The following is a 62053-nucleotide window of genomic DNA, read 5'->3' as shown; positions in this document are numbered from 1 at the left end:
AGCAAACTCAAAGAACTCTAAACTTGCGTTTGGAGCTACAGGGAGTTCCCAAAACCCAAACCATAAAAATAATGAAATGCATGTAATCAGGACATATAGAATTCGATCATTAATCTGGGCTAATTAAAGAATCGTGAGAGGATCACGAGGGGATCTTGGGCACGGGGCAGGCCTAACCGGACTAAAGTGGGCGAGTCCAAGGCCCATGAAAGAATGACGGCCCACCCAGGTTGTGCTTTTGAGCCAGATTGTGTTCAAGTGGTCCGCCCAGTCCATGACTAGGAGTACGCACGACCCGATTGCAGTATACTTTGCACGATAGATACAAGCTTTACTAAGTAGCCATTAGGGATGATCGGTTCCCAATCCGAAACCGAGAACCAAACAAGGCGAATCGGTTCCCAATTTCTAGAACTAGGAATCGGACCGCGTAGTCTTGGGACCGGACCGTCCAATCAGCTCTGGTTCCCGAGCGGTCCAATGAAATGGGTGGATTCACAATAATTGTGGCAAATTTCAAGTATTGGACCGCCCCTGCCACATTAACGGCCACCACCAGCCACCATCGAATAGCACCAGGACACATGAGAATACAGAATCAAGGCAATGCCAAGACATACAGCCGTAAACTTGAATAGCAGAAAAGTGAATGCGAAATAGATGAACTGAAAATGAATATGAGATGAATATCCAACTGTTTTGATTCAAAATATTTTCTTTAAATAGGAACACAACTTCCTTTGAGCATCATTACAAACATATACCAACCTATTCGAATACACAACAAAGAGACAAGTTTCACGAGTTTGGTTCAAGCATTTCATTGAGCATGTGGTGAGCACGGAGCGAGGAGAAGATGTCGACCATTTTTTAGAACTCTAACCTAGACTTATTCCAAACGATCATCAAGAAATGCTCAACATCAAAGAAATCAACTCAATTGGACACCAAACACTTAAAAAACCAGAGAAACCGAGCTCCGGTCATCCTTTAAATAGGTGGAGGACAAGCATTTAATCATGAGGGTCCCTACCTGGTTTGAAGACGGTAGGGCGAATTTGAGATGAATCAAAGTACAGCCGATCGCTTCAACATGTTCTGAGCAGGGATCCTCGGGAAAGAGCGAGCGTGAGAGGCTAAGGGAAAGAACGAGCATGAAACTAGAGAGGAAATAGCCAAACAGGAAACAAAAGAAGGCTTAGGGCTTTTGTAAAGATTTTTAAGAAATAATTAAAAAAAAAAAGTATGGCCGATCTAAGTGAGTGGTTCCACCCTTGAAACTAGGAACTTGACCAAAAATCATCGGTTCCAATTTTATGGAACCGGACCGGTACCCCCGGGAGCTGCCCAGAACCGGTCGGTTCAATCCGGTCTGGGCAGTTTCTTTTGCACACCCCCAGTAGTCGTTTTTCATTTCTCGTGATAGCAATACATACTATCTGAGTCATATTAATAAGTGTCGATCGAGATAATTCTCCAAAAAGTTCTAAACATATGGTACGGATGTTAATTCAGTCATAATCTTTCAATTGTACCAATTTAGTCATATACTTTTCTTGCGTCAATTTAATCCTAAACCTTTTGAAAACTTGTCATACTTGGATATTTAGACTAAATTGGCAAATCGTCGAAAGGTTTATAACAGAATGGACATGAATTGAAATGTTCAAGATTGAATTGGTCTATGTATAATAGGATTAAGGCTTTTTAAACAATTTTCCAAGTGTCACTCGATCGTTTGTTAAACAAATACTTGATATAATTTGTAGTATATTATAGCTTATGATTTCATCAATAAAGAATATGATCGTAACATTTCCAGTGCAAATTATGACAAATCAAGCAAAGCTCTCCCTATAGTCATCTTCTCCATTCTTTTCCCTAGGTTATGGTTTCTTCTCCTTTCCCTTGAAGCCGCCGCTTTTCCGCAGTGTTGTCCCTGAAGAGAGAGGGACCCCCCTCTGTCTCTCTCTCTCTCTCTCCCTCCCTCTTCCCTCTTTGTCTCCTCCTCTCCTCTCTTTTCCTCCTCTCTTTTGTAGCTCTGTCTTTCTTTTCTCTCTCAATTTTTTCGGGGACTTTATTACCAATTTTTGCAGTTAATTATGAGTGGACGTCGAGACGATTTGGTCAGTCATCTAGTCGGCTGTCACCGAGGAAGATGTTCGTAACGCAAGTCCTCAGCCTCTCTGAAATTAGGTCGCTCTCGTCTCGCAATTTAGATTTAATTTTACTCTCTCGAACTAAATCTAAATATAGATTTAATAGTTTCTTACTAGTATTTGATCTGTGTTCTTCAACATTTCATTTATATTAGTGTTTGTGTTCTTCAACATTTCATTTATATTAGTGTCTCTGCACGGCGATGATGACGAAAACATTGAACTTGGACTTGCAACGCAATCCATTACAAATGAAGGGGGGAAACCTCGATATATGCTCATCACTGAATCTGGTAATTTGCCGTCGATCGTTTACGATGACAGATTTAGTTTTGAGAGACGAGAGTGCTTCTAGCTTCAGACTGTATTTTGTTATTTACTTTCCCACTTTTGTTTGGTTACGCAGTTATTTAAGATTTGCAAGGCTCTTTTTATATTTCCGTTGAGTATTATCATGATATATAAATATCTATCTTTCTTTATAAAAAAAAACAAAAAAAAGCAGGAGCAAAGCTGTTGTTCAAATTGGACTGAACGAATGCAATAATTGCTCGAAAGAAGGGAAGACACGTGGCGCGCCCGGGGCCTGGGGGGCGAGGGGGTGGGGAGCGCATTAAACGATGTGCTGACTTGGCACGCACCGGGTCGAGCCGTCCCCCCACGAGAAAGCGTCGCGAGAGGCCGCCACGCGTCGGCCGGGCCTTCAAAAAGCCTGCATGCACGGATGGGACCGCCCCGCAAAGCACAGAGCGAGGGAAAAAAAATAAATTAGGGGGGCCCACGTGTATCGGGACACGTGCGACCCTCACATGAGACGACTCGTGGCCGGGGCCCACGCTCCGAGACAACAAAGAGCCACTCACGTTCCTCTTCCTCCCTCGTATCTTGCCCTGCCTAAAAGTGGGCCCCCCCCCCCCCCCATATCCAAGTGCAGAGACAGTTCCCTCACCTAATCCCATTTCCTAGTATCCCCGTGTTCTTTCTTTTCTTCGTCTTCGAGAACAGTGCTCGCTAATGTGGAGATTAGGAAAAGCGGAAAACAGAGTGCGAGATTGAGAAAAAAATCAAGAAATCGCGGTCACAGATTGGAGCGAAAGCACGAATCGACATTTAGCAATTGAACTGATGAGTCGTTTCCTAGAAATGTTAGCGTTTCAGCATAGGCTTGCTGGTCGCGTTCCTCGTTTCTTGTAATGTTCCACCTCAACTCAAACTGCACAAAAGGAAGGGAAATGAAAAAAGGCTGAGAGAACAGCCCCCTACCACTACTTCCAGCTCTAACCTTCGGTATCCCACTGTGGACGACGACCCCTCTCATTCAGGGCTTTGAGCAAGACGACGGCGGCGGCGAATTCGGGCTCCTCCGCCCCAAGAACTGGAGCTCCTTCCTGTCGTATATCTCCAGGGAAAAATCCTTGAGCATGTGGGGCGTGCCGCTGCTTGTGCTGCCGCTAACGACGCTCGCCGCCACCGGGGAGGTCGAGCTCGGCGCCACCGCCGACGCGTCTGTGGAGCCGCCGTCTCCACCGCCCGCCGGTGCGGTCGCTGCGTTCGAGATTGGCCGCGCGCCGACGTTGAAGATTGGCGGAATCGCCAGGAACGACGGCTGCGTCTGACCAGACGAGCCGGGCAACACGAACACCGTCCCGCCGCCGCCAATGGGTGTCCCCACGGGCCACAGCTGCATCAGTCCGTGACTTAAACCGCCACCGCCACCGCCACTACAGTACGTGATCGGCGCGAACCCCGACCGCATCGCGACGGGCTGGCGGGCGTCGAAGAAATCGCTATTCGAAGCTCGCTTCCTCCTCTTCTTCGGATGATCACCGTCTTCCTTAGAGGATGAGGACGGCGTCGTCGGGATCTTCAGAGTCCCGCCGACGGAGACTGCGATCGCGGGGACCGTACCGGACCCCGTCGCCTCGATGATGGCATTCTCCGCGTGCTCCAGCAACCACCGCACGGTCTCGCCGTCGTTCTTGTGCCCCAACTCCCTCGTCAGCTGGAAAATCCTCGCCGCGCAAGCGGCCGGCATGCGGATCCTCCGCCCCCGCCCCTCCACCTTCGTGTGGCGGTCCTTGGAAGGCCGCCTCGGAGGAGCCACCGCTCTGTGGAACCCCGGGGACGAGAGAGAAACCTGCGGGCCCCCGACCGGGACGAGGAGCGTCTCGTGCTCCCGGTCGCTGTTGGTCAGCTCTTGCTTGAGGAACTCGTTACGGACCGCCGTTCGCGGCGCCTCGGAAGGCGGAATCTCGCCGGCGGTCCGCTCGTCACGGTCGATTGTTGTGGCGATTGCTCTGTTGTCGTCCTCCGCGTCCTGGTTCTGATTAGACTCCATCCGGCTCAAGATAGCAGAAGCACGAACCTGAGGAGAAAAAATTTACCGCGGAGACGAAGTTATCCCGAATTCCGAATTTTGATGAACAATAATATATCAAGAATTAGAGAGGGACAAAGCCACGGAGAACAACAACGCCCACTGCTCTCCAGGAGGCAACGAGGGCAGAAAATGATGGGTTGACTGAGAGGTTTGAATCTACCATGGACAACAGAAACGAATGATGACGATATGCCGAGAAAATTCTTTTAGAGAGAGAAAAACACGACAAAAGGTAAACAAGAACGGCGAAGAAGAAGAAGAAGAAGAAGCAGAGGAGGATGATGATTCAGAGAAGAGAGAGAGAGAGAGAGATGCGAATACAAACCCTAGACAGGAACGAGGAAGAAGCCACCACATGTGCTGCGCGCAGATGGCGATGCGAGAGAGGGGGTCCACATCTCGGGGAAAACAAAAAAGTGGGGGAGTTTGTGGGGCCCCTATTTATGGAGTTTGGGATGGGGAAGGGAACGGACGGTCAGGAGAGGCTCGCCAGTTTATGGGCCCGGGAGATGGACGGGGGGGAGAGGCCCCCCGGGGCGAGGGGGCATGGTGGGCCCCACCTTACTGAGATATTCCGGCAACTATTTGGAGATCTTTGGGGGGGGGGGGGCCGTGGGGGGCTAAGCGATTTTGGCAAAACTCAAATCCGATCACGGGTGGGGCCCGAATGAATATACATATAACTTTGGAATAGGAACTTTAACAGAAATAACACAAAAAAACATCTTCTCTAGAAAAACAGAGGGTCACATCGCAAGACACCTAAAGTCGGAGCAAAGTTTGGAAATTGGAAAATTGAGAATTACATCACGCGACAACTAATGGACAATTAGCGTCGAACGAAAAATTACGCCGCACGATGTTAGTTTTTTTTTGTGTTTTTTGAAGTTATTTTTTCGGGAAATTGGTAATTGGAATTCTCGATTTGCTTCCCTTATCTGAATTTTGTTTTCTCTGGATAAGATAATAGTCAAGTGAGATTCTCATAAAACTCCCTCACCTAAAATTTGAAAATTCGATTGTTTTTATTTATTTATTGATGTCCTATATCTAACTCTTTGACTTTTGCTTTGTTTCGTACAAAGCGCGAGACTCGAATCACGCACTTGTAATACTAGTGTCTCCACCCTTCTAATCCATTTATCAGTAGGGTCGCATGCCTATTGACAATGTTTGATGTTTCAAAAAATAAAAATGTTGCACAAACATGTGTCTCTTGCCGTTAGGGGTGATCAGTTCTTGGGTGGTTTGGTTCGGCCTAGAATCGGGAATTGACCAGTGACTCGATTCTAAAATTTTGGAACCGAAAACTAGATCGAACTAAACCGGCCCGGTTCCCGATTCTACCTAGACCTGGACCATGCATAGTTGGCTTGAGAAGGGTGATGGCTGGGAGGCAATGAAGAAGGCCATAACAGAGGCTTGAAGTGCTCGCTTAATAGCAACAGACGATGCGGCAGCTGTAGCCTTTCCTCCTCTCTTGACTGCGGCAGCCGCCTTCTTTTTTACTCGTGTTGGACACCATCTTCAATAGCCCATAATAAAAAAAATGCAATCCCTAGACAAGAACGATCAAACGAATAAACCACCTGCTGAATCCAAAAGCACATCGATTGGCGCAAGAGCACTGACGAGCCAAGAAATAGAGAGTTCATGGATGGAAACAAGAGCCTATCTAGGTTTGGAGTTCGGTGGCGCTTCATGATGTCCGAAGTTTACAAATCAAGCATCGTCGCTGACAAGGTTTCAAAACTGTGGGAGATTACAAGGTATTTATAAGGACGACAATTGCGTGTGAAACTGTTCCCTTCGGGACGTGCCTCCAGCTCCTCGCTTAGGAACAAAAAACAAATTGTAAAAGAAAAATCATTTATCCTGTTTTCGTGGTTCGGGTGAACGGTTTCACACATGAAACCGGGAACCCGACCGAAAATCACCGGTTCCACTTTTTTGGAATCGAGAATCGAACCGGTGCTCCCATGAACCGCCCAAAACCGGCCGGTTCGGTCTTGCTCGAGCAATTCCCGGTCCGGGCGGTTCCTTTTGCTCACCCCTATATTGCCGTGCATGATCTAAGTCTCATTTTTATTGATAACCAAATGTTTATGAGACTTTATGGGATCACGGTCAAACTGTTCTAAAAGTTTAAACTATTAGATATAAGTGGTGATATGATATTTAAATATACTAAGAGTGTTATTTGAGTGTTTTGTATCTCATTTGGTATGGTTTCCAGGCTTCCTTGTTATCTAAACGAACCGGGTTGGGATGTATTTGGCGTATAAACAGGTCCATCCCCGCTGCTTCTGAACGAGTGGCAATTTCATGCCATAAAGAGCACCAAAAGGACGAAAGAGTACCCTTTTTTCATCCTGTCTTTTTTCCAAACTACATTGGATTTTTCAGGATTTACTACAACACGAATAAATCAATCACATCTTTTAAGTTTTTGTATAGTGAAAATATCAATTCATATTAATGTGCTTCGACTGTGATACATTAGACTAATTTCTTCTTTCTTCTTCTCCTTCTTTTTCTATTTTGATAAGTCTTAATGCGTTTTCATTAAATGAAATGAAATTAATCGAAAATAGGAAGTCGCTAGAACGACGAGAGTACCATCAAAGATTGTTTAAAAAAAGAAAATAATGGTATAAAAGCGATTTCACGGTTCTCAATGGTAGACCTTGTCCATCCCAAACTTGTCAAATTCAATTGGTTGATTAAAGTCAAATTTAGTCTTTGGAATCTCTTGTTAGTTTGCTCATATCTTGGCCCACCCATCACTTCATGTCTAGATCCGTCCATCATGAGAACCATTTCTACACATGATACTTATTTAGTCATGCCTTTCTTTTTCTGACTTGATCGTGTAGAGAGAACAATCGGACCCCCAACTTGCAAGGGGTTAAAAAGATACTTATTATATAATTCAAAGACCCAATATTATCTAGCTAACACCCAGGTAAAGAAGAGGCTAATTTCTTAAGTAGCAGCATATATTTTCTCCATTCAATATGTTAAAATTTAATTTCAAAATTCTTCTGTATTAGAACATAGGGGTTAGTAAGCTATCATAGTAAAGATAATATACAGTCCAATTACCATATCATTAAATCGCCGCGGTTAACACATATGTTAATGGAAAAAATAGTACAGTTAGAGATTAGAAGATCGAGGTGCAATAACAATCTTCTACAAGCGGTCTTTATCATCATTAGTGAAAGGCCGATTGTGGAAAGACATTATACCACCAATACAATACAATACAATACAATACAATAGAACTTAAATATATAACTAGCATGTAATTTGCATTCAACCTTAATAAACTCAAATGATACAACACAAAAGGATGGAGCAAACTCTATGCTGGAAAGAAACGCAATGACTAAATTGTGAAATCGAACCAATTCGAGCTAAGGTGGATGAAATAACGAGGGATGCAGAATGTTAATACTGAATTTGGACTACCACAGTATCAGGCAGGGCCTAGTTTATGGAATGTATCTGCAACACAGAATCCGAGTCGAGAAGTGCCGGTTTAGGACCCGGATTGGCCCTCCGATGATTAAGTCAGTAGTTTGGGAGAGAAGGAAGGTGTAAAGTATCCAAATTAGGATTCTCCAGAGTCCAACCTCTTACTCGAATGAGCTCCTTACCTTATGTAGACATTTTTCATCGTGGGTCGACGGGTAGTAGCTGACAAATGGTGACACGCTTTGGCAAATTCTTAAGGACACTAGGCATGCTGACAAAGTGTAGTGCTCTACAGTGGTCAAATCGTTCTGAGGAATAGTGCATGCGCGACCTTTTAATTAGTAGAGGCACTATTGTGGTTGCCAATTCGATGGAGTTTCAAGCGATATCTAGTCTATACTCCGCACCATTGGGCTTGTTTTGTTTTCCGACGATTTGGTCTTGACGTGTTCGTCTTCCATTGTCACGTGGGGTCTTTGACAAGTCATCCAAATTATCATTGAACAATATATTCTCTCATGTACGACGAAAATGAACTGAACTATATCACTTAAAAAGAAACCATAATAGGAGATCTACTCAATTTGTCGCTTCTATAGCAAATGAAAGTTCACATTGTCAGAATAAGCAAAACACACAAGAATATGAAAGCTATGCGAACCCAGATACGTACGTGCGATAGTGATGCATGAGAGGAATTCGAAACCATTTGCCCCATGCTAAAACCATAAACAGCTGAATTGACAAGGCCAAGAAGAAAGTTCCCCAGCGAGAGAGAGCTAAGCTGAAGGACGAATTAGACCGAACACTACTTCTTGGAGCCCTTATAAATACGTAAGTTATGCTTCCACAAAGTCACTTTGTATCGTCTCATGAAAGAGTCAACAGCATTGGACCCGATTCTATTTCACGGTTTTCACCCTGTTGGCAGCTCTCTCCTGCAATAACTTTTGTCCCATATATCTGCATTCACAAAACAGAAAAGCAAAAGAAAAACCTTTGTCAGACATTAACATTATTTATCTTATATACTTAATGTATGATGGAAGTGGCAAAAGGCATATAATCCCCACCTTCCAAGCATCATAACAGTGGCTTGAGGATTTGTCCCCGGAGAGGCATTGAACGTGGAACCATCAACAACTCTCAAACTATCCACACCGATCACCTTGTAGTCGCGATCGACCACACTTCCAACTTGACAACCTCCGTGATAATGCCAAATGGTCATCACGGTGTCGATACAGAACTGCTCCAGTGAGATGGCGGCGGTTGGGTGGTGGGGCCTCAGGTTCACCGGCAAGCCCAGCATCATGCTTATGAGATCCTCCACGGGCATGTCGTCGTAGCGGAAGCTCGACATCGCTTGAGAGTTGAGGACGTCAATGATGGTCTTCATGCCCAGGACGCACTTCCTCAAGTCCTCAGGGTCTTTGAAGTAGTTGAAGGTGACGGAGGGATTGTCTTTGGGGTTGGTGGTTCGCAGCTCGAGATGGCCTTTGGAGATCGGACCGTCTATCTTCTCAAGGATGATTCCACCTCGTATAGACATGTTCACGTAGCCTCTCACCGGGGGCGGCGTCATTTGCGGTTGCCCTGTCTGCGTAAGGGACGTTGCATTCTATTAACATTGCCCAAAACCCAACTTTAGAAAAGGAAAAAACCAGCTAGGTGAACCTGATAGACAAAGCCAGATCCACTGATGGTCTCAATGAAGCTGCCGAAGCGAGTGATCCCCACCACTTGGATGAGCGATACCTCGACGGGCCTCCGAGAAGGGACGAGGAGGGCATTCATCGGATTATCGGCCATCCCTTGTCCGACCATGGGCTGGTCCAGCAAGACCTTGAGCCCGTGGTCCTTCAGTTGTTGCATCGGCCCAATCCCACTCAGCATCAGCACCTGTGGGCTTCCCATCGCTCCGGCCGACACTATGATCTCGTTCCCTGACTCCTTCCTCAAGTAGGCCCCGTGCATTCGTCCCGCTTTATCTTCAAAGATCACTCCATATGCTCTTGGACTTCGTTCCCCTGATATCACATTTCGGGCATTCAGAGAACGTGCCTGGGACCGAATCCAGAGTCCATGGATGATGGGTCCTTGGATTTGCTTATTCTACGGTCCCGTTTGGTTCAGCCTTTCTAGCAAGATCGGTCCAAATCTTTAGATTTGGAAATGCCGAAAGCCCAAACCTGGGACCGACCAGCTTTCGGCATTCCACATATGCTGAATTTTTTTTTCCCTTCCCAAATTACCCTCACTCAAACTTTAATATTCTGATTTTGCCTCATTATTACTGTTCATTTTCTTCACGAAAGCATGACCAGTGAGGGCGGCCGACGACATCGGATCTGGACGGCAAAGGGTTGGCGAGGGGCCGACGAGGTCGCTCGACTTAGGTGACGGCCGCCTAAGGTCACGCAATTGCCCAGGCGCCGTCGGCTTGGGTCGCGTGACCTTAGACCTCGTCACTTGAGGTCGGGCGACCCCCGGCGACCGCTACTGGCGCCAGATCTGGCTCGCTGGCGGCCGTAGCCCTTCGCCGGCTCTGGTGAAGGGTAACTTTTTTTTTTTTAATAAAAAAGGGTCCCAAAACCCTTTGCAAAAAAAAATTAGTCAAACACTACTTTGCCCAAAGTAGCTTCACAAAGAATTTTTTACCAAATACCATTTACCTTTCTCCAAGGGGCTTTAACTTAAAGATATTGGCATTTTCTAAAGACCCCTTCTCAAAGTTGAATCAAACGGGCCATAATTCTACTCATAGTTATTCGCCGACAAAATCGTCGGCGATTACTATTCTCAGGTATGAAAATGAAGACGAGATGATGTATTAAGTCTTTATATTGAATGGTAAAACACGTGATCTGAGGATCGTGTCATTATTTTGCTCAAATCAGTTTGAGGAAGTACTTACCGACCGTACTGAACAAGATCTTATGGACTGTGGCAAATAAGTAGACAGCGGTACTGTTGGGCTGAGCATATTCCAGCAAATTAGCCGCCGTGTGCCTGTGCCCGCTCCCATCAAAGATGGTGCCTCCAGTTTTAGTACCGAACAGATGTTCGTACGTAAAGCCGTTGTCCGGCGTCACCCCGGCTTCAATCAGGCCGTCCCTCACCGCCGACTGCCACGCCAGCACCGGTGGCTTGAACGCCACCTTCCTCTCCACCCACTCGTACGATTCCTCCACCAGCTTCTCGTCCCAGCTGGCCTCCTTCACATAGTCCTTGCTCGCGCGTGTAAAGAAGCCGGCATTCAGCGCGCTCCCCCCGCCAAGGACCCTTGCCCGCGTGTTGACCACGCCGTCCTCGGACACGAATTGCTGTGACGGCGAATTCGGGCTGGCGTCTGCGATGCTCGCGGCGAAATTGGCCATATTCTCGATGTTGCGGTTGCCGTACGGAGAGCCCCCCCTTTCGAGGACCAAAACTGTGGCTCCCTGGGAGAGCGTGGCGGCTAGGGGGCAGCCGGAGGTTCCTCCACCGATGACAATGTAGTCATGGAATGAAACCGACGGAGCCGACACCGCGTCATGAACGAACGTGTAATCCGGAGCTTACAAAAGAGCAAAGAAAAAAGAAGAGAAATTACAAGACACTCCAGTTAGTACGTTTTTCATCGAACACCTCACCAGGACAAGGTCTTTTGAGAAACCTGTAGCATGACTATAGTTCGTGGAGTTAGGCCAACACATCTGTAAGTCTAACTACAATACGAGATTTAAACGAAGTACCTTTCTCCGAGTTGCAAATGCCATGGAAGAGGGAAATTACAGCAAAAACACAAATCAGTCTCCATCTTTGCAGATACATGATGGGGCTGAAACTTCAGTTGACTAGATTCGTTTGCAAATCACTCTGCCTTTTAAAGAGCTCTAAACTTCAAAGAAGGCAGAATTGTTGTTGAACGTTGAGCGCTTGAGTATTTAAGAATTATGGAGCCCCACTTTCTCAGATACGTCTATATCAGCGACAGCTTCGACCTGCTTCGTGAATTTTTCTGAGGGAGGTCAGTGTTCTTGGACAATATGATCCGAGTGCGTGCGGACTTGCAGAGTTGGTTTTTGCTCTGTGGAAACTAGAGAAACAAAAGCAATGTGGGCCACCAAATTCAATCAATATGGGTCATGATTTTTTTATGATTCATTCTCACAGGCCCATGAAGAGGGCTCTTCCTTCCAAGATGAACACAGAAAAGCTTAATTACTTGGTATTGCTAGGTTCCACTTATGGGTTCACTGATGAAGTTATGACTCGCCTTTTGTCAATCTTATGCTTCATTTAGTGCTCACAACCGCTCCAACGACCAGTTTTCAAATGACCTGAAAGATTTCCTAATCATTTTCTTGGCTATTGAACATGCATCTTGACTTTGCTGCTCATTGTCCCACAAATCAATTTCATCAAGGTCGGAGCGAAAGCAAATGGTTCCTACTTTATTGAGCGGAAATTGAAAAATTTATTACCCATCATTAATGTTTTGAAGACATGATCCTCGATAAGAAGTCATGTGACGACGTTGTTCTATGCCAAAAATAACTTGAAGCTTGCACAAAAAGAAAATATATGAACTTGGAGTTGAAATTTGGGTGATTACTTAGCTGGGGTCTTCGTTGGTGAGGAATAAAAGCTCAACTGCTCATTGTCAGTTGGTGAGGCAAATCAATGCAATGACCGAGACTCTTTTGATTCTTCTTTTTTTTTTACAATCATAGATCGAATTTGACTAATCTTGCCCAGGTGAGAACTGAGAATTGACCTTACACCCGCCTGAACCCACATGGAATTTTAATTGGCGACCATTTTTAGGAAATTCAAATGATTTCTTATCCTTGTTTGGAAATGGATTGTCAGCCTCTTGTGCTCTTTTGCTCTAGTGCAAAAAAGTGCTTTTCCCAATTTGTTTGAAACAAACGTGTGGAAAAATAAATACAAGACACAAGGATTTACGTGATATGATCACAAGGTGATCTACGTCCACGGATTAGGCAAAACAAGATTCCACTATAATCAAAGAGAGTACAGTTTTCAGAAGTCGAAAAAACGACTTAACATAACCTCACGGATCACAAATCTCTCCCAAAACGAAAATCTCTCTTAATTAATGAAAAAACATAGCCGCAGTATAAATAGAGCTCCCCAAAAATTTCCACGGGGGCTACGCCCCCGAATCCCCCAAGACATTTATTTGCTTGTTCCAACTTGGGCGAACCGCCATAGAGATTTATTCGCTTGCTTCAGGTTGGGCCGGCGTCACGAACTAAATCTCAAATTTTCCTCCATTTTTGGGTCACACAAAACATATGTCAAGTCGGGTGCTGAATCGGACCAAGTACATAAATTTCAAGACATATTTAACACATTTTATGTAAGTGAATGTTAGGTGAAGAAAGTAATCACCATCCTTAAAGACACATGATATGAATTGAGAGAGGCCCATCCGATTAGCTGGCTGATTGAAGCCTTCACGTTCACACAGCGGCGGTTGTCTTCACTTGCTTTGTGTCCAATACCAAATGGACAGGTTTAGTATTGGAATTCGAATTCCCGTTGTTTCGCCGAAGAGTGTTGACAGAGCACCTTTCAAAATGTGGATCGATATGAAAATCGACAAAAAATGTAAATAGTTCTTTGTTGATTCCTGGACATAAATGTGGATTGACGAGAAAATTAAAAGTACGAAGACTGAAAATAATCGCGGCTAGCCATGTAAAAATGTACTAGAATTTAAAGATAATAGGAAGATAAAATTGAACAACATTGATTAGCGGTGTCTTGCTCGAATTATATTTCTAATACTTATAGCTACTAGCGATAGTTAACACACTAATAAAATAAAACAATTACATTCTATGTAACTCCTAGAATTTAGCAATATATATTTACAAATGGTTGCAAAAAAAAACTCAATATTTGATGATCATGGCCTCATAGCTCGCCCCACATCAACAGTTATTTTCACAGTTTGTAACTCCTCTTCTTGATGGTTATAACAGCTCATGTTTCTCGGCCATTATTATTAGTGGCTTTCAAGATTTTCAGCTCCACAAACTGGTGATCGTGCCTGCTTCACGATTGAATTGACCGTTATGGTTGTAGCCGAAATTATTGGCTTCGTGACATGAATTCTTATCTTGTCTTCGATTCATCGATTCTTCACTGTAGCTTCGATTCACTTGTCGGTTGAACCAAGCCTCATTTACCTACACTCGCGACTCAACACTTAGTATTTTTATCACGCATCACCGATCAACAACTTCTCGATCTTTTACCTACACTCGCGACTCATTGCTTTTACCGATTATCAATAGTTGCCAACCAAAAGGACTTAGTAAATTTTACCGGAAACATGTCTTGTTCAATCTTTCCTAGTTCGAGTTGACGGTCAGGGACTTGGGCAATTATTGGTGTCAACGCCTAACTAATGGGGCTGCCTATACAGTGACGAACTGGCAATGATGTGGTCCTCACTATAGAAATGGGTTCACACCTCATATACAATAAAACAACAGCACACATGCGAATCTGCACTATAAAATAACCCTGACGAATTGAACTCCTTCAAATCTAGCACAATTGAGAATGCAAAAATAGATTTTGGCACGTTGACAAGTTCTCAAGCCATCACTCTCGACTTTCCTTTTATATTCATTGCAATTGCAATGATCCGTTTGCTCATGCATGCATATGTAGTTAAAATTTTTATCTATTAAAAGAATTAATGCCAAATTAGCTCAAAGACGGACGGTCTTGTCAGTTGCTAGTTATGGCTACCCTGCCTGAAAATTGGTTGACAAATTGATCTGAAGCAAATATTGAAGTTTTAGGTAATAACTTCTCGACTTTGGGATAAAATTAAAAGGATCCTTAAAGTACAAATTTTTCCAGGTCTTGAGCGATCATAAAGTAAGACTTCTCGTTTAAGCTAGTGTTAATAAAACCACACTGGAAGGTTTTGGCTACAGTTTTTGGCCGATTTCAATCAGTTCAACCTGGTACGGGACAGCAATTCAGCTCAATCTCTGATCTGGTTTTGGAACACTGGTTTAAGCAATGAATATGCTAAGTAAGCTCAAGTTGAAAGTAGGACACAAAACGGTCTTCAGACGAATCCTCAACCACTTTTCTTTGAGAATACAATCCTAGATCTTACCGTCTTCGTGTGTAAGAACTCCCTTGATCAGAATCGGCAATTTTGTTATAGATCTCAACCATCCAATGTCCTGCAGCATTGTCATTTAGTTACATGACCAACAAGATACCAAATGAAGCAAATAGAGTCATTAAAAGGATCCACCTATCATTTGTAGGTCACGGCCACAAGGGAAAATTGAATGAAAAAAGTCATCATAAGATAGCTATTAAAACTATTTCTACACTGGATGACACTACCTCGCACATCTCATTCATTCATAAAACCCAATTCTTTTGATGAAATATCATTCCAGAAAAAATTTCAAGGATTAATTACAAGGTAATTTAAGATGGTATGGAGGTTCACCTTCCAACTCAAAGAAGCATCAACAGTTGAATCAGCAAAAGCTTTTACATTTGAACCCTCATCCTGCAAATTGCAGCGGAGGCAAAGGAAAAGGGGAGAGCGAGTGAGAGAGATGTCATGCTTAATTTCGGCATTTACCAAACCATAAAAATTTGAGATATCTCTCAAGAGGTTATTTAGGCAGTGAAAATGCCTTCATCGGTCAATTATTAACCATACATTTCCTGTTGCCTGACGTTATCCGAACCCTTTGTTTCTTTGCCCCAGGATACAAGGGTAAAACATTATGTTCTCTAAGCAAATCAACTATAAAAAACTCCTCCAGAAACAGATATAATCAAACTGAACAGTTATAGAGAAAAGAGCGTCGAAGAATACAATACTCTTTGCCCCAAGGGCAAGCTTTGCTTAAGGGAAGCACAGAGCTCACTGGGATAAACCTCCTCTAGGCTGAGCCCAATACCATGATATCAACAAACATCAACACCATAGTGTGCATTTTTTTTAGTTTTGCTACCTTGCTAATGCCAAAGAGAGTTACAGACACCGAAAAAATAGAGCAGCATATAGCAGGGTATGAAGATGATGACGAAAACAGCCTCCAAACCATCGAAGGAGATCGGTCAATGAGATATTAAGAACATAGATATCTTCCCATGCGTGCATCTCCATTAAGTAGGTAAAAATATATTGCTATTGTCAAATCCTCAAGTAGAAAAGAAATCATTCACTCACAGAGACAACTTGAGTTGAAAGTAGACCTTCAAAATTCTTCAATTAAGGCGCTATCATTCTGTCATAGAGAGAGAGAGAGAGAGAGAGAGAGAGAGAGAGAGAGAGAGAGAGAGAGAGAGAGAGAGAGAGAGAGAGAGAGAGAGAGAGTTTAACTGTACCCGAACTTTGTTCATGACCATGATATCCATGCACCAGGGGGATGGGGGAGCGAGAGAGGAAGAGGAAAGCATTTTACTTGTTCTTTATGTCTGCCTCCCTTCTGCCAAGTCTGGGAACATCAACAGTAAGAACAATAGCTTTGTATCCACTTCTTTCAGCTCTTTGTACTAGCCGAGCTGCAATATCCCGTCTCTTGTATACCTGCATAAGGAGATGCATTAATTATTGAGATTAAATCTTAATGGAGAATGTACAAAGCCAAGAAAACTGGAGATTCTTAATCAAATAGATGCTTACATATATTTGAAAGAATCGAATGGCATCACAGCTGGACGCGACCTCTTCTACAGTGCACGTGGACATATATGAAAGAATCTACAGTAAAGAGGTGAATTGAGTATGTCATAGCAGCAAATTGAGATTAAAAGTATTCGGTAATCTATTACCATGATGACATTACATGCAGCAGCTGCTCTTGCGGTGGCAACCTCTCCTGGAAGATGGAAAAATTGCATCGCTAAAATCAAAACAAGCAAACATGCGAAAGAGTTCCTCCGAAAAAATTCAGGTTTCACACCTTCAGGATGTGCTAAATTATGCCTAGCAGTTGGAGCAATCATAATGGGGGAAGAAACGTGATAGCCCAATATAGTAGTCGACAAACTAATTTTGCTCACATCAATGAGGATCCTCGGCCTAAACCTGCCACAAATTCATGTGTTGAGAATAACCGAACAACATAATATGGTTGCTGCAGATTTAAATCTGACCAGCATTCATTAGTCATTACGTTATTCTGCGAAAGGCTTCCGTGTTTTCTTGAAGTGTATACTGGTCTTCTGCTCCCCCGGCATAAAAATCATAGTACATTTTTGGAAGGGCTTGCCTAGCCAATTCTTGATACTCATTCACATTGACAGGATCCTCAGCCATGTTTCCTGAATAAAAATTTAAGCATGTATTACCTCAGCTTAACAATTTCTCCTAAGGGTGCTGCTAAGCTAACGACACCGTATAAGGGTGCCCTTTTTACCACACACTCACGCAAATGAAGGTCTAAAACAATTTACCATAAACTGACGGCATAATTGCAAGTTAAATGTGCCCACACGAATTCACATTAAATCTAAACAGGAGAGTGAAAAGTATGGAATAGCGATCGTAATGCAACCCACACCCCTCGACGTATGTATAGCCATAACTACAGAACACGAACACATCAAAACGCGTAGCCCAACGGCATTCAGAATCTCACGCTAGCCTAACTACTCACATGAACCTTCGTCACAAACTCCTGCATGACCGTCAATAATCTTTTCGCTAGTCATGACTGCAGAAGGATAAAAAAAAAGAATGCGATCTTTCTGCATCGCAGACGCTCAGCCATACGGATGCTCAAAAAAGTTCGGAGCAGGGGAGTTACTCTGTGCTGCGCACTCGAATCAAAGAAGAGAGACGATCCAAAGGGTACGATGTTTCGCAGGATAAGCAAATGGGAGCCTTGGGTTTTCACACGAACGGAGCAAAACCTCTCTGGTCTGATGACCGGAGTCACTCTAAAGAATGATAATGAAGCTACCGTTGGGGATGGGCGATTTACTGATTACCAGCGATCGCGTCCAATGAAAGGCCGCCCGCCTTTATTCTCTTTAGGTCAGTACCGCAAAAAACTTCAAACTGGAACACCTACTGTAAATTTATCTCAAACTAATTTTTTGACAATAAAAAAGGGTACTCTTATGATGAATTTATCCCAAATTAATTTTTTGACCATAAAAAATCCCAAATTTGTACATTTGTGACAAATTTACCCTCCGTTAAATTGGATTAATATCACGAAAAATCACAAATTGATATGACAAACAGAGGGTAAAACCCCAAACTGATATACCCGTTAACTGCCACGTGGCATCCGACTCAGAAATTTGATGGTAAAATTTAATAGAAACTTACAGAGGGTAAAATTGTCATAGGTATACTAATTTGAAATTTTGGTGGTCAAAATATCAGTTTGTGATAAAATTATTATACGTGTACCAGTTTAAGGTTTTTCATGATAATACCCTTCTCTTTTCCATTTTCTTCTGTCTTTTATGTTCTATAAGTCGATAGAGTCTGATACTCAATATAATCACTTTAACATCGTAGCGGATTCTGGGGAAATGTATATGACTGGGGAATCTCTTACCAGATTTTGCGGGACAATCTTCAATCTGGTTTGTCAATGTGAACCTTGTGTTGGACTAAAAGGCTAAAATTAAATTTCATTGGAGTACATGCGGGAATAAAGGCTATGACGTGCTGGCTTGGGCTGCGAAGGTAGAAGTATCAGCTAATAAACAGAGGCTCCAAGCCTGCTGAGGAGAGTAGAGGATGAGTAGGGGCAAAAATATGTTCTCAGGAAATGCACGACCACAGGAGCATCCATTTTGTTAACAACTTCTGAAAAGCACTTATGTCTGTACTTAATCTTACCCAGCCTTCTTGTGGTGGGGAAGAACTGTTCTTTCGAATCATTTAGAGGGCCGTTCGTGATGATACAGACTTGACAAAATTGATTGGAAGGTATTAGAGTCGGAAGACAGATCAATTTCATGTCTTACAGGGATTTTATGCTTCAAATTTAATGCTCAAAAGTACTATTGAACATTAACATCTACTAAAGAACCAAGAAAAAACCAGCTTTGACTATCACAATCTATACTGATGCTCTTACTCTGACTCCAATTTTATTTTTGATAATGAAACATCACAACTAATTACATAACATGGCAAACTAGAAGCGATAATACAACAAGGGTATCGTCCATTTGACTATGTGAATCTTATTTTCATGGATGCTGCAGCGTGAATTTAGAGAGAGGAACGAAGTCTCTCGCGGTTTGTTATGACATGGCCCCTAGTGATATCCTTTATGGTGGGACATCCAGATAGTGCCATCGTAAGCTCGAGCTCATGCTTCAGTATCTCGGTGACCCTTCTAACTCCAGTTTCCCCTTTTGCCGCCAACCCATATACCACAGGCCTTCCTATCTGTTGTAAGAAGACCACTATTTAGGAGAATGTCAACATTTGTCCTAGGGCACTTGTTCATTTGTGATTCAGGTGTTTTGGTAATGTGAAAAGATAGTTTCTACTAACTTGGCACGATATTATCACCCAAATACCTCAAGGGTTTGTTACGATACCCCTTACTAATATAGCAGACAGTCCACATCGAGAAATATCAGGAATGTGCCAAACTAATTATAAAAGATTGTAACAGTACTGCTTGTGCCCCCAAGGGCCAATATGCCTTGAAAACATCTGTTCCTCGCCGCACTCCTCCATCAACAAAAACAGGGACTTTCCCTTTGACTGCATGAACAACCTACAAACGAAGGTTTAAAAAAAGTCATGACCAAAATGCTGTTTGATATAGATGACTTGCTGCAGCACAAGCTTTCATGCATTTGTAAAAATAGAGGGAAACAGAATGCCACTCTGCTTTATTTTCAGGGGGCAAAACCGGGTGCATTTACTCTTATCCAGCGTTTACAAATGCTCCAAATTCTAGAATCTATTATTAAACCTGCCGGACAAAGGAGTTAGTAAAAATAGGCACCTCTTCCAGAACTGATATCGTGGCTGGACTATAATCTAGCTGTCGAGCTCCATGATTCGAGACAATTATCCCAGCTACACCTGCTTCCACTGCCTTAATTGCTGCCAATGAGGGCATACAAGCTTGTTGATAAGGTTATCGAGTATGCAACAACCAATACTAGTAACAACAGACAGTATACTGAGAAGCAATATCAAATGTCAATAGATGAATAAGATGCTTCAATCCAATATCAGAGAACAAAAGGTCTCATCAAGAACAACAACGACACACATGCGTCCATATACTGGACCGCCCCGGGGTCATTGTTATCTTTTATTTTATTTTCTTTTGTTTTACTCAAACGGAAAATAAAATGCCATAAAAATGAGGCTCTAGGGAAATATCGAAAACGTGAAGAGATGGGGAGTGAAATTATCATATTTGTATGTCCCAATAAGATCTTATGATCGTTCTAAACGATGCCGGTTGTGACATATTGGTCGCCAACATTTCTCATGAAGACAAAACGTGACCTGACTGTTTCCTAACAAGAACCAGCTTTATATGCACATGTATTGCTTTTGTCGTTTGGTTTTGGTTTTTAAGTGCCGTTCCGACCGCCTCAAGCTCATTGATAATCCCGCGGATCGCCGTCCTTTGAGAAAGTAGCTTGAACACTCAAGAAATATGTTTCACAATGCATCTCGATATTTAGCTGGATGGAAAATTACTAAAAAAATCTAAACTTATTATACGGATGTCAATTTAGTCATAACCCTTTCAATTTAGCCAATTTAGTCGTAAATCTTTTATCAGTTTAGTCCTTCGACCGGCGCTGACATGTACAATTTTTACAATTTCTTTAAAAAAAATTGAATTTTTTATATTATTGTTGTTATAATTATTATGTCATTCTGGCCGGTGAGAGCGGTTGGCGAGGGTCTTGGCATTGGGCTAGGGTCACCTCGCTCACAGTTGGTGAGATCACGAAAACCCTTGCCTAGTGGCCGGCGAGCGTTGCCGAGAAGCTCGCCGTCCACAATAAAAAAAAAATGAACAAAATTATGAAAAAAATTACAAAAATTATTTACGTCTGCACTGGCTATCCTACGTATCATAGCTAGAGTCCATGTCAACAATTTTCGGCCAAAATTGGCAAATTGTTAAAAGGTTTATGATTAAATTGGTTAAATTGAAATGTTCAGAACTAAATTGATATATGTACAATAGGTTTAGGATTGTTTTGGTAATTGTCCCCAGGTCCATCGCGCCTCGTGCACTCAAGTATTGGTAATGAATCGGTGCAGCGAGTCACTCTCCTCTCTGTCACCACAAAACAGCGAATATTAGTTAAGTGAACGTTGGATTTTGTTTCCCATAAGAAATTTCCCTCAGCAGGAAACATTAGGATAAAATTACACAGGACTATATAGTCTGTCGTTGACTTTAGGAGAGGTATTAGTTGGTTATTAGGTTTACGACGTTGCCTTCTTTTTTTAATGCAACATGCGAGGTTTTTTTCATTGTTATTATTTCCTTTTTTTCGCTTTAGATGCTATTGACTCAGTTTAGCACATCAAGAACGTTCAAAGTTTTCTTTATTACTCTGCTGTTCTTGGAAATCAAGTTAGAATTTAATGAATAAGCAGTGAACGTAAGAAAACCAATGTGTTTAGGATATAGATTGAGACCAATTGTGCTCTTCGCTTATTGATGGTTTCGCGATTTACTTTTGGTTCTTCTAAATCGGTCAATCTCATAGAGAAAGAAAGAAGCTTGGGCAAATTGGCCATTATAAGATATTTAAACAGCTTTTTTCTGTCCATTTAGTTAAAACACAACTCTGCACGAGATATGCATCATGGTTTTATTACAACTATGCAGCACTTCAAATCTTGAAAATCTCCACATAAACGCTATTTTCGTTACATGCATCTATACATCATTGGTCATTACACCAATTGGAGGAATGGTTTTGTCACTGGTGGTGACCGAAAGCTACATTCAAAGTAAAATACCAGCGCAAAATGATGGACTCGCTCGATCAGGACTTGACCAGGACTTCTGTATATTATAAAGAATTCGTGCGAAAATTATACAGTTCAACAAAAGGGAAAGCAAGAAAACATATTAATAAAAGAGGAGAAAAAAGAAGCAGAACAGCGAAAACTAGACATTGAATCACATAGGAAATGAAAAATTCTAGCCTTGCACTTGCGCCTGCTCCAAGCGAGCTCAATGTATCGAAATCATTGATGATAGCTTCCAAACATGATCTTAACAACTGCGATGTGTAAACGGCTCAGGTGAACTCGATGCATCCAATGATGACTCGAAAGAAAGCAAGCGAAAGCAAGGCTTGTAATCTGATCTTTGATGAGCTACCTCACTAGCATCTTCCTGCTGCTGATCTCAAAAGGAACGACTCTTATGACCAGACCGGGGAAAACATCATCCGGGTCTTGGATGTGCGGGTTCCGCTCGACTATGAACGGGTCGCCGCACTTGTCGCTGATCGTGTGGAGCGTCTCTCCTTCGCGCACCACGTATATCTCATCGCAGGGCCGGTCAAAGAACCGCTTTCCTCGCACGCTTGAGCCCTTGTTCTCTCTCATGGAGGCCACCAAGATGAGCGCTATGACGGATACAGCACAGCACCATGCAGCTACGTCTGCTATCATCCTCGCCGCTTTCATGGCGGTCCTGCTCTTCCCAGAGGAAGCCATGAATCTCCGGCAAAGAGAAGAGGGTTTGGTAATACAGACGAGATTATGCGGTTCTCTACATGTTTGTATATGTAAGTACAGTTATATGTTATGAGAGAGAGAGAGAGGGAGAGGGAGAGGGAGAGAAGGTAGGGGAAGGTCTTAGGTGGTGGAGATGGAGGTATGGTTGAGGGGAGGAAGTTGGTTTCCACGACGATATGAATTTGTACTTCGGCTCCGGTTTATAATGTTTGGGTGGATCCTAAGGCTTAACCAAAGTTTGATAGGGTTTTGAATATGGCTAAATTTATTTAAATCTCATTGCTAGTTTACGAATCAAATTGAATACTAATATGGTCAATCGTCTTGCCATCTCAAATTTACTAAAGAGGACTTTCTCGTTTCTTCATGTTTTATCAGTGATTTGATTTAAAAATAGGTATATTGGCAGATGAGAGAGGCATTCTTTTTTTCTTGGCCAGTGATGGGTGTGTACTTAAATCAATATATTCCAATTTCATGTGTCATTACGATGGGAATAGGCTTTATTCAACAATAAAGTATCGAGTGAACGTTCGACATGTGGGGAATTCATTTATCTATTCGAGAGAGAGGTGGCAACATCATACGCAAACGAGAACTAATTAAATTTTAATCACGATTATGCAACATTGACATTGCCAAGAACCACTTAATTAGCGTATTGTGTCGCTGTATTCAACCGTGGTTGGCGACTAGTAAACTTTTATTTAAGAATTCCATATGAGATAACGAAATAATTAATAGCATATAGTTGGTGATTGCGGTCAACGATTCCCGGTCAACTCCTTTTCCGTTTGGGAGTTCCTCTCTGGTTTAATTTAACAAGCTTACCAAACCACATCCATCTACCATTACAAGAAAATGTATGAGTTACAAACAGCCTCCCCCATAAATTTTTCTATGATTTGGTCGTGGTTCGAGGTAGAATTGAACATCTAGTACTTTAGAAGTTCAAAGAATGGGTCAAACACGAGGATATACATTCGTAGACAATGTGATTATTATTATTATTATTATTGGTGATAATGTTGTGGTGGGAGATGGCGTGCATGCTCAGGAAAGGATGGAAACTTCCCCACTTGCTCACCACACTAGGGGAGGAAACCTGTGAGCATCAATCGCCCAATCGCCCAACTAACCAATTGGACCGTTATTCCACAGCAATGAGGGCGACGTTGTGTTTGCTTTCTCCAAAACTTAAAAGGAAAAAAATGAATTATTGATTACATAAATTCATTTTGCAAATGATATGGTGGACAAATTCCATCGCAGTGCAAATTCATTAGATAAATAGCATTTTCTGGGGCGATCCGAGTGAGTTCTATTGGGACTTTGGCATATGAGCGACAAGGTCTATTAGATTACAAGTTTACCTACTAGGGTACCACACTTTTCTAGCTGGTTTTCATAAGTGGTTGGTGTGTTCGGACCATTAGACCACCCCCTTCTCTTCCCATGTTTTGTGGCAGCCATGAATCGGGTTGAGTTTATTGGAGTCGTGTGGCTCCAATTGACCTTCCACTACGAAGTACAAGATCGATGATGGCGCCCGACAAGAACGTTTCCCGGTCTTGTCCCACTCGTGTTGATCCGAGCAAAATAGGAATGCGAATCGAATGGCTTGCAATAGGTGTGCACGAGTTCGATTAGGACAACTCGTTCGACATCGTTTTGGCCTTTCTGGGGTTGACAGAAAGAAAGATCCGGCGGGGTTGATTATGTGATTTAGGAAGTGTTAAGGATGCGAGGGCATCACACTTTTCTTAAATATACTAAGCAATTTTAGCTATACCTATTCTTCATTGAAAGGCTTCTTTGCGCTTAGGACAAATAAAAGTGTGTTATTAGTTTCTCTATGTAAATTTAGAATAATTATGAAGAAATCACTTTCGTTAAAAGAGGACATGTATCCGTATCCGATTTTTCAATAATATTGCTTAGTATATCTAAGAGAAAATTACCCGATCAGTTCTATATTTATTGTACATATGTCAATTCAGTCATAAATTTTTTAACTTTACCAATTTAGTCATAAAACTCAAGCAGCCACTAGTGACCACTAACGAGAGCCACCTGGGGTCACACAACCTGGCGAAGGCTGTTTGAGTCGCGTGACCCCTCGCAGAGGTCACGCGACCCTGACAAGGGCTGTTTGAGGTCGTGCAACCACCCGGCCCATCAGCAGCCCCTCGCAGCCATGCTCAACCATGTCGGCCGACCTCAATGGAGAAGATGACGAACAGTCATAAATGACAGTAAAACTGAAAAACCAAAAAATTTGTGATAATAGTTTTGGAAGTTAAAAAAAGAATTAATTATGCTGTGTTCGTTTCCGGAAAAATATTTTTCCGGAAAACATTTTCCGCGTTTTCCGGTGTTCGGGGGCGGAAAATGTTTTCCTTGGGAAAACATTTTCCTTCCCCACCCCCAAATCCTTCATTGTTTTGAGGAAAATGATTTTATCTTTTCACAAAGAGGAAATCATTTTCCCAAAGTGAAGGCAAAATTGCCCATGGGAGGAAAAATGTTTTCCGTGGGAGAGGAAGTAGATCGCAGGGTCACCGCCGCGGTCGCCGCTGATCGCTGCTGCCGCGGCCGCCGCACCGCCGCGGTTCCGCCGGATCGGCGGTCGCCGGACGGCATCGCCGTCGCCGCCGCTACCGCCGCCGGATCGGGATCGATGCGCCGAACATCGAAAATATTTTCCGAAACTTTTTCAAATTTTAAACACCGTAAAATTGTATTCCGGGAAAATATTTTTCGGAAAATGATTTCCAAAATATTTTTTAAAAAGAGAATATTTTGCGGCAAATGAACGGGCCTTATTGTGGCCTTGCATGCCGAGAAAGCCGAAAGCCCAAGGCAGCCTAGGACCTACCTTGGGCTGTCAGCCTTTCTAAGGTTGACTTCTGCCGAATGGGGTTTCTAAAATTTGTTCCCAAACACCCATATTTTGGCCCAAGTGGGTCCCTTGGAAAGCCTTTCCCAAACGTAACCTAATTGGACAATCTTCCCATACATCTAAGTTTTTCTCAATTTTATACGGTTTAAAAAATAGGGTTTTTGTCCTAAATGTATTTTCTTATATCTATTATTATATCCCATATCCTTTACATATGTCTTACTATTAGACAGAGGAGAGTCTTCAAAATGATATTGTTTTGAAACTTCTTGAGTTCGGTTTGGAAAAGAACGGATTTCTTTTTTTTTTTTTTTTTCTTTCTAATTCCTTCCTATCCTTTTGTTTACTTTTTTTTTGGGATAATCATTTATTTCCTTTTTTCCTTAAGAAAGTTTTAAAAATTCATGATATTTTCCGGGACATGGTCCATTTCTGCCATGAACCCTTGGAAAGCGTCGTCATTTAGAGGTGACGCCATGATTTTGTTATTTAATATTTCTTATATTACTCAAATATACGTGTTGTAAGCATGGAGTCAATTGTGCAGCCAAGATTAGCTTACTAAATTTCGTGCGTACATTACCAAGTATTGTTCACTGTGGGGAGTCTCATAGAACCATGACAATAACGGAAAATTAATCATAATAATCAAAATGTGTAGGCAAAATGAGAGAAAAAAAAGTATTTAACATCAATTTTGGTAGAAATAATCAACTAATAACTATTCTTTTCAATCAGGTTGTGGTCATTATAACATGTCTAGAATATTGATACAGAAAATTTAATGGCAAAAGCAACAACACCCGCCGCAAAGCGCGGGCTTTTCATTGGTATGTGATATATAAAAGAGGATTTTTCAGAGTAAATGATGTGTATAAAATATTGTTTAGATGCTTTTTCTTTTTCAAAGAATCATGAGCATTTTTCAAAGTGATTTTCATCTTTTTATAGGTTCTTAAATGAGAAGAGTTGAGAAGAGGAGTATAAAACTTTTAGGGTTAATACCATGAACAATCCTAGACTGGTAGGAGTATAAAACTTTTAGAGTTAATATCACGAACAACCCCAAACTGGTACACTTATGATAAATTTATCCTCTATTAGTTTCCGTTAAATTTTACTGTTAAATTGTTGAGTTAAACGACACGTGGCAATTGACGGGTGTACCAATTTGGGGTTTTACCTTTAGTTTGTCACAGGTGTACTAGTTTGTGATTTTTTTTTTTTTGTATTAATCCAATTTAACGAAACGTAAATTTGTCGTAAATGTATCATTTTTGGATTTTTGGTGGTAAAAAAATTAGTTTTTGGTAAATTTGTCACAGTTGTACCAGTTTGGGGTTTTTCGTGATATTAACCCAAACTTTTATGATTTCTGCAACTTAATACTCCTAAAACACAATAATCTCTTTCTTGAATGTTCAACTTTAATTTCAACAAGGAAACTAGGAAATTTTTCAAACATGTTGCTTAGAAGGAAAGCTAAGCAGTCTCTTTCAATTTACATAAATAGCAGCTCCATGAACTTTCATACTTTCGTACATAAACAGCTCTTTATCAGTGCTCTGTTTGTTGGGTTAATTAAAATTTTCTTTCTTCTCAAAGGACTTTCACACTGTATGTTACATGAGTTATTTTCATCTGAGATATAATTCTAGATCCAAATTCTATGCAAGAGCCTATTATTCAAAGAATTATTCTCCTATAAAAAATTTGCTTTTGGTGTTTTAATGGTGTGAAGTCCAATCCCAGATTTGGAATTGGGAATTCCAGCGTAAATATACCTTGCGTGCGCACGTGCGTAATCTTAATATGTAGTTCGGATATAAAACAAGCTCTTCAAATCAAAATTTACTTTTCTTTGGATGACTATAATATTTGTTAGAGGAGTCCTCCAGTGATCTACCCAATGTCTGAAATAATACCCAATTGTAAGAACTTGAATTTTGTAGGGAAAAATTACTAAAAAAGTCTTAATCCTATTACAATTGTGCCAATTTAGTTTTAAAATTTTTTTTTTGGCCAATTGAGTTCTAAATCTTTTGTGTTTGTATCAATTCAGTCCATCATGCTAATTTTGGCAGGAAATTACTAACGTGGAGCTGCAAACAATAACGTGAATAACTTTTATATTTTTAAAAAATTTTAAGATTTTATTTTTATTTTTTTCTCTCTTTTTTTCTGCTTTTTCGGTCTCCGGCTATCTCACAGCCTCAATAATCACAAATCCACGAGATAACATCCCTCTTGGGCATTTCGTTAAAAAGCTTGTGGGCTCTAGTTAAATTAAGTGGCGATAACGTGGCTAAAATGACATTGTTTTGGCCAAATTTGATTTTTAATACAAATTTTATTTAAATTCAATTTAAAAATAAGCTAACTTAAATGGAGAAACAGGCGTGCGATTGGCTAAAACGACGTCGTTTTAGCCACGTCATCCCTATGTAGGATAGAGAAAATAATAAAAAAAGCTATGTCAACATTTTTCATTAGCCAAATTTGATGGAGTTAACGAAAAGACTCAATTGAATCAATCTGACAAGTTTAGAACTTGATTGCATTTTTTGTAAGTTTTAGGATTCAATTGCACTTTCGTGATAAGTTTTGGGACTTCCAATGTATATATCCCTAATTTTATTTTTTATTTTTTATAGCTTGCTTCTCTTTATTGAATGGTTGATATTTCTTCTTCACTTGAAATCGTTGGCTTCAAGAAGGTCAAGGTTTGCCAAGGAAAAGGAAGTGGGAATCTTTTAACTCAACTTTGCTTGATATTGTACACTACACTAGGCTGATACCCCGAAAGAGAGAGCATGCTCTTGATGAAAGAAAAACTTATTTTGGGCAAGAGGAAAGAGGAAATGATTTTGAATTTATTAGGTAAGGATTAGCTTTCTTTTCTTTGTGGACCATCGTCTCGAAATTTAATATGTACATAAATTTCTTTATTAAGCAATTTAAAAAAAATTAACCTTCTCTTGAACTTTTATGGTACAACTTTTCCTATAGTGTAACATAGCAATAATTCATCTTAATCATCTGCATGGGGCTGTATTATGCTTTTGTGGTGCAATAGGACCGTGTAATCCACTGCGATAGCGAGATAACATAGAAATAAATGAAAATTAGAGAAATAAAGGTAAATAGATTTGCACGGTTGGTCCGAGTGTCAAAACTTACTCCTGGGCAAGTGTCAGTTATGAATCCATTATGAATAAGGTGATTACATGTTTGAATCTATGTCTCTTTCAATTCTAGACCCTGATTGCAGCCAATTAATCCTCACCAATGTTTCACATGATCCCTCGTAGTATGTTATTCTCAAAATTCACATACAGAACCCTAGAAAACACTCAAGAATTTTTTATGTAATGTAATATCACAAAATAATTCGAGAACGTACTTAATTCCTTTGTTTTTTAGGGTCGAGGTTGTCACTTCGATGCTTACCCATTGTGGCTCGCCGCTTGCATTGTGGCCAGTAGCCACATGCCTTTGGCCAGGCTCCGCCAACTATAGGCAAGTATAATTCGTCCTTGAACACATTGCTATATTGCACCTCACGCCTATCCAATACTTCAAGGATTCGATCCTCGCTCAAGTCATTGGCCAAATCTCAAGACATACTCAATATATTTTAAAAAAAAAAATTGAGGTTTTAAATTTTTTTTTGTTTGATTTATGGACAGAAGAAATTTGACCTCCAGAAATTTTCGGAAATTACCGAGCACTTATCATTTGAGCTTCTATCCATAAGAACTTATTGACCCCAATCCAATCTCTAGATACAAAGTTCTAAGATGCGAATGTGGAGTTCCCAAAAAATCACACCAGTTGAATTTTTACGGGGCGTAAAATCTTCATCGAGTTAAATCTAGGATCAAATGAACAGAAGAAAAAGAAAAATATAGGGTTATACTAGTCCATTCAGCGAGCAACACGTGTCACTTTGCGGGGCTCGGTCCAAAAACCTCCAAGCCTCTCCCCTTTCTCATCACAGTCTGTCTCTCCCTCCACAGTCTCGTTTATGCATCATCCAAATTCCTGTTGGTGGCTTCGAACTTCGAAGTCTCTCTCTCTTTCTCTGAAAGTTTCCATCTTTTCTGAAGCATCAGATCCAACTCCCCTCTGCTAGAAAAGGGTGGGTGCTTTCCTTTCTTCTGACTCTGTTCTCAGAATCCCAGATGTTGTCCCAACGTTCTCTTCCTACAAATCAGATTTTGTCTTGGTTAAACTGGTTATCTTTTCTTGTTCTTTTCTCTCGTGTTTGTCATGAAGCTTCTGGTAGACAGCTAGTTTAGTTATCTGTTGGCACCCAGTAAGACGCTGTAAATCATAGATTAGATTTTTTTTTTCCTTTTGGTTCTTTAATTAGCGGCATCGAATTGATTACTTGATTCTTTTCGTGGAAAAGTTACCATCTCCATCTAGGAAAGAAAAGGCCTTGCAGCGTCAGGCTGAAATGAATTTTGACTTTTTCGGATATGCTTCAGTGATTGCTGTTTATATACTCCCCTGGGCAATCTGTCTCGTGGGTCTCAGTTTTATGTCTTATGGTAGGAGCTCTGTTTCAAGAACAGTTATCAATGTTTGTGTGATATTTCGTTAATCAGGACCCCGTGGCGGCAATCCTGCAATGGCGGACTGTGGTGACTTTGTACAGCTGCTTGGATCTGACATGTCTGTAAAGATTTTTATGCACTTGGATGACCCTTCTGATCTAGCTCGTGTTTGTGCCGTGTCGCGTACTTGGCACCAATTTGGTGAGCGTAATTCACTGATATTTATTGGGTCCTGACTCCTAACTCACTGCCGAGTGCTCCATAGCCTGTATTATGCTGCTTTCACATTTTCATCACAGCTTTTATTTGACTAGTTTCTGTGGCACCAAGTGTTAGTCTTCGTGTAATTCATTTAAGCAATCAATTGCTCAATGTTGCTTTCAGAATATTGAAAGTATACTATGTGTTGGGTAATTCATCTGGAAGATTGTTTCAATCAAATTGACGAGATTAGCATGTGCACTTTTCTCAAAACATAGGGAAGTTGTGTGGTCTTGTAAGACGGAAGAAGTTCTGGCTGGTTTTCAGCAGTTTTGTAACATCGTGCTTTCAAAGATGCAACAACTGCAAGATATTTAGTTTTCAAAACCAGAGTAAATCTCATTAGTATCACTAGTACATGAGCAACTATTGCTGTCCTTACTATTCTTGACTTTGTCCTTTTTTTCCCTAGTCAGTTAAGACAAATTCCACATTTTGTTCGTCAACTGTTTTGGGCTTTGCTGCAGTGATTGCAAATGACCTTTGCAAGAGGCTCTGTTTGAGGATGTTCCCTGAAGTAACGGGTGTTACTCATGTAGTTGAAGCTGACAACATGATAGAGCCTTTAAATGTAAGATCTTACACTTCTCTCGAATGGGAGCAACGTAAGAGGAATCATAAAGTCTATGCCTTTCTGGCTCGAGGTCTCACATCTGCTGTCGGGAAGAATTGTATAGCAGAGGCTATTAGTGCATCCAGCACTGATCGCTACCCTGCGGAACGAGTAGAAAACACTTTGGAACCGAGGGATAGAGTTGAACATAGAGCATCGTATTGGTCAAGTAAAGGTGAACGTGACCCCAGTGTTTCGGAGTCTTTGGTGTACAAGCTGAATGCCAAATTATGCATTGTTACCGAGATCCATATTCAACCATTTCAAGGTCAATCTCTTGATTTTGTGGATGCTCGTCTTTCAGTCCTTAAATTTGCTTGCCTTTTTGTGAACTGACAGGTGATATTTGTTTTAATATCAGTGTATTTTGAGTTTGGATATCCTATATGTTCGGCTAAGGCTGTCAGATTCAGAATGGGTCATCTGAAGACTCGGAAGATGGATGACGAAACTGTTGATGACTCTGGGGATGGAGATGAATCAGTAGAGAACAAATATGTGTGGACGTATACGTCGCCAGAATTTCCAATGGCTCAGGTTAGTTCTATGTCTGAAATGGAATTGTCCGCGTTTCATTACTTGCTTTGAACCTATGAGTTACATTTTGGAGCTTGAGAAGAGGACGACGGCCTTTTAGTTTTTAGTATGGACTTACACAATGGTCTAGCGGCTGTTTGGACTGAATTGTTAGTTGAAGGTATCAAAGGATTGCCATGCCGACTCTCCTTTCAGCAATTTAGTCCATGTTTCCCTCTGCTTAAGAAGGCTCCACGATAATTCTGGATTGATATTCCTAATACTCTAGAAGGCTCAAGGGATTGCATATCTTGAAATGCTTCAAAAACATTTAATTTGTAGCTCAATACATGTGATTTTGAATGGATTAAAGTGAAGAACCTTTAATGCTAACTGGATATTATTCAGGAAAATTATTTGCAACAATTTAAGCTGCCTCAACCTGTACTTAACATCGGAGGAATCCTGCAAGTTGATTTGTTGGGCAGAGTCCTGAGACATGAATTGAATGGACTATACTACATATGGTCAGATCTCTCTTTATTCTCTCTCTCGCATTGGGTTTCTGTGAACTACTTTTCTATAAATTTCGAACTGCTGCTCCTAATTTTGTTTGTTGGGAAGACGGTATCAGATGGAATAACTTAGGTCCGTTTGTTTCGCAGAAAATGAATGATTTAGAAACTATTTTTTTTAAAAATTGATTATTTGTATTGTTTGGAAAAATGAGTTAGTAGAAAATGTTTTATATCGACGACAATCTTTTCTTGAACATTTTCGCTAATGGCGAAATTATTTCTCGTTCATTCATTTTTAGAAGTGATATAAACGATCATTTCTAGGAAATTTTTTTTCAAATAATTGATTATTCGCAAGGCAAACACACGATTATGCGTGATTATAACTGGGGAGAAATTTCCCTTTAGATGGATGCTGACAAGTTTAGCTTCGTTCTTTCTTTTATTATTGTTATTATACCTTTCTGAGGGGCTAAGATGGGCTTTAGAGCATCCTTTTTATGATGCCTCATCATCCTTTTAACAAATTGACTTTTGCTTAGAAAGTTTGGAAGGTCGAATAAAACTTAACACGAGTCATTAGTAAAGGAGGACATGCCTACATAGAAAGCATTACTTTTGATATCCCAAGAAGAAGCTTGAGGGGATTCTTCTGTTCTTTTTATCAGTGCTTGAGGGGAATTTTTCTGCCTTCGACAGGAGCACGACATGCTTAAGCTGCTTCCTTCCCTGGAAACCATGACATTAGAGCTTGTTTCTTCTTTCCTCCTATTTCATCCCACCTCACCATCCCCTTGGACTCACTATAATTCTGCTTCTTCGCTTTGTTCATAGGTTTTCTTGTACTGATTAACAATGTGAATGTGGCTGTCCGTACTTAAGTGGAACTGCAAAGATTCAAAATCGTTTCTGGTCCATCATTTGGCATGACAAGATTATGCAAAAATTAGCTTGATTTCAACGGAGTATACGTGTCTTAACGTGATGGCATTATATGCTTGATGCAGTATAACGCATGTTCACGTTCTGGGTCGGCCGCTCTCCCCTGCATTTGATGTCGATGTTGTCGACTTGTCAGGAAGATACACGCTAAAATACTACCCTGGAGTGGAGAGTCGTGCATCTTCTGCGAGCTCGACAAAGGACGAAGACGGTACACCTTCTCGGGCCCGGACCTTTACGGCAATGTAGGTGCAAGTAGTTGGGAGCAGATGATTTTGAGCACAATTCTGGGGCTGCAGTGGTTGTTGACTCCGACGAATCAGACGAAGAGATTCCTGATTAATCTTCTAATCGATTCACATTTTAGGTTGTCCAGATTTTGCTATTTTGGTTTCTTTCTTCTATGTAAATCCTACTGATGCTGTGCCGTCGCTGCGGCGTGGTGGCGACGAGGAGACTAGTGGGTAACCCATTGTATGCCGATAAGTGATTGGTGTATCTGATCAGATGTATCTTGCATCACACGCAAATTAGGAACTGAAACTTAGTATTTCTTTGAGGGCCATTCCCTAAAAAATGAGGGATCCCAAACTGAAACTTGTGGAACGAGCTTCAGCCCATCTTTGGACCTCGAAGAGTTAAACATTGAATACAATCATGTATATATATAGCAGGAACTGGAAGTCAATGAATGTGATATAGGGAACAAAAAATTATAAAGCAAAAACAAGTAACAAGATAAACAAAAGAAGTTAATATCATGGAAAATCTCAAATTAGTATGTTTGTGGTAAATTTATCCCAAATTATCGATACACTTGTGATAAATTTATCCTTCGTTAGTTTTCGTTAAATTTTATTGTGAAATTGCTGAGTTTGATGATATGTGGCAGTTGACGGGTGTACCGGTTTGGGGTGTTACCTTCTGTTTGTCATAAATGTACCAGCTTGTGATGTTTCGTGGTATTAATCCGATTTAACAGAAAATAACTGAGGATAAATTTGTCACAAATATATCAGTTTGAGATTTTTTGTGATCAAAGAATTAATGTGGGGTAAATTTATCATAAATATATCAGTTTGAGGGTTTTTTTGTGTTCAAAAAATTGATTTTGGATAAATTTATTAATTTGGCATTTTTCGTGATAGTAAATAAATAAATAAAAAAAGAATCTTCTCTCTTCCCTTATTACGAAGTTGATCGCCTGGATTCTCTGCTTGTCGAATCTATGGTTGAAGCTGGAAAATCCGGGTCGAAGACTTTCCAAACTCTTTGGTTTTACAAAAACAACTTCTCCAGCCCATAAACCAGATTCTGCCAAGACAAAATTGAGAGAGATCGTACCATCCAAAACGAGTTGATGACGAACGCTTCTGAAGGTACTGGGGCTACGAAGATTGCGAAACCAATCAAATTGCCTCGAGGCGCACGACCTTCCCTGTAGCCAAAAGATCAAGCCCGGCATGAGGGCACTGGACTTCCGTGGACGTCGTGCTTGGTCGAGTACATCCATCTGTCGGTATTGATGCATCGAAAAAAGGGTCAAAATTATCAGGTAGACGAAGATTCAAACACTGGTGGGGATTGAAAGAGACAGAGATTCAAACACTTGGTATGCGAGTTTTGCATTCACGATCGCGGACGATGCTTCCACACCCAGGAGATGAATCTCGCAAGACCCGTTTCCCGCCTCTTCTCTAGCTCTACAGCCACTGCACAGCCGCAGCAGCGATTCACCAAGAGCCCCTCTTCACCCACCGGCCCCATTGAAGCACTCCACGCGCACCTCATCAGAACCCAACGCCACACTGACCCATCTGCTGTATCGGACGTCATCAGGACATACGCGTCGTCTCCGCTCCGCCTGCACAGAGCTTGCGTTGCTTTCGACGCCATTGAACGACCCACCTCCGCGGTTTTCAATTTCGTGATTCGTGGGTTGTCGCAGAGCGACGGTCCTGTTAGAGCATTGGACCTGTACCGCGCGATGCATCTCCAGGGAGTGAGCGCGAACCATTTGACCTTCATATATGTTTTCAAGGCCTGTGCTCGTGTCTGTGACGTTAGGCACGGTCAAGTGGTCCATGTCCATGCGTTAAAATGTGGGTTCGGTACGCACGTCTTCGTTTCGAATGCTCTGCTACATGCGTACGCGTGCTGCAGCGATCTGGTGTCTGCACAGAATGTGTTTGATCAAATGGCGGGAAGAGACTTAATTTCTTGGAACTCCCTGATCTGTGGGTACAGTCAGTGTGGTGCATTTAGGGAGGTTTTGAGACTATTTGATGCAATGCAGGTGGCTAACGTGACAGCGGATGCCGTGACAATGGTGAAAGTTGTCTTGGCTTGTAATTATTTAGGGGAGTCAGAATTCGCAGATCATGCGGCGAAGTACATCGAGGAAAACCATGTCGTTGTTGATGTTTATTTAGGAAATACTTTAATAGATATGTATGGACGGCGTGGTCTGGTGGAGTTGGCACGGCAAGTATTTGATCGCATGCGCGAAAGGAACTTGGTTTCGCGGAATGCAATGATCCGGGGATATGCAAAAGCGGGAGACTTAGCTGGAGCCCACAGGCTTTTTGACGAAATGCCCAAGAGGGATGTTATCTCGTGGACTTCTATGATCACAGGTTATGCTCAAGCTAACAACTTTGCGATGGCGGTGAAGCTTTTCCAAGAAATGACGGTGGCTAATGTGAAACCTGACGAAGTTACAGTAGCTAGCGTGTTGTCTGCTTGCGCCCATTTAGGCTCACTTGACATTGGAAGGGCAGTTCATAACTACATAATTGAGCATGGCCTGAAAATAGACACTTATGTAGGGAACTCTCTCATAGATATGTATTGCAAATGTGGATCAGTTGAAAAGGCGCTTGAGTTCTTTAAACAAATGAAGGAGAAGGACGCGGTCTCGTGGACTTCTGTGATTTCAGGCCTTGCTGTGAATGGCTTTGCCAATTCTGCACTGGAGCTTTTCTCAGGAATGTTGAGTGAAAGAATTAAGCCTACTCATGCAACCTTTGTTGGGGTTTTACTGGCATGTGCTCATGCTGGACTGGTAGAGGAAGGACTAGCATTCTTTAGGAGTATGGAAGATGTTCATGGACTCACCCCAGAGACGAAACACTATGGTTGTGTTGTGGATCTTTTGAGCCGCTCTGGCGATGTAGATAGGGCATATGAGTTTATAACAAAAATGCCCATATCTCCGGATGTTGTAGTTTGGAGGATATTATTGAGTGCTTGTAAGCTTCACGGCAATGTGGTGTTGGCTGAAATTGCAACGAAAAAGCTTCTTGAATTGGATCCTTGTAATAGTGGAAACTATGTTCTTCTTTCAAATACTTACGCAAGTTCCTACAGATGGGATGATGCGTCCAATGTGAGAGAACTGATGGAGGAGACCGATGTGCCGAAGCCGTTTGGTTGGAGTACAATCGAATCTAATGGATTACCACCACATAGCTCTCGGGATCATATTCCTGTGAATCCCACCAACACCATGCATCTGAAGAAGGAATTAGGACTTTCTTAATCCACCAGTGCATAGGGGAAGTGATTTTTACAATTGAAGTGGCAGGAGGCACTGCAACAGGAACTCAATTAACCCAGTAATCGCATCTATGGGTAAGAGCAGCACTGCAACAAAGTTTATCTGCTTATGGCATGCTGATTGTCTGTGTAATGCGATGTACATGAAGTTACCTACTCAGTCGCTGTTTCAAATGTGCCTAAATTCAGATGCTCTAGACTCTGATGAAATCTCCATGGTTGCAACGTATCTCGGGAGTGAACTCATGCTTCCTAGTGCCGTTTTGAGCTGCTACACACTGGAGATGGTCGTCTACACTCGGTAATTACTTAGGGCTATTGGTGAGTGCCTTTAGCGAGTGAAAGATTCATCGGATTCGGAATGTGCAGTTGAATTGGCAAGCAGACACCTCCCTTTTGGATAAAGTCAAATTGCTAGCTCAGTGAAAGATTCATCGGATTCAGAATGTGCAGTTGTGCACCGCTGACGAAGAGTTCAGTTAGTCATAAGCTATCAGATTTCAGGCTTTAAGAGAACTAAGTTCCCGTCAGCTTTATGGTTGAATCAGCAACATCAAAATCAAAGTGGAAGCTGTTCATTATAACCTTCTAAGCAGCTTAAAATTCTGAAGGGTACTTACCTTTTAACAGGAGTCGGGAACTATCTGAAACGTGATCAGAGGAAGCATTTTGTTTCTTTGATTGGCGTATAGATGAAGCCAACCGGCCAATCGGCAAATAGGACCAAAAACCTGATATGACAGTAGGTACTTGTACTTGAACGAAATGCATATTTTTGTAATGCGATCACTGCCCATCACAATGGCGCAAATTTGCTGGTTGTTTCTTGTTGGATTTCTTTACATGGAATAAAAAATGTTCTTTCCACTTCTCTGGCAGAAACAAATTGTGTCCGAGAACCATTACGCCAAGGTAGGGTTCCGACCTTACTACAGTTGCCAGTATTTGCATTCTAAGCTAGCTAGGAAATCAGTAATCAGCCTTCAATGCAATCCAACGATTTTAGATTAATGTTTTGCTACTGCAAGTCTGCAACTCCCGCGCACAGATTTGTCACGGGATTAACTAAGAAGCATGTTCATGTAATTCAGAAAAAATTTACAAAAGAAGGGAGGAGGTTGACTGGGAAAAATTGAACCCCGTTAAAATTTTCAGATTCACATATGGAGGTGCTTCTCAGGTTCATAAAAACCGAAACGAAACCTGATAATTCTGATAGACATCTGGCTAAGTACAGTATTGAGATCCTATCTATCACAAAGAAAACAAAACCACCATTCTCATCTTCTAATTCCTTTTGCAGGCATACACATTATTCCAGAGGCCGGGAAACAGCAAAATTATGAATAATATTACAGATTGTCGCGAGGACAAATTAATGCTGTCAAGGTGAGTCCCTCCATTTCCAGACTCTCACTTGACCAGTTCCATCACCGGTGAAGAACAAACCCCCAGGACCGACTTCAATTGCTCGAATCTCATTTTTAGCATAAATCTTGCCCCTCTCAGCAAATCTAAGATCAAAGAGAGATCAAATCAGTCATAATCTCCTTCATGTTTTGTTAAGATGAACTCCATTATGAAAATGAAAGATGGGAAACTCACGATGGAAGATCATATACGCGAACACAATTATCATTGCAAGAGCACATCAAGACTGGCTTGGCTTCCGAATCATGCATTCCACATAGATGAAGCACTCCCTGCAGCATAAAATGCCATTAAACTTCCGCAAGTGGATTATGACATGAGGCGCGATGACATGACAAGATGAGCCAGATTCATGATGCTCTTTGCTAGATTCCACAATTGGCAAGCACAAGGAATGCAAAAGAAAGTCTTGGATTCTTTACAGTTCAATATCTGAGAAAAACTTCTCATATCAGAAAGTTCACACCCCCACCCATCATTAAAATGGATGAGAAAAATAGCGATGAAATTAACTGTGAAATCTCTCACTGAATAAAGCATTCACACCATTGAAATTAAATGCTTTCCAAATGAACCAGGATAAACTAATGACATAAGGTACACAATTATCCCAGAAAGCAGCTACATGCAGAGCTAAAAGATACCCCAGCCCTTGCAGGAGATTGTGGTAAAAGCTGGGCCATAGATGCTGAAAATTCTCCTCATATCCTTAGTTTTGAGTGGTCAATCAAGTTTCTACCCCTAGAAATCAATCCAAAACAAGGGCAATAAGAGTTAGCTAATTGAACTTCTAAAACATACATGTTCCTCATTGTGTGTGTATGTCACTTCCAAATTTCCACTGTCTGTGGCAACCCAGACCTGCACAAAAAGGCGTTACTTAATCAAATTATTGTACAGCCACATCAGAACTTGAAGAGAGACTAAGACGTGGCCCACCTTTATTGTTTTGTCTAATGAGCATGACAAAAGAAACTGGTCCCAGCAAAGAACAGACATCACAACAGAGGTATGATCTGTCAAAATCTGCATGCACTGCAGAGTTTCGAGATTCCAGACCTACATGAAACAGTGCAGAAAAAGGATCATAAAAATGGCAGATCTTAATTTTGTCTGCATATGACACAATCCACGTCATTCCTCTGAAATTAGATAACCGAAAACTGTCATGAGATGTGATGTACCCTGATTGAATTGTCCATAGAACCAGAGTAAAGCCTATTAGCTCCAACCACTAATGAAACCACACCAAGGGTATGGCCTGTAAGTGATGCAGCTGGCTCAAAGCAATTGGTAGCTGCATTGAACTTCCATGCGAGGATAGATCCATCCTGCATCAGGAGAAAATTCTTTTACTAAAGGAAAAGGTCAAAAATTTAAGTTCACTCTACACACTGGACTGCAAAGAAAGACAGGCACAGTTTTTCCTATCAACAATTTCAGGCAGAAAAAGACATAAACCAGTGGTCATATTAACTTCTGCCGAGAAACAAGGATATACCTGAATACCAGCAAATAGCAGGCCATTACCCACAACCATGGCGTAAACTTGTCCAACAGGACCGCTGAGACTGAGGTCCGCATTATTTTGTGTGTTGTATGCCTACAGTATCACCACTGCTTTATTACTGGCCAAAAACTTCACAATACCAATACAGTTATGGAGAACCATCAAAATAAAATTTTAATAACGATATGAGAGGCATATATACAGCGAAATTGGGAAAAAATGGAGTGTGCTTTCCCACCTTACCTTTACGAGATTTGGTAAACCAACAAACACCCATGGACCTTCACTTATCATACAACCAATTTCACCACCAAGATTGGCCACACCTGCACACTGCAAGACGGACAATAAGAATGGAACTAGTCCAGTCACCTCCACTCAGCAGACAAAATGAACAAAGGCAAGACTCCAATTATAATTCTATGCCTTCAGCATAACCAAATTTCTGGAATAAATACTCATGATCAAGCAAAAACTGTGCTTAGTTGTAATGACAATATAAGCAACACCGGGCACAAACATAGCATTTCATATGATTTTGCAATGCCCTTCAGAGCATCCTAAAAGTAAATTCCTCCCACAAGCCCATAAAAAAAGGCAAGGTAAGAACATTCTTCTAAGCATTTTTAAGCACATCTGTCCTCCAAGGGTCACAGGAGATGGTTAAAAAACTGTCAGTATCCTTCCTCTTAGACAGACAGCCTAAGAAGCAATAACGTGCAAGGACATAGATCGTCCTTTTGGGAATCTTCATCTAAAAAATTCAATAACAGCAGAATTTTTTTTAATTGCTGAAAAGGCCATGATAACATTCTATTTGAAGCCGTTTTGTATATGGACAGTACCCCCTGGGTATTGTCTTAATAAAATCTTTTAATTCAAAAAACAAAGTCTTTCATAACATTATAGATATGAGGATCACATTAAAACTCAGACATCTCCCACAAACTCTCATGTTATAGATGCCGTGCAGCCATGGTCTGCCAAAGAGGTGAATGTATCAGCAAATCACAGCTACAGCGAAATGTCCCATTAAACCTAACGCATTCATCCAAATGCAAAGCCTCATTGCCCCGATTTATGCGTTCAAACGCTTAAGGGCACACAACCCAGTCCATACAGTTAAACCACCTAAGACAGAGAACTTTTGCAATACAAACCGAAAGGAAAAAAAAAAAAAACACGCAACCTGGCCAGACTGACAATCCCAGACTCTTAGAGTCTCATCCTTGCTCCCAGTGTAAAGATTACTAGAGCCGGATGGAAAAGCTATCCCAGTCACAACCTGTTCACACAAAAGATGAGTTTATTTGAACAAAAAAACCAATCAGTCCACTGTCACTGACAAAGCAATTCTAAAACTACATCACAGATCATACAATACAAGAGCATTCACATCAGATCAATCACCTTCTGGTGCCCTTCAAGTTGCGTCAACATATCGAAACAATCACCCAAACTCCAAGAATGCAAGTACCTACACTTATCCCCATAAGTGCAATTCCCTTGGACCCAATAAGTACACAATTTCTCCGTCTTCTTCGCCACGGCATTGCCGCCGTGAACCCGACCCCACGAATTGGACCCGCCCGTGAACTTGGTGCCCCTCCGCAAGAACTGAGACCCCGAATCCTCCGCGAACCGCTTCGGAGCAGCCCCGTTGCTCGACTGGTGCGCCGGGGCGGGCAATTCTCGGTGGAGGAAGGGGCACGGGTGCCTAGTGCACTTGCCCGCTCTCCAGTGGTAACACACCTTCTGCTGCTGCTGCTGCTGCTGCGGATGCTGCCTCGTGGAGTCGGAGGCCGTGGACGGCACGCCGAGCCGCTGAAACACGCGCTTATTCCCGTCCAAATCCATCACGCAAACAGCCTCTAAATCTCCGGCGACGAAAGCCTCTTCCCGCGTCTGTTCCTACGGGAAGGCGATCAATCGAAGCGGCGCCGCGGGACGAGGAAGAGATGGGTATGAGCCCGATCAAGAGAGCGAGCTGCGGGGCTACCAAGAATCTTGCTTCCGCTTCTTCCTCTCGCCGGAGACGCTATCAAGAACAAGAACATGTGCGGCAATCTTTCTTGCTCCGACAGGTCGAAATGGGATTTCGCAAAGTCTCCGACTTTTCTTTCCCGCAGCTCTTACAATCCAAAATCGAACATAAACAAACGAGGTCGCATAAAAGAAGGGATCAAGAGGAGGAGAATCGGAGGTATCGAGGCGAAAAGAATAGGGGAATCGAGAGGGTGAGATTTTGGGATCAGAAACCCTAATTTATGGATATTGACAGGGGCTTCAAAGATTTTGGGGATGCGATATATGGGAACGATGATGCAACGATTCGGGGAAAGGAAAGCTCTGGGGATGATCAACGCGTCCGATTTACGAGATGCGTTCTTTACCAAAATTGGCCCATGGGACTATCCGGGCCGGGCCGGGCTTTCCTTGTTTTGATCGTGCCTGCTCCAAGCCCGCTGCCTAAAGCCGAGGGTGATCGGTTCCCACCCTGGAACCGAGAACCGAATCGGCCGATCCCGGTTCAGTTCCAAGTTGTCCCCGGAACCGGAAAAAGTGTCAAAAAAGTCATAAACTTTTTGTGTTGGTGCCAATTGAGTTATAAACCTTTTTTTTTGTGCCAATCAAGTCCTAAATCTTTTATTTTTATGCCAATTCAGTCATTCCTGCTAATTTTGGCTGGATTTTACTGATGTGGAAACTAGTCGGGCGGCGCTGACGTAGACAACTTTTAACGATCTTTTTCATATTTTTTTTGAATTTTTACTTATTTTTTTTTTATTATTTTCTTTTCTTTTTCTTTTTTTTTCCTCCCCCACCTTCCCTCCTCCAGTCGGTCGCAAGACCAGCAACCAACCAGAGGCCAGAGCCCAGCGAGGTCTGGCGAGCCTCACCGGCCACTGGCCAGGCTCGCCCTCGCCAGCGACGGCGAAGGCGAGCCTCGTCGGTGGCTGGGCGAGGCTCCAGCCCTCACCAAAGGTCGCGAGGTTGCGGCCTGCAACCTCGCAGCCTCTGGCGAGGGCAAGGGCGAGCCTCGCCATGGCTGGGCGAGGCACGCTAGAGGCGAGGTTGGCCTCCTCGTCGGTCTCTGGCCTCTGGCCGGTCGATGGTCCGTCGACCGGTTGGAGGAAGGAGGGTGGGGAAGGAAAAAAAAAAGAAAAAACAAAGAAAAAATGGAAAAAATATTATTAAAAATTATCCACGTCAGCAAAATCCGGCCAAAATTAGCCGGAATGACTAAATTGGCACAAAGACAAAAGGTTTAGGACTCAATTGACACCAAAAAAAAGTTTAGGACTTAATTGACATCAATGCAAAAGGTTTATGACTTTTTTGACACTTTTCCCCTCCGGAACCAGTGGTGTATCTTTTTTTCTTCCATGATCTAATACCTACATGGTGCACTATACTGGCTGACGTGAACATATTATACTTGCGGATCGGGTGCTTTCGGATTGACACATTACATGAATATGAACTCCTGCAAAAGAAGTTTTGAAATTTCCGTAAGATTTCATATTCCAAAGGCTGCCAAAGCATTGGAGGAGAAGTAAAAGAACGAACCATAACGAGCCTCACCATGAAGCACGCTTCAAAACAACTAAACGGCACGTTCAGTGTCCACTCCCAAAAAATTAAATAAAAAAGAGAAACAAGGCATATCAATTTGGTTCCCGAAATCAGTGGAAATCACCCAAAACAGGCCGGTCTGGTTCTCAGGTTGGATTGGGACCAGTGTTCACCCCCAGCCTAAGTTACGAACAAAAGTTAGTTTGTTAAGGTTTATTCAATGTCCTTCTAGTATCATCAGCGTCAGTTTGTGGGAGCTTCCTTATATATTAACGTGTTGGACCGTTTATGCTCTTTGCGGCCTAGATCTAAGTAATTGAAAGTTTACGAAATGCAATATGACAGTGATTAGCGAGTAATTATCGAATGAATCGAGCTTGATGTTGTCGCAAAGTCGATAATCAAGCTCAATGCCTCCACCGTCAATATCTCCAATCAAATGGTAATGTAAAGAATGCTTTGTTAGCTCCCCCCCGTCTCATCTCAATTCTTTTCACTCGCGTCGACCAAATCAAGCATTAGCATCGATAGACCAATGACTGTTTCTGCTCCCGGTAATGATTCAGGATTCGACTTCAGTACCTCTTGTTCCATCTCTCAACTTCGGACTTTGCATTTTGCAATATGATTTGGTCTTCAAAACTTCTGCTTACGGAAGAACGGAGTATAATAAACCATAATGGAGCACATCATGTTAGCTGCATATAGTTATTACTCATGGCAGCTCAAAGCTTTCAATTACAGTTTCAGGAAACATGCCATGCTAAACAAAAGAACGATGACAGAAAAGACCAAAAACTGCAGGAGCTCCAAACAAATCGACACGATGCAAAGAGAGGTTTCTTATGCTTTTGACATCAGGAATGAAGTTGCGACCATATCTGCAGAACTACCCATGAGAGCAGGAGATGTCATCCACAAACCTCCTAAGAAAGTCAATCTTGTCACCGGGAATGGGCGCGTGGGCCTTTGGATTAGAGGGATATAATCTCACAAGGCATGTTAAGAAGTTGCTGCCTGGAACTAGTTTAGTCAGAGTAAGTCTTGTAAACCGAGACTGAGAAAAGGCAAAATGAAGAAACCTCGAGCATTGGTTATTCAGTGAAGGAAATTGCCACACATTCCAGAGCTCACCCATGATAACCGAACACTCCATTCACTCAACTAAAAACGAGTATTTCCAGAATCATAAGCACCAACACACTCGAGTTGAGAGGAAATACAGATCCGGATTTTCGTAAATGAGCCGTGCCCAAGTCTCATAACTCAAGAAATCTGAAGACCATCCATTACCAAGCAAACTCAGAATGCTTGAAGTGAGCACATAGGTTGCCCTTGGTGAACATAGAAGAGATGGACAGCCCAAGAAAATGTCAAATTAATGGTCTGGCCCCAAAGGTAACTCAGTACCAAATTCAATGAGGGAAAAAGCTTCATTTGTGAAATAGATTGCACTTAGTAAATACCAGATCAACGTGAGTAGCATGTCTGTATCAACAAGTGGCAATCAGGATATCTAATAGAAGCAGAGCAAAATTGTATAAATCAACAAGGCTTTAATGCGGCTAGTAAGCAAGCAAGATAGGATACAGAGTGAGGATTGTACTCTCATACACTATAATATGTACATCGGTAAAATGCTGCCATCTGACATCTATACCTTTCCTCTGAAATCCTTGTGCTAACTAGCAAGCTTGAAGGCATCGATGAAGAGTCCGTAGGTGAAACCCATCTTGAAATTATTGAGAAGAGCGACGGGGAAAGTAACCTTTGGCCGGCTGTAGTAAAACCTGGTTACATACTCCGTCAAGAGAACACAGAGTACAGCAGCAATGACATCGTTCACCCCTAATGCTCCGAACGACAAGGAGATTGTTTGCGCAACATAAAAGCCCCCTAGAAGAGAAATCCCACCGAAGAGCGCTCTCCGAGGACGACTACGGAAGTAATTCCTCGAGATCTCGGGGACAATTCTAATGATGTCTATCAGTCTGCGAGGCCTCTCATCGTCTTGGACGGCTCGGACTCTGAAGGAAGCAGAAGGGACCCTCAAAACAAGCATCCCGAATTTACCTCGAGGAGAACGGGGGCAGGGACTGGAGCCCCACTTAAAGACCCCCGGAGTAGCTAGGCTCAAAGGATGCGCCATTCCAGACGCTGGAAGGGTTTACCTATAACAGAGAAATCGAAATCACTTCAATGAAAAAAGAGAACTAGAGAAAGGTCGCGAAAAGGCCTAAATTTCAAGGAGCTTGTCAAAGAGGGACGAATGGGCAACTAGACTCTCGCAAAACAGGCCAATCTCCAACCGAATTGGACAGCAATGTTCCAGATATTCAACTTGTGTTCGAGCTTTTCGCAATCCAGAACATGGTGTGAAGACCAAATGAACGAACACAGACGGCATATTCTATCCACATGGAAGAACCAAATCGAAGGTGAAGCCCGGCGAGTAGCAGGGACGACAGTAGGTCGTAGTACCAAATTGAAACAAAATCGCTTCCCTTTCTGAACATCTTAACGAGATTACTAATCAAAAAGCACGCATTCATTCGCAAAGAAGATTCGGCGACGAGAGAGAGAGAGAGAAGCACCTTGGTCGAGTGTCAGTGAGGAGAAGGTGCTGATGCTCAGCTCACTGACGCAGGGCTTGCAGTTGCGGGTGGCGGAATAGTTTCATCCGCATCATCCATCCCAGGCCAGGTCAGGCCAGGCGAAGGAGAAGACAGCTTTGTCATAGGTAATTTCTTCTGGGTCTGCTCTCTGTCTACATTCGTGGGCCTTATCCAATCCTGTCGGTCAGGCCTGTTCCATGTCATGCTTTTTTACCCTTTAAATTCTTAGCCCATATCCGAACGCGATACAACACATTAGTAGGAAAATACAAGCAAATACAATTGTGCTTAAACGTATTCTAAGTTATTCTCCAATTCGACACGGTCTTGTTTGAAGTAACTAGCTTTTGAGTTGCAATTTTGTCCCTCATATAGCATCATGAAGGCATGATTCATGTCTGATAATTTTATATGCAGTTTTCAACGAATTCATTACTATTTGAGATTGAGATTGTCTTTTACGATTTGCTTTATTAAATAAATAGATTATAGACTATTCATTTGTGCCTCACAACCTTGCCAGTCCCTGAAATTTTATTTTTTTTGGTTATGAAAAACCTAACAAGCCTACAGTGCATTTGAGAATAGTTTACCCATTTTAAAGAGCACTATCTGATTCACAATCACTAACATAGCGCGCTCCGTATGAGCCACAGAAGACAGAAAAAAGTGGATGAGATCTTCGTTACCACGCTTTAGACCGCGGATGATAATCAGAGGACAAGGTAAGTTAGCGCATTCGACTCCGTATAATGCAAAATATAGTCAGATATTATTAATAATATGTACTGTGAGGTATATGCGATATGATGCCGCCAAAACGGTCCACGGTCACCTATTGCAGAATGCGGTGAAAAGAGTAGAGAGGCCGATCCTCTTGAACGAGAAACTGTCGTCACTTTGCTTTCTCATCTGCAGTACAGCAGAGGGGGCGTGAATGAAGCTGCATGTGGGGACTTAACACTTGTTTGCCAAATGACCGAGAAAGGTATCATCTTGTGACTCGCACACCTTTCAAGCACCTTTCAAGCGACATGTAAAACATCGATCCTTATAAGGAACTCTAGGATCATTCAAAAGCCAGCCTCTGTGTGCCAACTAAGGCAGCATATTGACCCTTCTTAGCCAAGAGCTCAAAGTGAGTCCCCAGTTCTGCAATCCTCCCATCTGAACAAAGTGCAATTTGGTGGGCATTCTGAACCGTACTCAATCTATGAGCAATCACCAATGTCGTTCGCCCGTTCATCAGATGGTTTAGGGCATCCTGGACAAGGCGCTCACTTACCGCATCCAAGGCGCTGGTTGCCTGCATCAAAGCACATCAACGACATTTTGAACAAAAAGAATGAAACCCCCCGCTCCCCCCCCAACCCTTTTCTCTTTAGAGTTTCTATCGTTGGGAACCAAAAAGAAGCAAAAGAGACCTACCTCATCCAGTATTAGTATTGGAGCATTCTTTAGTAGAGCTCTGGCAATAGCAACTCTCTGCAGGTCAAAAACAAAGCGTCAATCTCTCTCTCACAAATTCACAACCAAACTTTCTCTTACCTGCCTCTGGCCTCCACTTAGAAGGCCTCCTCGCTCGCCAACTAATGTGTCATAACCCTTTCAACAAGAAAAACATTTAGCAGACAATGTATAGGAGTGGTCAACTACGAAAGTAAAACATGAGGATGCAGTTGGAAGAGTAAGAAAGACCTGGGGAAGAGAAATTATGAACTCATGAGCATTAGCTGCTTTGGCTGCCTTTATCACATCATCCTTGGAAACGTTATCATCTGGAAGGCCATAAGCAATATTTTCTCCAACAGACACAGAAAAAAGAACAGGTTCCTGCACCATATACGTATTTATTTTGTATTGTTTAGGAGTAAATCAGGAGGATTTATCCAAATCAAGAATACTGCAAAGTGTAGAAGTTAAATTAAATGGCTATTTCTTATAAAAGTCAAATGGAACAGCACACTATGCAAGAAGAAACAAACCCGCCCAGATAAAATACAGCACCAATCCTAAAAAGAGACTGATCTCTATCCTACAAGAACTTCCCGATTACAAATACCGACTAGAGTTAAGCTGTTTTGGGTTTTTTGATGCTTTTAATACACTCACGCTCAGTCCACTCACATGTAACAAGAACCTGCAAAGGCAACAGGTCCAACCTGAAAATGAGTATATACTTAGAAGAAACAAACCCGCCCGGATAAAATACAGCACCAATCCCAAAAACGAGACTGATCTCTATCCTACAAGAACTTCCCGATTACAAATACCGACTAGAGTTAAGCTGTTTTGGGTTTTTCAGTGCTTTTAATACACTCACGCCCAGTCCACTCACATGTAACAAGAACATGCAAAGGCAACAGGTCCAACCTGAAAGTGAGTATATACTCAGAAATGTGTCTCACTTGTCACTTGTAATCATGGCAAGACAAAACTGACATTTACAGAACCCTGAGAAGATCTAGTCAACAAAATTCAGAATCATTAAAGTAGAACAACACCAGGGGCGCCTGATGAAGAAATGCTCCTCTAGATGTCAATTGTCACCAACTTGATTTCTTATTGCTGATTTTAATGTCAGACGATAGTCACTGCAGATGTTAACTAAATCACAACGGAGACGACAAATTGAAGACGGTAAATAAGTAATCCCCCGAATTGATTCATATGATCCTTAAATCGTAAAACACAGATTAAAGATTCGAGAAAATACTTGATTTACGATGGAAACAGCCTGGGCCCATTCACGTTTATCAAATGTTCGTACATCCTCTCCTGCAACAGTTATGCGACCTTTGGTTGGCTGTATAAATTAAAATCAAGTAAAAGACTTTTCAAGGATGATACAAGGATTTAGTGTTAAACAAGGAGATAGGAAATGCTAAATACTTATTAGTAAACCTCGTAAAAGCGAGACAGTAGCTGTACAATTGTACTTTTTCCTGCACCACTTGGTCCGACCAGAGCAGTCACATTCCCGCATTTAAGTGTCAAATTTAAGCCACTCAGGATTTCCATGTCAGGCCTTAAGGGATATGAGAAGTGCACATCTGCAGAAATTGGTAAGTCATTACAAGAGTGGTTTCTTATAAAGAAAGTCAAGTACTCAAAAAGAAAAGACGTACTCCAATTTAATCATGCTGCAAGATGGTTAATGTTCAACAGTCCGCAATTGAAATTTTAACAGGACACTATTTTAAATATTTTTTAGCTTGAGAGCAAACAATGAAAAATATCTTATACTACCACTGAGATTGAGAAACTGACCCATTCTCTGGAACCCACATTTTAAATTTCTCCTGAGACAACTATTTTATTATTGATGTCATTTCTAGAATTTCTTTTGCACATATCAAAGAGAGAAGAGAGAAGACATACATGAAACATAAGATAGACAACTTTATCGAAGCTAAAAGAGAATGCACAGATGATTTACGATACCTTCAAGAGTCACGTCGCCTGACCATGCTAAACTGCAAACACTGCTAGCTGATTTCAAGGCTGACATGTAATGCATACTAGGTGACAGAACTTCCTCATCAAACCCATTGACCAGGAATAGTTTGTGATTTTCATCATGTGATTCTTTTATATGCATCTCTCTTTCTAACCCATAAGCAAGGGCTTTATCAATTTCTACACCTGACAAAACAGTGTTAATCCTTTCAACAGCAGAAAGAGCGCCACGAAGATCACCAAAAGTGTTGACAAGTCCTTGAACCTGAAGATGATTATCCATCACTTAATAAAGAGAGGGAAGAAAAGAAAAAAGACAATGCATGAGAATGCTAAAGGAAGGAAGAGCTTACAGCAAATGTTAACGTGAAGGTATATCCAATAAAGGATGCCATAGTCCCCACTGATATAGCACCCTACGAGCAACGTGGAAATTTGAAATCAATCTAAGCTTCAGTAAACAGACACACACACACACACACACACACATTATATATATATATATAAAGGTAGAAAATAGCCAGTATACAGCAACCTCTTGCCCATCTGTAAATTGAGAGCTAACAAGTAGGGCACATCTGCTTGATAATGAGTTGAATCCGTACTTTTATGGTACCTTTAATCTGAAGCATAAACACACAATAGAATTCCAAACACTACTAGAGGTCATAGGAAGCTTTTAGGTTGTAAACAAGCTAAGTAATTATCTTGACTGATGGCGTAACCAGAAGTTGGATGAGGACAAGCCAACTTCATAGTCTGTGCCTATAAGATAATACTCTGCCTGTCTCATCTGCTCCGCTGATGACAACAACAGGTGGAGGAACAGAAAGCCCTCGTGGTGGCAAGTATTTACAAAGAGACCATCTTCTTGAAACAAGAACCCAACTGTTCTTTCTTGCAATCAGAGGAAACAAAGTGTCTTTTGCACAAGATGCATGCATGTTTCTTTTTCCAGTTTTAACTTCCAAGAGAAAACATCTGAGTGATACACATACAATTTGTAGACTAAAAAAAACCTATATTCCCACCTTCAAGGCAGATAATTATACCAATTAGCCAGCATATGCACCAACAAAAATGTGGAGATTTAGGTTTTGTTAGAATGTGAAGATTATGTTCGGACAACAAGTTGATTTATGTTTACGGTATGCTCACCGCTTTCACTTTACTTCCTCCAAGACAGTACAAGGCCAATAAAGAAATATAAACAGCAACTCTAGTCAGAGATTCATTGACAGATTTAAAAGAGCCAATCTTCATGCCACTGTTCTGATACGCCAGAACCTGCAAAGAAAATATGAAGTCCACTCAGAACATCGAGGAGATTCCTCCATCAGCAAAATAACAGCTTAAGGGTTTACACCAAACCTGACTACCAAATATCATCATTTGCCGCTTCTCACCGCCAAACGATCTAACCTGTCAGAATATTAACAAATAAATTAGGAATCAGTATCTGCATAACTAAATCCCAAATAAGAACACTGACGAGCTGCTGCAATCATACATCACTTCGATATCTCCACTTACTGTGCGAATTGCAGACAGCGTTTCTGTGACACAATCTGCTATGGATGCTTGCGCCAAACCATGAGCTTTAAAAACAGGTACAGTTGATCTTTTGTATACAGCTAAAAAAAATTGAGGAACACTCAATATTAAAAGAAAAGAGGTATAGTGGGCAAAACCACCATCAAAAGGACAGAGGCCTACGTAAAGTCTCTGAAAGCAAGATGGATAAGGTCACTACTGATAGAGGAAATTTTAGAAGCTCTTAAGAAGAATGATCATGAAAAAAAGAGTTGTGATTAGCCAGAATCAAATTGAATAAATGGTAACTGAAAGTTTACAGATTTTTCATTTGTTAATCATTACTGAAAATAGAGTTGAAAAATCTTGGTTGATAAAAATTTCTGTTCCTTTAATCCAAACTATAAAGTTCATCATCAAATGTTTATAGGCTAATTCTTAGGCATTCATGGTTGAATTTACTTATATGACTTCTCATATTATCCTCACTCTTTTTATTCAAAAAAATCATGGTTGAAAACTTGAAATTATTTATAAGACCTCTTGTCGTCCTCTATCACATATATCTTTTATTCGAAAACAACCAAATTTCAATTTGAACCATCTTTCATTCCCAAAAACAATGAGGAATAATGAGTACAAAAGGGGAATCACACACTGAAGTGCCAGCTTGTTTCAGTCTCAAAGAAAGATTACCAACAAATACTGATACGGTCAGCATCAACACGCCCAGAACTGGTGCAAGTTGGGGGGAGAGAGTAAAGAGAATGCATATCGTCCCAACAACCTACAAGTATAAGGACATGTAATTAAAACTATAGTTATTGCGGAGAACTCCAATAAATAGCAAGCTCAGATTAGGATGTAAGAAAGCATGCTTCCGAGCACACGTGATAATAGTTCTATTCTGCCAGTCAAAGAGTTGGGCCAGTTCTGTCGTACGGTATAAGAAGACAAGCAAATATCATCAGAGTGAGAGATGATTATTGCACATGCTCACAGTTAAGCAACTTAAGCTCACATTTTTCTTAATGTAGAGTAGCTTGCCTCAGAAAGCGCCCTGAATCCACGATCCCTTGAGATATTTTCGCTCACAACACCTTTCAGGGAACCCAAATCAGAAGTCAACAAACCAGTAAGTTCTCCAACCTGTAGATGGCCATGTTGTTAATCAAATGGCAATATTATCACTGAAAGAGCTTAGGTCTGCGGATATAACTCAAGTATCTTTAATATGTCTACTTGTGTACCAAGATGAAAGAAACAAAAGGCAGAGACAATAAGCTGAGCAAGGATTCTGGGGGAAGAGGATGAAGAATAAAAGTTTAAGTTTGAAATGATAATTCACAATAGGTTTGTTTGTCTATTTGGCAAACCAACAAGTTCCATTTATTTGCTATAGTTCCTCAACGAGTATCCTGGATAAATCTAATTGATTTCGGCATCTGATCTGTCTCATGTCTCACTAGAACCAATACTACCTCAACTTTATAAGATACAAAAAGATACAGCTGTCTTTCCATTGTCCACATAATATTTTCTTGGGCGTAACCGAAAAAGGATTAGTTAGCACACCTTGTAGCGATCAAAGAATTCCACCTGCACAGAAGCAACAGTAACACGTCAAGAATCTATGGCGATGGCATAGTCGCAGAAACCTAACCAGTGACGTAAAACAGTGATATAGAAAAAGCACTAATTAGGATTGACCCTAATAGTTAAAGCACTTCAACAAGTTTACAGAAAGTCCATCAACCTGATGGTCCAATATTTGCATATGGTTCACGACAACTCTCTGGTGAAAGGATACAACAGGGAAAGGATGGAAAACGCTCTCTTTTGGGAGGGGACCAAAAGGCAGAAAACTTTATTTATTTGAAGAACAATAGGGCTACCAACTTTGCGTCTGTACAAGCTCCTTTGCAACTTCTTTAGCAGGAAAACTGTTTTCTCCCCCTCATCTAACCAGCATGCCTCTCTCTTATTGCTTTTCTTAATTGATGCTCTACTTGTCAAAATCTTTTGGCTTCGTTGAAGAAACACAACGTGCCACACAAAAGTTTCCCGAAGCAAGATTTCTGGGTTTGAGAATAAAAACGAAGGATCTTAAGGTGGGGGGATTTTTTTGGATGGGAGAATGTTTTCCATTACATTCACTTAAATTTAGTTCAGAACAGAATATCTAAAACAGTAATGTCTCGATTTTGTTCTTTGCCAGTAATGTAGTATAAAATATAGTGAAAGGAAGAAGAAATCGATACTGTAATCACATATGCAATATTCTGCATCTCAATCGAGAAGGGAATGACTGCATTTACCTTCTGGATCAAAACTCTTCTGAATAACTGAGCTCTCATGGTCGACATAACCTTCTCCCACACAGTGTTCATGTTCACAACGAACAAAACTGTAAAAACCGGTTCCAACATATACAGAACCCCAATCTTGCCGAGGAGCTTCCACAGCGGCTCCGGTCTCACACCAATGAGCACTTCGAAAAATCTCCCTACCATAATCAATCAATCCAAACGTCGTCAATCGAAACCGACAGCGAAAATGCGTCAAATACCAATAGCAGCACCTCGAAACTTCAGCCTCACACGATCGCTCTCTACTACAAAAAAAGAGGCTTCGTCGTACCATAAGCCATCGAACTCCACAGTTGCGTTACGGAGGAATACCTGAAAAGATGGGCATGGAGAGAGTACAGGTGGTGCAGCCGACGAGAGCGACCGCCGAGGCGCACAGCCTGAGCTTGTGCTCCGCCAGCAAGCTCCACAGAAGCCCCCAAGTAATCACGTCCCTCGGCCGAGGCTCCTCGTCGCCGGAGTCCTTGCCGTCGAACTTCGGGTCGGGCTCGCTGACGATCGGGTCCGAGGCGGGCCCCGTGACGTATGCCCGCGCGATTGAGCTGCTCCCTCTTATACTTCTTCTCCTCCCTCCTCCTACTCCTCCTCCTCCTCCTCCTCCGTCTACAGAGAGCGCGAACGGAATCGGTGGGAAGGCGAGGGCACGGCCCGGTTCGGGTTTGGGTCCGGTTCTGGCCGCGTGGAGTCTGCACGTGCGGAGGCGAGTGAGGGGAGGTCGGAGAAGAGGAGGAAGAGTTGCAGAAGCCATTGATGATGGGTTACGAGGACAGAAGAACAAAACGCACGCACGCACGCACGCACGAAAGAGAGACGGAGGAAGAGGGAGGGAGTTGTCCGAAGTTTTCTGGGATAGACTCGTGTCGAGACGGATGTGTGAGAGTGAGAATATCGTACTTTCAATTTTTTTTTTGTCTTTTTCTTTGAACTTTTTCGGTGCAAACAACAAGGAAAGAAAATGTAACTTTTCCGTCCCGATTAGATCCTCGCTCGATTTGGCTTGCTATTCTTAGAAAACGGACCTAAATGGATCTTATCGCGAATAAAAATTTAAAAGGCTCAATTTAGCTTTAACTAAGGGTACAGCTCCATGGTCGGCCAAATTTTCGTCGTCTGGCTAGCACTCGCATCTCACAGTAGAGATGATCGGTCCCTATCCTAAGTCCTAAAACCTATCAAGCTAGAATCGGTTTCCCAATTTGTAAAACTTGAAAGTTGTTAATCTTGAAACCAAATCGATTGTGAAATTGAGAACTGACATTTTTTAGCCCGGTCTCGGACTAATTCCATGGTCAACTTGGGATTAGTCGGGTGTCGTTCTGGGATTTTTTCTATTTGTAAGTTGGATTATAAGTATATTGACAAGGGGTAGGATTTTTGTTACAGGAATTAGGGGGGATGCTTGATGGTTTAATCACTGTCTTGCCCACACTCATCGCCATCTTTTACTACTTGATGACAATGTTCGTGCATGCATTAAGCCCAAGAATGGCATGTTTGCGAATATCCGTAAGTGTTGATGCATGCTTGACCCATGCAATGTTTTAACTTATAAGAAAGCACATGAATTTTCATGCGAAGAATCTGGTAGAAACATCATGTAAACTCATGGATATTCGCAAAAATGGTAAAGGATCATGCACAGTTGATTGCTCTTCAAAGACTTAAAAAGGGAAATTTCCGAAACTTCTAATCAATCTCAAAAAAAAAGGAAAAGTAAAAGACGACGGCGAGCACGGCATGGTAAGGAAAATGGACAATGACAAGCCAGTGAGACTGTGGTGGTGGCTACGGCGAGAGAGGGAGGCAAGAGCAAGAGAGAGCAAATTGGAGGGCAAGAGACTGAGAGTGAGCGAGGTGGGCGAGTCAATGGGGTTTGCCTCCGCCCTTCAACTAAAAAAAAGCGGATAAATGAGGCGGTTCGGTTTGCTTGATTTTGCACAAAGAACTGGGTTATTTCCTTTTTTTTGATCGGATAATTGGGTTCTTGAGTTGGGAGTTTCTCTTTTACACAAAAAAAAAAAATTTAGGATAGAAGAATTGAAGCTAGAGTTTGGGATTTTTTAGGATATTGGGCCAGCAAAAGAAAGACATCAACATATACACGGACTTGACATGAAGATTGAACAAGCAGCGGTTAAATTGAACTTTTCAAATTAGATTAAATGAAAGACAATCTGTATCAGCTTATGGCTGTCAGAATAACTTTGCATTTTTGTTGGAAAAAATTCTGGAGAAATAAGAAAAGAACAAACAAGAAATGAAGAAACGGAAAAAAACGAAGCAAACGCAGGAGAAACCAAGCAAAGGAAGGAATGGCAGACGATAAGGAAACCAACAATTTGGAGGTTTTCTGTTTTAGGGAATTCCATTTTTTAAGCGGAACATTTTTTTTTGAGCAAAAGTGCCTTTATTACTGTGGCCGGAACACCGACCGCTAGCTCGGCCCTTATTTAAGATAATTCCTTATTTGAAATAAGTTCGCTTTAGACCATATCTTAAGAAAATGGCTTCAATTCATACCTTAATTCAAAAAATTTCATCTTATTTTCTTTTGAAAAAACGGTTCATTTCAAGTCCTTATTAAAAATATGTCCACTATTCAAATTGTCAACTTAGTCATGTGTATCCTTTATCATGTGGAGTACTGTACTGTTTCGAACCAAAAAAAAGAAGTACTATACTGTCAAAATTATTATATAAAAGAAGGTGGCGGGCTCCACCAATTATCGTTTTCATTTTTTCACAAATATCTCAAGAACCAAAAAGAAAAGAAAAAAAATTAAGGGCGTTGTTCTCTGCATAAGCCTTTGATCTGGTTTCTGGTTGTAGATCTGAATCTAACACCAATATCATATATTTTGGGAGGGGTTTGGTTTGACTGATTGTAAAAAAGTTAGCCTTTTGAAAGAAAACTAAACTCATTTAACTCATTCGAAGCAAAAGGCGAAGGGGGCAAAGAAGAGTGCTCGACCGGGACAGCCTCAAGCTGGCGAGGAGAACCGTCAACTTTGTCGAAGTTGGAGGTGGCCGATCGTCGGAGGAAGCTACCGGGAGTTGTTTAAGTGCATGGCTGCAACTCGAGCAATTGGGTTAAGTCCGACTCGGCTCGCGAGTATCCGAGATCAACCTGGCAAAGCATTGCATCGATGGTGGTATGGCAGGGTGATAGGCAAGGGCGGCGACACAAGTCGGGCCTTGAAAGCTAGCCAATCTGTCAAGCTCGTGTTGGTTCCGATCTCGTGAGCCCGTGCCTTAGCTGAACAACTTGCTCAAGTACCTGTGGCGCGGTACTGAGCTATCTGCACTGGTGTTTCGCACCAGTGTTGAGTTAAGCGACGTCGTCATCGTTTCATTGTGGAGGGCTGGCCGAGGATTGGAGGTAGGGCGGCGGAATGTGCGGCAACTTGTGCTATGTCACTCTGACTATGATGGCGAAGTGGCACATCGGTCGGCCAATGACGAAGTCTTCCTTGCAAGGTGAAACGATAGCGAGGGCTGGCGTCGCAACGCATGCGACTGTGGTACGCGTGAAGCGTGGTCGAAGAAGAATCGAACTGACAATAAGGAAGACGAACTGAGAGAGTCGAGAAGGGTTGTGTTAGAGGATTACTAATGATCTTTATGATGGAGGCGGGTACTACTTGGCTTTCGAGTGATTTTTACAATTTACATATGTTTGTGAAAAATGAAAATGACTAGTAGTAATAACTATCTTCCAAGTTAGTCTCGTTTGCTGTTCCCAAGTAAGAGATGACAATAAGCGTATACTCACTACCACGGCCTACGCTTACCTTATCGTCGCCCAGCTCCACTAGTGCCCCCACCGCCGTTGCTGTCTCAATAGCGACCCCCTTCTTCCCCTCATCTCTCTCCCCCAATTTTCTCCCTCTAAACTTGGTGATTGCCCCTCCACGGTCGCAGTGCTTGACGTCCATGGAGAAGCGGTCGAGACTAACGGACGAGTCTAGCACAAAAAAAGTAGAATAAAAAACAACATAGAGGATTAGAACAGGAACACGGGGGAAAGACAAGCAGAAAATAGTAAGCAGCAGCAACGGGATGTGGTGTAGCTTGACAGGCGATGGTGGTCGGGCCCGACTGCAATGGCCACAATTTTGCTGGTAAGGACGGCGATTGAGCATGAGGTGACTAAGGAGGTAACATGAGGAGAAGAGATAACATATTCGATGGCATTTCGATCAAGCATTATGAGAGCGGGTGTCGCGTGAAATTTTCACAAAGGAACAACGAGCATATGAGTTCATAATAGGAGATCGTTGGTCAACATCCACCCACGAATCCTCTTTATTGTCTTCTATTTTAATAGAAAAATCAAACATTTTCGATAATGTTGACACCTATTTTTAATTTGCCCAAAATTAATTACACAAAAATTTAGGAATTAATGTCATTAATTCCTAAGCAAAAAAATTATTTCTATTTAAATGCATTGCATTGCATATAGACATTAGGCACATTTTGCATTAATATGGTCTATTAGAATAAAAATAAAAAAAATTCAAAAAAAAAAATTAATTTAAAAAAAAAAATCAGATCGGGCCAGGCCAAGGCCGGCCCAGCCCGACCTTCTTTCTCTTTCCCCCGGCCCGCTCCCTTTTCCTTTTCTTTTCTTTCTCCCCGCGCGGCCCAGCCCATTCTCTTTTTTCTTTTTTTCTTCTTCCGCGCCAGCTGGGCCTCGCCCGGCCCAGCTGCCCTCTTTCTTCTTCCCCCTCGCCAAGCCGTCGCTCTCCTTCCCCCTGTTTTCCTCTGCCGCTGACGCAGAGGCGACGAGCGGCTGAGCGCGGCCGCCCCGTCCCCATCCGGCCAGAGCAGGACCAGGGCAGCATGCCACAGGGACTGGCCATTAAGGCCAATCCCTTCTCCCCCCGTTTCCCAGTCTCTCTTTTTCTCTCTCTCTCTCTCCTTCTCCTCTCTGTCTCTGCACATTGAGCGGTCCCCCTGCTCTACACCGGCCTGCCATAGCCACGAAAGTCGTGGGGTGGCGTAGGCCGGTGCAGGCCATCGTCACGCCGACGCGGCCGGGCCCGGACTCATCGTCGTCGGCTATGAAAGACAGAAAGAGAGAGGGAGAACGGGTCGGCCAATTTTGAGAGAAAACAGAGAGTCCGAGAGAGACCTAGAGAGAATTAGAGTGAAACAGAGAAGAGAGAGGAGCCTGGGAGCGTTTCGCAGGTCCCAGCCGGTCTCGCCATCTCCAGCAAGCCGACCGGCAACCCCCGGAAACACCCCCGGGTCGGCCGTTTGACAAAAGAAACAGAGCAGCTGGAGAGAGAGCGTGAGCCGAGAGAAAGAGGGAGACGGAGAGAGACAGAGAGACGGAGAGCTCATCCGGCGGCCACCGCGTCTCAGCCATCCATCCCCGTCGCCGAGCCGACGGCGGCGACACAGAGAGAGAGAGAGAGCCCCCGGTCGGCGAAACAGAGAGAGTGAGAATAGAGAGAGAGAGAGAGAAAGAGCAAACCGAGTGTTCGTCGGAGCAAGAAGGAGAACCAGCAGCGTCGCCGTCGCCCACGCAGCAGCCGGAAGGCCACCCAGATGCGCCGTCGACCGGTGAGCCCCCGGCCGAGAAGCCCCTCTGTTTTCCCCTGCTTTTTAGCGTGGTTAGGCCGGGACTCGCGCCGGCCGTTCGCGCGAATCTCGGCCCATACCGTCGTCGGTCCCGATCCCTAGTCGCCGTCGGAGGTGAACCAAAGCCGCCGGAGTCGACCGGATCGACGGAGGAGGTCCGAATCCCTCATTTTTCCACGCACCCGCCAGGCGTTCGACGAAATGCCTCAACCAGGCTGGTTTTTGTTTCATCGCCGGCCGGCGAACGGTGGTCCGACGGCGACTCAGGTGAGTGGCACAGCCCACAGGCGGTCCTAGTCGGGCGATTTGGGGGCGGCGCTGGCCTGGGTCAGCCGGCGGACGGCCAATTTTGGCCTCTCCGGCGCCCCCCTCCCCGCGGGTCTGTATGTTCGGGTCGGATTCGACCCGAATCAACAGATCCGACCCGGGTCAACGCCCGGGTCGGATCCGTTGACTCGGGTCGGTTCCGACCGACCCGGATTAACAGATCCGACCCGGGTCAACGCCCGGGTCGGATCCGTTGACCCGGGTCGGTTCCGACCCGATCCGGATTGACCGATCTGACCCGGGTCAACACTCGAGTCGGGTCCGTTGACCCGGGTCGGATCCAACCCGACCCGGTTTAATAATATTATTATTATTATTATTATTATTTAAAAATAAAAAATAAAAAAATTAATTTTTATTTCTTTTCTTCTTTTTCTGTATTATTATTATTATTTTTTTTTTCTCGAAAAAAAAAATTTAATTTTTTTTTAAAATAAAAAAGAAAAGATCTTTTAAAAAAAAAATTTATTGTGTGATATATTCTACATATTTAATTTATTGTAGTATTATTATGCATAATTTACCATGTTTAAATTAGATAAGCCTAGGATTGCGCGGTAGTATTTTGCATGATAGTTTTTATTACCGTTGTATTGTTATGCATGTTTTTAATACAATTGCATGAGCCGTTGTGTTTTGAATGTCATCTGACTTAGTTAAGGTTATTACTTAGGCTGCATGAATTGTTGTGTTCCTGACTGCTGATCGTTTCTGATTATGCACTCGCTTGATCACCTCACATGTTAGGAGAAAGGTCCTAAAATCAATCCAAATTGCCTGACAAATGTTTTCAGAAATGAACAGGGTAAAAAGGTACCGAAAGGGCATTAGTTATCCAACTAGTGTAACAAAGTCCCCGAATTCAGTTAATCTCTGGTTCGCAAGAATAGGGTGATTCTCCCGTCACCCTATTTGGGTTTCTAATCGGCCCACCCCAAATCGATTAGTGGCGACTCCTTGATATAAATCACCTGCATGTTAAGAAACTTAAACCCTAAGTCGCGATATGGTATGGGCTTGGGAGAGCCCGAGTTAAGTCTCAAACCTAGACTTAGCACGTACCAGGCGAGCCCCCCTTTTTTGCATGTTCGATAAAAAAGGGCTCGGGAGTTCGGTCGCGACAGACTGGCGACTCCGCTGGGGACTTGCATTTTTTAAAGTGGACTTAGGCCAAAAATTTTATCCTGTTCAAAAATGATTTTTGTTTGGCAGTAAGGACTCCAGGTACGATACTGACATTAAGGTGTTATTTGTTCTTGCAGGTTCGAATTGATTGTTTATAATTTGTTGTGCATGCTTTAATGATTTAGCACTACACCGTTGCACACACAACCACGCTGCCGGACCTGGGCCGCGATAGGGCATGTTAGGATGGTGTTAAGAAAAATACGACCTTGAACGCGAGCCCGCGATGTAGAGGTTGCCTTTCTTTTCCCCGAAATTTATTTCTAAAAATCGTAAAGAAGTATCTTTAGCCGCTATTCGCGTGACTATAAGATATTCCTTTCGATTTGGCCGAGGTTAAAAGGACTTGACACCAACGCGAGACTGCGACGGTCAGGCACCCTTTTAACTTCATGTTGCTGAGCCAGTCTAGATAGAAATCGAACCTCACTCCTCATGTGCATGTTGTTGCGATTGCCATGGTTCAAGGAAAGGTATATATTCTATCCCTTCTCATTTTTTTTTATATATACGGCCTACTTATTCAATTGATTTGTTACTGTTAGGCCACCCGTTGATTGCAGTCTATATACCAGGGATACGCTTATTGCGGAGCTTGTCCGTAAAAATAAGCGCCTCCGAGAGACCGTGATTTCCCCATCGTTTATAAAATGAGTATCCGGGAAGGGCACCCTCTTGTTAAAAGCCTCTGTCTTTTATATTTCCTAGTAATTATGTTCAGGGATTTTGGTTATCTCCTGTAAAAATGTTTTTAGGTTGTACTAATGTTAAATATAGCTCGGACCGTTTTTTATTCTATAAATAAAATTTTTTGCCCCTTAATGACACCACCGCGGCCTTCGGCCCAGTGGTATCCGGGGATGTAGCACAAACGGTCCGAGGCGAACGGGGTTCGAACCCCGGGGACGCCGCCTGTAATGTTAATATTAATAAAAACCCTTTTTGCTTATTTTTTTCTTTGCAAATAAAGAAAATATGCAATAATAATATGACTAAGTCATAGAATGATTCTTTATTGGGCATTATACTCATTCATATCAGCGTTTTCTTAGGTAGATACAAAAAATGGCCGAAGAAAATGTCCGTCTCAATAACATGGAGGACAAAATGAAAATGGTCCTCAATGCGATCCAAAATCTCACAAAGCAGGTGGAATCCATTCAGGGCAAGCTCACACCCACGCCTGCAGCAATTGAAGTGGTGTCACCACCACCGTCTACTGGAATAGACAAAGCCTCCGCCAATGACAGTAAAATGCCCCTGCTGGAGGACGATCTGCTTCCCCTTGCTGTCAGGAAGCCTGAACTTGAAGTTGTACCGATGACAGAACATGACAAACGCCTTGCAAAGGTCGAGGAGATGCTTGAAACAGCTACTGAGGCCCGAAGATCTTTGTCCCACTTGACTGTCTATATACAAACGGGTCAAAGTACGAAAAAATTCAAGATGCCGGAATTCGAGAAGTATGACGGTACCTCATGCCCCAGACATCATTTGCACATGTATCATGTGCGGATGACCCAGTACGTTGACAACGAACCCCTCATGATTCAGACCTTTCAAGCGAGTTTGACGGGGCCAGCCCTGACATGGTATATGTCGAAGGATGTGGATACTTTTAAGTCTTGGGATGATGCCGCTAATGCATTCCTCAAGCATTATCAATTCAACCTCGACGTCACCTTTACTCGTGACGATCTGGAACGCGCTGAGAAGAAGAAGAAGAGTGAGTCCTTCAAAGAGTATGCCACCAGATGGAGAAACTTGGCCGCCCAGGTTACCCCACAACTCACTGATCATGAACAAGTGAAATTGTTCATAAAGTCTCTTCCATATG

General features: G+C 42.2%; 9 protein-coding genes across 20 annotated transcripts; 2 read left to right on the top strand and 7 right to left on the bottom strand.

The window, feature by feature from the left end:
* Positions 1–3416: 3416 nt before the first annotated feature.
* LOC115690920 (transcription factor TCP19) lies at positions 3417–4852 on the bottom strand. Its single transcript, XM_056302699.1, has one exon. The coding sequence runs from the start codon at positions 4495–4497 to the stop codon at positions 3478–3480; it is 1020 nt and encodes a 339-aa protein (XP_056158674.1). The 5' UTR covers positions 4498–4852; the 3' UTR covers positions 3417–3477.
* Positions 4853–8595: 3743 nt separating this feature from the next.
* On the bottom strand, positions 8596–11918 carry LOC115690914 (protein HOTHEAD-like). Its single transcript, XM_030617412.2, has 5 exons — positions 11757–11918; positions 10937–11578; positions 9697–10049; positions 9093–9619; positions 8596–8982 (listed from the first exon to the last, which is right to left on the bottom strand). The coding sequence occupies exons 1-5, from the start codon at positions 11833–11835 to the stop codon at positions 8922–8924; spliced, it is 1662 nt and encodes a 553-aa protein (XP_030473272.2). The 5' UTR covers positions 11836–11918; the 3' UTR covers positions 8596–8921.
* A 3130-nt stretch (positions 11919–15048) lies between these two features.
* Positions 15049–17567, bottom strand: LOC115667581 (peroxisomal (S)-2-hydroxyacid oxidase GLO4-like). Of its 4 annotated transcripts, XM_056302958.1 has the most exons (7): positions 17208–17567; positions 16995–17119; positions 16864–16910; positions 16715–16792; positions 16417–16618; positions 15524–15586; positions 15049–15245 (listed from the first exon to the last, which is right to left on the bottom strand). In XM_056302958.1, exons 1-5 carry the CDS (start codon positions 17348–17350, stop codon positions 16490–16492), a joined length of 522 nt encoding a protein of 173 aa, XP_056158933.1. In that variant the 5' UTR covers positions 17351–17567; the 3' UTR covers positions 15049–15245; positions 15524–15586; positions 16417–16489. The 4 variants fall into 4 exon arrangements, with proteins under 4 accessions (XP_056158933.1, XP_056158932.1, XP_056158935.1 ...); XM_056302957.1 differs by having other exon boundaries at positions 16864–17119; XM_056302960.1 differs by lacking the exons at positions 15049–15245; positions 15524–15586 and having other exon boundaries at positions 16527–16618; positions 16715–16761.
* A 4817-nt stretch (positions 17568–22384) lies between these two features.
* LOC115690935 (uncharacterized) lies at positions 22385–22729 on the bottom strand. The gene has a single exon (XM_030617438.2). It carries the CDS (start codon positions 22727–22729, stop codon positions 22385–22387), a length of 345 nt encoding a protein of 114 aa, XP_030473298.1.
* A 6929-nt stretch (positions 22730–29658) lies between these two features.
* LOC115690934 (F-box protein At4g00755-like) lies at positions 29659–33544 on the top strand. Of its 5 annotated transcripts, none has more exons than XM_030617435.2 (6): positions 29659–29793; positions 30266–30415; positions 30943–31356; positions 31450–31625; positions 32013–32131; positions 33201–33544. In XM_030617435.2, the coding sequence occupies exons 2-6, from the start codon at positions 30289–30291 to the stop codon at positions 33481–33483; spliced, it is 1119 nt and encodes a 372-aa protein (XP_030473295.1). In that variant the 5' UTR covers positions 29659–29793; positions 30266–30288; the 3' UTR covers positions 33484–33544. The 5 variants fall into 5 exon arrangements, with proteins under 5 accessions (XP_030473295.1, XP_056158677.1, XP_030473297.1 ...); XM_056302702.1 differs by having other exon boundaries at positions 33130–33397; XM_056302700.1 differs by lacking the exon at positions 29659–29793 and adding an exon at positions 29800–29970.
* A 733-nt stretch (positions 33545–34277) lies between these two features.
* On the top strand, positions 34278–37206 carry LOC115690932 (pentatricopeptide repeat-containing protein At2g29760, chloroplastic-like). Its single transcript, XM_030617433.2, has one exon. The coding sequence runs from the start codon at positions 34728–34730 to the stop codon at positions 36603–36605; it is 1878 nt and encodes a 625-aa protein (XP_030473293.2). The 5' UTR covers positions 34278–34727; the 3' UTR covers positions 36606–37206.
* A 534-nt stretch (positions 37207–37740) lies between these two features.
* LOC115690933 (zinc finger CCCH domain-containing protein 48-like) lies at positions 37741–41891 on the bottom strand. The gene is made up of 9 exons (XM_030617434.2): positions 40974–41891; positions 40753–40848; positions 39807–39896; positions 39555–39656; positions 39238–39384; positions 38993–39112; positions 38855–38914; positions 38228–38325; positions 37741–38136 (listed from the first exon to the last, which is right to left on the bottom strand). Exons 1-9 carry the CDS (start codon positions 41418–41420, stop codon positions 38007–38009), a joined length of 1290 nt encoding a protein of 429 aa, XP_030473294.1. The 5' UTR covers positions 41421–41891; the 3' UTR covers positions 37741–38006.
* Positions 41892–43788: 1897 nt separating this feature from the next.
* Positions 43789–45883, bottom strand: LOC115690942 (uncharacterized). Of its 3 annotated transcripts, none has more exons than XM_056302835.1 (3): positions 45734–45883; positions 44800–45310; positions 43789–44196 (listed from the first exon to the last, which is right to left on the bottom strand). In XM_056302835.1, the coding sequence occupies exon 2, from the start codon at positions 45286–45288 to the stop codon at positions 44821–44823; it is 468 nt and encodes a 155-aa protein (XP_056158810.1). In that variant the 5' UTR covers positions 45289–45310; positions 45734–45883; the 3' UTR covers positions 43789–44196; positions 44800–44820. The 3 variants fall into 3 exon arrangements, with proteins under 3 accessions (XP_056158810.1, XP_056158811.1, XP_030473309.1); XM_056302836.1 differs by having other exon boundaries at positions 43789–44156; XM_030617449.2 differs by lacking the exon at positions 43789–44196 and having other exon boundaries at positions 44655–45310.
* A 621-nt stretch (positions 45884–46504) lies between these two features.
* On the bottom strand, positions 46505–53933 carry LOC115690941 (ABC transporter B family member 28). 3 transcript variants are annotated; one of them, XR_004006921.2, is made up of 17 exons: positions 53428–53933; positions 53065–53252; positions 52322–52345; positions 51794–51895; positions 51443–51533; positions 50747–50847; positions 50585–50635; positions 50372–50500; positions 49567–49629; positions 49199–49478; positions 48659–48807; positions 48471–48560; positions 47453–47587; positions 47303–47359; positions 47183–47239; positions 46766–47060; positions 46505–46666 (listed from the first exon to the last, which is right to left on the bottom strand). XR_004006921.2 is itself a non-coding variant. In XM_030617446.2 (16 exons), the coding sequence occupies exons 1-16, from the start codon at positions 53861–53863 to the stop codon at positions 46824–46826; spliced, it is 2190 nt and encodes a 729-aa protein (XP_030473306.2). In that variant the 5' UTR covers positions 53864–53933; the 3' UTR covers positions 46505–46823. The 3 variants fall into 3 exon arrangements, 2 of the variants coding, with proteins under 2 accessions (XP_030473306.2, XP_056158803.1); XM_030617446.2 differs by having other exon boundaries at positions 46505–47060; XM_056302828.1 differs by having other exon boundaries at positions 46505–47060; positions 48686–48807.
* Positions 53934–62053: the final 8120 nt, after the last annotated feature.

This window comes from Syzygium oleosum, unplaced genomic scaffold (assembly GCF_021117445.2).
Source record: "Syzygium oleosum isolate NSW1041296 unplaced genomic scaffold, Sole_v2.1 Sole_v2.25, whole genome shotgun sequence".
NCBI classification, from domain to species: Eukaryota; Viridiplantae; Streptophyta; class Magnoliopsida; order Myrtales; family Myrtaceae; genus Syzygium; species Syzygium oleosum.
The sequence above is the reverse complement of the archived record's forward strand: the minus strand, read 5'-3'. Positions and strand labels throughout refer to the sequence as shown.

Coding starts and splice junctions, on each gene's coding strand:
- LOC115690920 (XM_056302699.1), bottom strand. CDS start 4,497: ATGGAGTCTAATCAGAACCAGGACGCGGAGGACGACAACAGAGCAATC.
- LOC115690941 (XM_030617446.2), bottom strand. CDS start 53,863: ATGGCTTCTGCAACTCTTCCTCCTCTTCTCCGACCTCCCCTCACTCGC. Junction 50,848..51,442: donor GACCGTATCAGTATTTGTTG/GTAATCTTTCTT, acceptor AATTTTTTTTAG/CTGTATACAAAAGATCAACT. Junction 47,360..47,452: donor TCATAATTTCTCTTCCCCAG/GTCTTTCTTACT, acceptor TCTTGTTGAAAG/GGTTATGACACATTAGTTGG.
- LOC115690934 (XM_030617435.2), top strand. CDS start 30,289: ATGGCGGACTGTGGTGACTTTGTACAGCTGCTTGGATCTGACATGTCT. Junction 31,357..31,449: donor CCATATTCAACCATTTCAAG/GTCAATCTCTTG, acceptor TTTTAATATCAG/TGTATTTTGAGTTTGGATAT. Junction 32,132..33,200: donor AATGGACTATACTACATATG/GTCAGATCTCTC, acceptor TCGACTTGTCAG/GAAGATACACGCTAAAATAC.
- LOC115690914 (XM_030617412.2), bottom strand. CDS start 11,835: ATGTATCTGCAAAGATGGAGACTGATTTGTGTTTTTGCTGTAATTTCC. Junction 11,579..11,756: donor CATTTGCAACTCGGAGAAAG/GTACTTCGTTTA, acceptor CTCTTTTGTAAG/CTCCGGATTACACGTTCGTT. Junction 8,983..9,092: donor ACTGTTATGATGCTTGGAAG/GTGGGGATTATA, acceptor TTGTGAATGCAG/ATATATGGGACAAAAGTTAT.
- LOC115690933 (XM_030617434.2), bottom strand. CDS start 41,420: ATGGATTTGGACGGGAATAAGCGCGTGTTTCAGCGGCTCGGCGTGCCG. Junction 39,897..40,752: donor GGGATTGTCAGTCTGGCCAG/GTTGCGTGTTTT, acceptor TCCGTCTTGCAG/TGTGCAGGTGTGGCCAATCT. Junction 38,915..38,992: donor CATTAGACAAAACAATAAAG/GTGGGCCACGTC, acceptor CTTTTTGTGCAG/GTCTGGGTTGCCACAGACAG.
- LOC115690942 (XM_056302835.1), bottom strand. CDS start 45,288: ATGGCGCATCCTTTGAGCCTAGCTACTCCGGGGGTCTTTAAGTGGGGC.
- LOC115690932 (XM_030617433.2), top strand. CDS start 34,728: ATGAATCTCGCAAGACCCGTTTCCCGCCTCTTCTCTAGCTCTACAGCC.
- LOC115690935 (XM_030617438.2), bottom strand. CDS start 22,729: ATGGCTTCCTCTGGGAAGAGCAGGACCGCCATGAAAGCGGCGAGGATG.
- LOC115667581 (XM_056302957.1), bottom strand. CDS start 17,350: ATGGCTGAGGATCCTGTCAATGTGAATGAGTATCAAGAATTGGCTAGG. Junction 16,793..16,863: donor CTGCATGTAATGTCATCATG/GTAATAGATTAC, acceptor TCTTTACTGTAG/ATTCTTTCATATATGTCCAC. Junction 16,619..16,714: donor TTCGATTCTTTCAAATATAT/GTAAGCATCTAT, acceptor CTCCTTATGCAG/GTATACAAGAGACGGGATAT.